The sequence below is a fragment of the Acipenser ruthenus genome, chromosome 3 (assembly GCF_902713425.1).
Source record: "Acipenser ruthenus chromosome 3, fAciRut3.2 maternal haplotype, whole genome shotgun sequence".
In the NCBI taxonomy this organism is placed as follows: Eukaryota; Metazoa; Chordata; class Actinopteri; order Acipenseriformes; family Acipenseridae; genus Acipenser; species Acipenser ruthenus.
The window spans coordinates 57,640,005-57,700,952 of NC_081191.1; the positions used below are offsets into that span (position 1 = coordinate 57,640,005).

At 41.6% G+C, this 60,948-nt stretch overlaps 1 protein-coding gene and 1 long non-coding RNA gene across 2 annotated transcripts; one reads left to right on the forward strand and one right to left on the reverse strand.

The window, feature by feature from the left end:
- The first annotated feature begins 5,795 nt into the window (after positions 1-5,795).
- On the forward strand, positions 5,796-42,344 carry LOC131721076 (uncharacterized). The gene is made up of 3 exons (XR_009319847.1): positions 5,796-6,453; positions 28,783-28,827; positions 41,820-42,344. It is a non-coding gene; the product is annotated as an uncharacterized LOC131721076 (long non-coding RNA).
- On the reverse strand, positions 34,711-46,565 carry LOC117435757 (leukocyte elastase inhibitor-like). The gene is made up of 7 exons (XM_034059171.3): positions 46,492-46,565; positions 43,861-44,038; positions 43,142-43,279; positions 42,539-42,656; positions 42,309-42,451; positions 41,548-41,715; positions 34,711-35,831 (listed from the first exon to the last, which is right to left on the reverse strand). The coding sequence occupies exons 2-7, from the start codon at positions 44,026-44,028 to the stop codon at positions 35,418-35,420; spliced, it is 1,149 nt and encodes a 382-aa protein (XP_033915062.2). The 5' UTR covers positions 44,029-44,038; positions 46,492-46,565; the 3' UTR covers positions 34,711-35,417.
- Between the last annotated feature and the right edge of the window lie 14,383 nt (positions 46,566-60,948).

Sequence of the window (60,948 nt, forward strand, 5' to 3'; positions counted from 1 at the left end):
ACGCTAAAATAATTTCACAGAGCTACAATGGAGCTAGTGTAATGCATAGCGAGACTGGTGGGGTCCAGAAATTTGTAAGGGAAAAATATCTAAATGCACATTATGTCCATTACTATGCCCATCAACTAAATCTAATAATGGGTCAAGCAGCACGTCAAGTTTCAGAGGGGCAAATTTTTTCCAAACCCTTTCTGGTTTTTCAACTTTTTTCTCTCACTCTCCAAAGAAAACTGCTGTTTTGGATGAAGTTGTAAAGAAAAGATGACCAACTGCTCCTCAAGCGAGGTGGAATTTTGGTAGTGGAGCAGTGAGGACAGTGTTTGAACAGCGCGATCACCTGTTACAGTGTTTTCAAACAATGAGTGATTCTGGAGACTTTCACAGTGTGGCAGAGTGTCCCGCCCCTATATATTTATTTATTATTATTTGTATTTTTGTTTGCGGCGCAGTTCAAAGTGCTGCATGTTTGTTGTTGTTTTTATATTTTAAAAACCTTGTGAGGATGTGTGGCTGATCAGCTACTAATTATTTAACTAGCTGACAGTCACGCATCCTTACTAAACTCGAGCAGACTGTGGCCGAGGGGTAATAAGATAATTAACAGCTAGTTAACCCCTGGGCCAGAGTATAGGAACCTGCAGCTGTCCGTGCTGTGAGGAGAGAGTGTACAGAGGAGAGTTCGGGGAGCGGAGAGAACGAGGAAAATAAAATAAACAACTGCTAAGTATCGTGCTGGGTTAAAACCAGCACGCTTATTTGTTTCTATTTGTTTGGCCAACGTGCCTTTTTGTTTTGTGTTTGTTGTTTGTTTAAATTTTTTGTTTTGTTTTATGATTTAATAAATACGCTGAGCGCAGTAGCATTTAGCTTCACCCGCCCATCCACTGTTTTGGTTCTGTTACTTCCTGGTCCGTGACGTCACCACACCTCACCACTGCAAGCCATCCTGCCCCATATGGACGCATCCTCACAAGGTTTTTAAAATATAAAACCAACAACAAATACGCAGCGCTTTGAACTGCGCCGAAAACAAAAATACAAATAATAATAAATAAATATATAGGGGCGGGACACTCCACCACACACAGCTAGAGAAGCTAATGGTTTTTGCCGTAGCCTCGTGGACAGAGAGTTTCTGTACTTCTTGTACTTGTTCCAAAAGATAATAATGAAGGTGGATATTTTGTATGGGAAACTCCAGGCAAGAAATATTACATCTGTTGATGGAAATGAAGCGGTAACTCAATTTGTTCAAAACATTCAGTGCATCCGAGCATCTGTTAGAACACTGGAATCCAGCCTCCCTGAGAACCTGCCACCAATGCCAAAAAGAGGAAGGGGACCAAATACTACAGAAGATTCTGACAGAGCTGCCTTGCAAATTTGTGACATCATCATCTCTAATGCAAAGGAACGGTTTGCCTTCAGGAAGCACCTTGTCTCTGCAAAATTGCTGCAGAGTAACCGTTTTGATGAATATCAGGTAGCTTTCCTGGACAGTGTACTAGAGGAAACAGTTACATAAGAACATAAGAAAGTTTACAAACGAGAGGAGGCCATTCAGCCCATCTTGCTCGTTTGGTTGTTAGTAGCTTATTGATCCCAGAATCTCATCAATCAGCTTCTTGAAGGATCCCAGGGTGTCAGCTTCAACAACATTACTGGGGAGTTGGTTCCAGACCCTCACAATTCTCTGTGTAAAAAAGTGCCTCCTATTCTCTGTTCTGAATGCCCCTTTATCTAATCTCCATTTCTGACCCCTGGTCCTTGTTTCTTTTTCAGGTCAAAAAAGTCCCCTGGGTCGACATTGTCTATACCTTTTAGGATTTTGAATGCTTGAATCAGATCACCGCGTAGTCTTCTTTGTTCAAGACTGAATAGATTCAATTCTTTTAGCAATTCTTTCTGCATACGACATGCCTTTTAAACCCGGGATAATTCTGGTTGCTCTTCTTTGCACTCTTTCTAGAGCAGCAATATCCTTCTTGTAACAAGGTGACCAGAACTGAACACAATATTCTAGGTGAGGTCTTACTAATGCATTGTAAAGTTTTAACATTACTTCCCTTGATTCAAATTCAACACTTCTCACAATACATCCGAGCATCTTGTTGGCATTTTTTATAGCTTCCCCACATTGTCTAGATGAAGACATTTCTGAGTCAACATAAACTCCTAGGTCTTATTCATAGATTCCTTCTTCAATTTCAGTATCTCCCATATGATATTTATAATGCACATTTGTACTGCCTGCGTGCAGTACTTTACACTTTTCTCTATTAAATGTCCTTTGCCATGTGTCTGCCCAGTTCTGAATGCTGTCTAGATCATTTTGAATGACCTTTGCTGCTGCAACAGTGTTTGCCACTCCTCCTATTTTTGTGTCGTCTGCAAATTTAACAAGTTTGCTTACTATACCAAAATCTAAATCATTAATGTAGATTAGGAATAGCAGAGGACCTAATACTGATCCCTGTGATACACCACTGGTTACCTCACTCCATTTTGAGGTTTCCCCTCTAATCAGTACTTTCTGTTTTCTACATGTTAACCACTCCCTAATCCATGTGCATGCATTTCCTTGAATTCCTACTACGTTCAGTTTGGGAATTAATCTTTTATGCTTTCTGGAAATCTAAATAAACCATGTCGTATGCTTTGCAATTATCCATTGTCGATGTTGCATCCTCAGAAAAATCAAGCAGGTTAGTTAGACACGATCTCCCTTTCCTAAAACCATGCTTACTGTCTCCCAGGATATTGTTACCATATGGGTAATTTTCCATTTTGGATCTAATTATAGTTTCCATAAGTTTACATATAATGGAAGTCAGGCTTATTGGTCTGTAGTTACCTGGTTCGGTTTTGTCTCCCTTTTTGTGGATCGGTATTACGTTTGCTATTTTCCAGTCTGTCGGTACAACCCCTGTGTCAGGAGACTGTTGCATGATCTTGGTTAGCGGTTTGTAAATAACTTCTTTCATTTCTTTGAGTACTATTGGGAGGATCTTATCCGGCCCAGGGGATTTGTTTATTTTAAGAGCTCCTAGTCCCTTTAACACTCCTGCCTCTGTTATGCTAAAGTTATTTAAAACTGGATCGGAACAGGTCGACATGTGGGGCATGTTGTCAGTGTCCTCCTTTGTAAAAACCTGTGAAAAGTAATCATTTAATATATGTGCTATTTTTTTTTTCTTCATCTATGATTTTGCCATTTGTGTCTCTTAGACATTTAACCTCCTCTTTGAATGTTGGAAAAATATTTTGGAATTGGTTTTAGCCCCCTTAGCAATGTTAATTTCTCTCTCTCTCTTGGCCTTTCTAACTTCTTTTTTGACTTGCGTTTGCAGTTCCAAGTACTCTTTCTGTGTACTTTGTTAAAGTGCCTTTTTTCGCTGAATTTTTTTTTTAATTGATCTATTAAACCATTTTAGCCATTTTGTTTTAGATTTAGATGTGTCTACTTTTGGGATGTAATTGTTTTGCACCTCTAGTACTACATTTTTTAAAAACAGCCATCCTTTTTCTGTGGATGTTTTCACTATTTTACTCCAATCTACTTCTGTTAGTTTCTGTTTCATACCTTCATAGTTTGCTTTTCTAAAATTGTAAACCTTAGCTTTAGTCATTACATTTGGGGTTTTAAAAAACACTTCAAATGAGACCATGTTGTGGTTGTTTGAGTTTGCCAATGGCTCTCTGACCTCTGTTTTAGTTATTCTGTCTTTGTTATTTGAAAAGACTAAATTAAGACATGCCTCCCCTCTAGTCGGTGTCTTGACAAATTGCGTTAAGAAGCAGTCATTTGTCATTTCCACCATTTCAATTTCGTCTGTCGTGCACCCCACCGGGTTTTCCCATTTTATATGGGGGAAGTTGAAATCCCCCATTAGTATGGCTTCTCCTTTTCTACACGGATTTCTAATTTAATTGTATAACAGATTACTTTGCTTGGCGTCTGAATTTGGCAGTCTATAGCATGCTCCTATTATTATGCCCTTTGGATTTTTGTCCATTATTCTCACCCATATTGATTCGGCGTTGTTTTCTTTGTCCATATTTAACACCTGGGCTTCAAGACTATGTCTTATGTATAGCGCTACCCCTCTGCCTCTTCTGTTCTGCCTGTCTTTCCTATACAGTGTGTACCCACTAATATTATATTCGTCTCCATCACTCTCAGACAACCACGTTTCTGTAATACCTATCACATTATAGTTACTTGTTAGTGCAGTAGCTTCAAGTTCTAACATTTTGTTTCTGAGACTTCTAGCATTAAGATAAATACATTTAATAGTTGTCTTACCTGAGTTGTTGCCCTTGTTTTGATGTGGTCTCCCTTCTGTTTTTTTTTTTTGTTTTCTCCCCCCTTCCTTTCTAGTTTAAATGCTTCTGGACCTCCTCAAGGATTCTTTCTCCGAGTAGATTGGTTCCCTTTTTGTTTAAGTGCAGTACGTCCCACCTGTATAGATAGTCCTTCTTGTAGAATGTGCTCCAATGTTCAAGAAAGGTGAAGCCTTCCTGTGTGCACCACGATTTTAGCCATGCATTTTGATTTTGTATTTCCAGCTGTTCATATGGTCCTTTGCAAGTATCCCAGAAAATACCACAGTTTTGGTCTTGTCTTTTAATTTCCTTCCTAGCTCTCTAAATTTGTTTTGCAGGGATCTTGGCCTGTCTCTTCCAATATTGTTTGTACTGATGTGGACGACTACTACCGGGTCGTCTCCTGTTCGTTCTAGGAGCCTGTCCACCTTCTCAGTGATGTGTGTGACAAAGGCTCCTGGAAGGCAGCAAACTGTTGTAGTGAGAGGGTCCAAACTGTGAACTGAACTTGCTGTGTTTCTCAATATGGAGTCCCCAACAATCATGACCTCCCTTCTTTTTACTGCCTGGCCAGCACTGTTTATAGGGTCCTGGATGTTGTTCCTTTCGTTCTCTTGATGTTGGTTTTGGTCATCGAAATTTTGAAGTGGCTCAAATTTGTTGGATGTTTGGATTTCTGTTGGCTGTGTTTGACGAAGTTTCTTTTTTCCCTGCTTCTGCTTATCTGAAACCAGCTGTTTCGACCCTCTTCCATCTCCCTGGTGGCTTTCAGTCTGCTGGGGTGCAGACTTTCATTATTATTATTATTATTTATTTCTTAGCAGACGCCCTTATCCAGGGCGACTTACAATTGTTACAAGATATCACATTATACATTATTTCACATTATACAGATATCACATTATTTTACATACAATTACCCATTTATACAGTTGGGTTTTTACTGGAGCAATCTAGGTAAAGTACCTTGCTCAAGGGTACAACAGCAGTGTCCCCCACTGAGGATTGAGCCCACAACCCTCCGGTCAAGAGTCCAGAGCCCTAACCACTACTCCACACTGCTGCCTCCATGAATTGTGTGTGTGTCAGCTCCTCAAGCTCCTGTTGCTGTCTCATTTCCTCCAGCTCCATTTCTAGCATACTTACTAGTTTAAGCAAGTCCTGGATTTTGCAGCACTTTACACACACTTGGTTGAGCTCTGTTGGGTTTTACCCTTCTTATTTAGATTATGCATGAATGCATTTTTTATTTTGCTTTATTTTTACTTTGCTTTATTTTTGTAACTTTAAACAAAAGTATGCACTAAGTGAGTTAGGCTCATGTGTATATTTAAAGCTGGTACTGTGCAAACTAAAATGTGATTCAAAGTCAAAACTGTAAAATTTTGTCACTGATGATTATTAACAGTATGTTTGTTGATTATCATATACAATTTACAAATAACGAGCTACATGCTGCTGATAATTAATTGTATTGAAACAATGAAAAGTTTGAATATTGTGTGTAAATGCGGCCAGAAGGAATAACAACATAAAACTGTGTTTCCTCTATTTATTTCAATTCAGGTACAGGACCCAGTCAGATGCAGATCTGGAACCTGTAACACTTACAAACAGTGTATGAAACAGAAGATTTTAAAAATGCTGAAAATGCATTAAGTATGCTTGAACTGATGATATATAACAACTTGGACAGAACATTTCCGGAGATTACAAAACACTGAAGATAGTTATTACCACTCTGATGACTACAGCAGAGGCAGAGAGGTGTTTCTCAAAAACCTTTTTGAGAAACAGTATGAAAACCGAACGATTAAATGCTTTAGCCATGTGTGACAGAAATATAATGAATCTTGGTTCATTGGTAGAGTTCTTTGGACGGGCTGGCCTGACAGTTCTTTCTCAGGGCCGGGAAGTCGTTCAGTCTGGAAGAAGGCGAGACTGTTGCAGGAACGTATTGACCCGGAGGGGAAACGACGTAGCAGCTGCAGATTGTAGAGACAGCTACACTCGTTTACCAAGGTGTCATGTGTGAAAGCATAAAAGGGGAAGGAGAATCGCAGTCTATTCCTTCGCTTGGTTTTGAGACAGAAACTGGAGGGACCGGGAGAGACCCAGCGAATCATAGTAAGTATTCATGAGTGTTTTTTGTTTGTTTGTCATTGTTAGTAAATGTCTTTGTTTGTGAATCACTAGATGGCTAACATATATCAGGAAATGTCGCCTTGGGCCAGCACTACCTGTAACAACACCACAGTCACTTAATAAATTGTTATCACCCACCACGAGCACTACTGCACGCACCTGGACTGGTGATTGTGTACAGTATTATTGTGGGGTAGATAACGTGTGCTTATTATTTCGGCTACAACCCATTATTATTGTTACCTCTGTGATTTACACATTGGTGTGTATTGCCGGAGGTTTATTGTTTGGTCGCCAGACCAGGATTAAAAATAAAAGACCCCTTTTCCAAAACGGATTATAGTTTCCTGGTTGTGATTATTTCTGCACTGCATCACCTCTGCACCTGTTCTCACTCAGCAGCCACTTTACCACACGTTATCAATTGACAAAATATATGATGGCTGACATTCCTGACTTTAATAATAAAGTAATCGAACAATTTGCCAATGTAACAGGAGAGATCTGTGCTGACTGTCTGGTGCATTCATGGTTCTGCAGGAAGAGGGCAGCAGCCTCGTAAGATCCGCCTGTCAGTCATGGCGATGACACGGAGAGGTGGGGAAGAGGGTGTGTTAGCTTTCCCTCTCTCTGAGTGGCTGAGAAGCGGGGCTTGGGGGATTGCTTGGTCCATAAGTGCTGCGCTTGGTTGTGCATTCGGGTTGCCGTGATTGGGAATGCCCAGAGACGCTGAAACCTTTGTAATACTGGTCCTACTGCAGAAGATACTGGTTCTGTGGCTGTTTTGTATTTCTTAAAATTAATTATTGTATTCTGTATTCTTTATAAAGGGTTGTTGTTTAATACTCTGCACTATTCTTCTGAATTACTGCAGTAACAAAGCAGCTCAAAGACATGAACACAATTAAGCAGAAAATCAGTTTTACAATATATGCTTTACTCCACAAGAAAATGTACTATTTTTCAGTTATTTAATTCTATTGAACACCTAAATACAGACTGTTACTCTGACAACCATTTTTCGCTATTATTACCTGAAGACACAAGGCAAAATATAAAAACAGAACTCCCTTTTTATTAAATGTAACATATATACATTTGCCTGCTGCCTCTGCACAACCTTTGTACAGTTGTTTCCTTTTTGTTGTATTAAACTTTAAACTTCCGTCTGGTCAGATAATTCCTTTTTTACTGCCGCTATAAAAAAAATAAATGCAACCAATTAATGAAGCCATGTGTAACAGGCTGTTGGCTTGTGGGTGCGTGCATTCACTGCTGAGTGACAGGCAGGAGATCGAGATGGAGGTTGAAGATGACACACCCCTGCAGGCGAGCAGGTTTATTTACACACACACAGTGAGAACAGCTCACTTGACTCTACCAACAATGGTAGTGCACTGAGGACATATGGCCAGCATACAAAATGCCCAAATCAACACAGTGCAAAGAACTTTCAAAATAAAGGTGCTGTGAAAACGGCATGTGCTACTCCCTAAGGCATGGAGGTCCCACTTTATTATTATTTATTTCTTAGCAGACGCCCTTATCCAGGGCGACTTAAATTTGTTACAAGATATCACATTATTTTTACATACAATTACTCATTTATACAGTTGGGTTTTTACTGGAGCAATCTAGGTAAAGTACCTTGGGGTATAAGGGTATAGCAGCAGTGTCCCCCACCTGGGATTGAACCCATGACCCTCGGGTCAAGTCCAGAGCCCTAACCACTACTCCACAGGCTCTCCCAGGAGCGTCAGGTACTTCATTAATTATTTACAAGAAACAAACAGTATTTACAAATATACATCCACACAAAAAACACTCTTCATGTGCTCCTGCCCTGCTACACCATGTCATACTGAAAATGAAATGCCAATTGAAAATGCATATTATTGAACATTGCATAATTTCAACATTTTAGATTAAAGGTTAAAAAAGCAAATTTTTTAGGACCTTTGAAGGTTTAATGGAATGTATGCATATGACAAAAATAAATCTTATCGACTGAAAAGGGAAATGTTAATGAAATGCAAAGAAAATAAATAAAAACTGCTGATGTAACTGTTTATAAACACTTGTAATGTTAGTCATATTACTTACTTAAATTCTGTTATCTCATTATTCAACATTAAATACTGAAATTGTTATATTGCAACTTATAAATGATTGCAAGCAATTCATTCTTTGGAATACTTGTTTTAATATTTGCCTCCATGCCACACTGTGATGACCGCCCTCCAGTTCCACTGAGCCTCGACATATACTCTGTGGTGTACAGGCCATGCATCACGTCATTTACAAACTTCTGGGCAGAATGGCTGGCACACTTTTACAGAAGTTCAATGATGAACTGTAAAAAAATAATTAGAAAATACTTTATTAGGCTCATCACCAAACTTTTAAAAGATTTGTTTGATAAAGGCATCAACATTCCCGTCGGCAGTGAAACACCTGGCTCTCTTCAATTTATTCTGCAAAGTTATATCCGCAGAGCCCATCTTTCCTCACCTGCAAGCAACTTGAAGCAGACGACCCTTACCCGCTGACACTCCGCACCTGACCTCACAGAGCCTTCTCAAATCCCTGTTCCATCCCATTCGTTCCCCACCTTCATCAGAGCATCTGTAACGATTTAAAAGACCTCATCCAGCCCATATTATTATTATTATTATATATTTCTTAGCAGACGCCGTTATCCAGGGCGACTTACAATTGTTACAAGATATCACATTATACATTATTTCACATTATACAGATATCACATTATTTTACATACAATTACCCATTTATACAGTTGGGTTTTTACTGGTGCAATCTAGGTAAAGTACCTTGCTCAAGGGTACAACAGCAGTGTCCCCCACTGGGGATTGAACCCACAACCCTCCGGTCCAGAGTCCAGAGCCCTAACCACTACTCCACACTGCTTCCCCATAACAAACTCTATCAACGCCCGGTTTGACAACTTGGAAAACCAATGTATGTATGTATGTAATGAATACTGATGAAATACAGACAAATAATTTTTACCGTAAATAAATAAAACAAATAAATATAATGTTTTATGTTGTCATAGGGAAAGGTTTTGACAAACAAAATAAAAAATAACAGGTAAACAACGGAGTGGAACAACCACAACAACACGTCCTAACAAAAAAAAAGGCTGTACTAGAGGGAGAGAGTGAGAGAGAGAGAGAGACATGAATAAATCATATCCGGGTAAACAGGTTGTGGGGGCCGAGGGAGTGAGATTGTCTAATGCTTCAGTGTATGATTCTCCTTGAAGCATGGAGCAACGCACAGAGCTTGGCACCGCCTGTTCGTTGTCGCTTGATGTTGATGGTAAATCTTCTTCACTTACCTCTTCACTGACACACTCGCTGACATCCGATTCAGTGGAAGAATTGTATGTATTTGAATTTAAATCGGAATCTCAATTCAGTATTATTTCTAATACTTCTTTCTCAATGAGCAATTTTCGCCATTTTTGTGATAGTTTATTGTATGTAATTCAGTTAATATCTGGCAGAGGGTACAAGAGACCAATAAAAGGTGTTACAGAAACCTAGTGTTACAATATCTTGTTATCAGAAGTTTTGTAGGCTCAGTAATTCAAATTTAAAGTTGCAGAATGTACCGGTACGTTCTTACTCCCTGGGGACCACAGAGCAGTGAACGTTCGTACTACTCAAAGGGTTAAGCGTCATTCCCTTTCAGCATATATTCGGAAACAAATAATCAAAGGTAAAAATATCAGTTTGGTCTCCATAATCATTGCCAACTCATTGCCGTGTTTTTGGACCACCGCATAATTGATTGCGGGGACCTTTCAGTTACCCTCAAATCCCGTGACCCACGCCTGCTGAAGAATTTAACCCTGGGGGAGTTCGTCCTCGCTTTTTCCATTTACCGTGATGTTCTTTGCTCAGTTTACCAACACCGCCACCACGAGCTGGATCAATATCTATTCTACATCGTGGAACTCTCTCTAAGATATGGGGGTACCATGTTCTAAGAGCACAACAAAACTTTCTCAGCTAAAGCTGCTTCTCTTCTATCATCAGATAACCATATTATCGACTGGTCTTCCCCCGACTTAGATCTCTTTAACCGCATCTTCAGCAAATTACAAGCTAATGCTTGTGGCGTCTGTGCTTTCACATCACATCCTACCTCCCTCTGTCCAAAAGCAGCTGCAAGCTCATCAAACCTGGTCAACGCTCCTCCCCTCCACGCTTTAATACAAGATTATCCGCTCCAAACCCCATCCATTCATTACCTCCACCGAACAGATCCACAATTCAGGACAGATACGGTCGCAATATCAACTTCTCCGGCGCCAAACAGATTTGTAATAATTTCAACACTGCTGTTTGTTACCACAAAACCTGCAGATATTAAAAATGCATTGTTTGCTATTAAATCCAGATGCTTTTAAAGTCATGCCCATCCATCCCTCCCTTCACCACCTGTTTGGTATCTACTAGGAGGGTGAATGCTACTTGGCTACTCAGCTTACATTCGGCTGCCGCAGCAGCCCAAAAATATTTGACATGCTCTCCGAAGCACTTTGCTGGATTCTCCTCAACTCCTACCATGTTCCATTTCTCCTCCACTTAATGGATAATTTCCTTCTTATATCCCCTCCATCAGACCCTCCAGCTCAAGCAATCAACCATTTAAAAAATCTTTTTCCTGCTGTTGGCATTCTGAGCTGAGTGTGGAAATGACTTTGAACAGCACAGCTATACAACTAGCTTACGTAATTCCCTTGACCAAATCTGGTCTTATTTCCCTAGCATGATGCATGGTGGGAGACAACGCACATTGAAAGTTAACATTTGCATTTCTTCTTCACTTTACCAGTGTCAGCAGAAATCAGTTATATTTAAGAACAATGCTTTGAGTTTTGCTCAATTCTCACAGGCAGCATAGTGCTATACCCACGCATCACAAGGTCGAAAGTCAAGGCTGGTCATTGCAAACTGCTGATGTACACCGGTATGTACAGCTTAATTTTAAGAGTTCATTAACCCTGCATTGATGCAGAGCTTACATTGAACACAGGAAAATCACATGTTTACAGACAGTTTCAATGATTTCTCACTTCCTTCATCATTTACATGGGAAGCATAAGTAACAGGTTGTATAATGAAAAGGAACAAAGGCTGATGAAACAGTAAGAGCTTGTGCCATTTAACTTGTACAGTGTGTACACTGCCCTACACAAGGTCTGTGTTTATCAGAAAAAGCCTACGTGTTCCAATAGTGTGTTATTATGCGTTCTGTGACACTTACCTAAAGTCATATAGCATGTCACTTTTAACAAAAGTAAGTTAGAACCAGTTTTTATTGGTTTGATTATAGTTTGTACATAGGCTCAAAACAGCTTATTAAGCAGAAACACAGGTTTTATCATCCTTCCGAGTTCTGAAAAGCCAATTACTCCCTACATGGGTGTATTTCGGGCCACATGCCAACAGAGCTTCAAAGTCAGGGTAATACTTAGACAAAAATCCTTAAACCTTTATCGTCTATGCAAGGGATTCTCTCCATCTGGCTCCCGCTACCAGTACTTTTAATGACTCTCCTATCCATTCCAACATTTCATCTGACACTCAGAGGGATCCTCAAGAGCTCCCCCCCTAGCCCACCTTCTCTAATTTCTACCCTCCAGAAAGGCTGCTTCTGTCCATTTGATGACCTGGTTATGGAAGTCATGTGTTCAACAGCATTTTTCGGATTTCTCAGATGCTCAGAGTTTACTGTCACATCAGCTTCCAGCATACGTTCCTGCAACCTTTTTCAGTTCTGGCTCCGCACCTCGAAAACCGACCAATTTCATCATAGACATTTTATTCAAGTATCAGGGCAGCAGTGTGGAGTAGTGGTTAGGGCTCTGGACTTGACCGGAGGGTCGTGGGTTCAATCCCAGGTGGGGGGCACTGCTGCTGTACCCTTGAGCAAGGTACTTTACTTAGATTTCTCCAGTAAAAACCTAACTGTATAAATGGGTAATTGTATGTAAAAATCATGTGATATCTTGTAACAATTGTAAGTCGCCCTGGATAAGGGCATCTGCTATGAAATAAATAATAATAATAATAATAATCAAAAATCAATTCTCCAATATGCCCTTACACTCCCATGACAAAGTACATTTCCTTCAATTTTCTTCCATCAGAGCCACCATCGACTCCTCCCGCTCAGTCATACCTCAACATTGGTTTTCATCACATTTAACCACTCTCGTCTCCATAACAGGCCTTTTGCCACAATTCTATATCCCCCATTCGTTTAGAATTGGTGCAGCCACTTCAGCAGCCAGTGCTAACAGATGTAACAGATTCAATGGCTAACATCTATCTCCACCTAAAAAAAAATATGGTGTAGTAGACACATATATTCGCTTATCTCCTACTGACATTGCCACACCTCATCAAAAAATAGCTAGCATGCCCGGAGTACGGGCTACCTAACACATAAACCATCACACACTAACTCTTTCTAACCCCTCTCTGTTTGTCTTGTATGTCATTTCTTCCTTGAATTTATGTTATGCATTGGCACGTGTTCTGCTGTTTGTGAGGTTCTGCGGGGAGCCAGGGGTCCATTCTTTGTAGGGTGACCAGATAGCAGGAGTGAAAAATCAGGACACTTTCAGTTGGTGTGGGGAGGAAAGAAACCTCATGAACTACTGCACAACGCAAGTGACGCAAACAAGGTATCTTTCTTCTGTAGATAGTCTTTTTTTATTCCTTCGCCTTCCTGTGTGCATTGCACTTAGGTAAAAACAAAACCTTAGAGAAATATAATTTTAAAAAAAAATACTCCAAAGCGGTTAACCTGCTGTACTGTGCGTAGCAGGTGGGACACAGGCAGAGCTGCATTGTTTTTATTTAGGTTGCTAAAATCTTGTTTTGAGCATTGGAAGTAAAATACCAAAAATGGGCGACAAAGCAAAACAAGGTGTACATGCAGATGGAGGGAATTGTTTTGCACATCTTGTAATGTGACTTAAAGAAAATACGATTGATCACTAGAACTTCAGAATCACACATTAAACAAAAAGCTACTACATAGGCTGCTGAACAGAACGTAAAACAAACAACAGCTTTCAGAAAACAAACTGGAAAGTCAGCACAGACAAAAAAAGTATTCCTGCGTTGGTTGTACCCAAGTTAAATCAACACTGTATTTACAATCAAGCACAGCTACCTTGGTTCAAACAACCTGCTGTTTACTTTTTAAACACAGTTAGAATTTTAGACCCGACTAGGCACGTTTTCTTTGTTTTGACTCAGTACTGATCAAATAAATTCCTGGATGGGACAAATAACATGACAACGAACGTGCTGCATATATAGACTTTATTAAAGAATGCCAGATACTTTTGGGTAACCGAGTTCTGGGACTGTTTCTAATCGATTTCCACATCTGTATAACTTGGTAAAGCTTTGCCTTACACTTCCAACCAATTCAGTGGATGCAGACGTGCAGTCTCAATGTATGGGCAAGTCCACACCAGACAGAGAATGTCAGCAGCAACTGTTGGGAGATGTTGCATGCTTGCCTTTTAACAAATGATAGCACTCTGTTTTAGTAAGGATGCAACTACCACTATTTTTAGGCTTTTATAGTGCTCTGAAATATTAGGTGTATTTAATGTATAAACAGGTCAGCGAAATGTCTGTGAAATCATAATTATAACCCTAATCCTAATTGGATGACTTGACCATGGGCATATGATTGAATCCATTTTTTGCCCCACTGCATTAGGTACTTGCAGGTCTTTTTTGCTTTTTAGTGACAGGCTCGTCAACAACACCAGCCATCATGACACTTCGCCAGTAAAACCAGACGCACAGGCGCACGCACCAAGTAAAACACATGACTCATACTGCATCATATGACTGCAGGTTAACGTGATTGGATAGCCGCATAGATGCAATGCAAACAACTCACTCAAGCAACACGCCCTATACCAGTAGAGTATGCTGTTGCACCGCGAGACAGTACAGCAGCCACATAAAATGTGAAAGGGAGGGATGCTGGGAAATGATGTCTTTCTTTTTCCCGTTAATGCGTAAGCGCAGCTGTGAAAGGGAGGTATACTGGGAAATGAAGTAAAACCATTTAAATGATCAAATACTTTACATTTCTGTCAAATACATTTGCTAACTAAAATTGTCACATAAGAACATAAGAACATAAGAAAGTTTACAAACGAGAGGAGGCCATTCGGCGATCTTGCTCGTTTGGTTGTTAGTAGCTTATTGATCCCAGAATCTCATCAAGCAGCTTCTTGAAGGATCCCAGGGTGTCAGCTTCAACAACATTACTGGGAAGCTGGTTCCAGACCCTCACAATTCTCTGTGTAAAAAAGTGCCTCCTATTTTCTGTTCTGAATGCCCCTTTATCTAATCTCCATTTGTGACCCCTGGTCCTTGTTTCTTTTTTCAGGTCAAAAAAGTCCCCCGGGTCGACATTGTCTATACCTTTTAGGATTTTGAGTGCTTGAATCAGATCACCGCATAGTCTTCTTTGTTCAAGACTGAATAGATTCAATTATTTTAGCCTGTCTGCACACAACATGTCTTTTAAACCCGGGATAATTCTGGTTGCTCTTCTTTGCACTCACACTAGAAAAAAAAAGAAACAACAAGCACTTAACTAGACTATATATGTGCATTTTGTGGTCATTTTTTGGACTACTGTGATGAGTCTTTTTTGCTCTGTGATTGTTGTGGTCATTCAAATGGTTTTTATGCTGACGTAGACCTATAGAACTAGTGCTTGTTTATATGTACAGTATGTAAGATGCCCCAAACAATTTCACAAAAGTGAGGGGAGCATCTTTAAAGCAGAATCAAACTTTAAATTAACAGAAGCCTTTTGTTTATTGCTTGTTCCATTACTTCAGAGAAATGTAGTAATTCATCTTACCTATACAGTGCCTTGCATAAGTATTCACCCCCCTTGGACTTTTCCACATTTTGTAGTGTTACAACCTGGAATTAAAATGAATTTAATTAGGATTTTTTTGTCACTGATCTACACAAAATAGTCCATAATGTCGAAGTGCAGAAAAAATCTACATATTTTTCAAAATTATTTAGAAATAAAAAACTGAAAAGTCTTGATTGCATAAGTATTCACCCCCTTTGCTGTGACACCCCTAAATAAGCTCTGGTGCAACCAATTGCTTTCAGAAGTCACATAATTAGTTGAATGGAGTCCACCTGTGTGCAATTAAAGTGTCACATGATCTCAGATTAAATACACCTGTTTCTGGAAGGCCCCAGAGTTTGTTAGAGAGCATATCTAAACAAACAGCATCATAAAGACCAAGGAGCTATCAAAACAAGTCCGGGATAAAGTTCTGGACAAGCACCAATCAGGGTTGGGTTATAAAAAAATATCCCAAACTTTGAACATCCCCCGGAGCACCGTTAAATCCATTATTAAAAAATGGAAACAATATGGCACAACCGCGACTCTGCCTAGAGAAGGCCGTCCACCAAAACTCAGTGACCAGGTAAGGAGGGCATTAGTCAGAGAAGCAACCAAAAGGCCAATGGTAACTCTGAAGGAGCTGGAGAGATCCACAGCTGAGATAGGAGAAACCGTCCATGGGACAACTATAACCTGGACACTCCACAAAGCTGGGCTTTATGGAAGAGTGGCGAGAAGAAAGCCATTGCTGAAAAAAACCCACGTCAAATCCTGTTTGGATTTTGCCAAAAGGCATGTGGAAAAAGATGAGACCAAAATTGAACTTTTTGGCCTTAGTGCAAAATTCTATGTGTGGCGCAAAGCCAACACTGCTCATCACCCTGAGAACACTATCCCCACGGTGAAGCATGGTGGTGGCAGTATCATGTTATGGGGATGCTTTTCATCGGCAGAGACTGGGAAACTGGTCAGGATTGAGGGCAAGATGGATGGAGCCAAATACAGGGAAATTCTAGTGAAAACCTGTTTCAGTCTGCAAGAGACCTGGGACTGGGGCAGAGGTTCACCTTCCAGCAGGACAATGACCCTAAACACACAGCCAAAGCTACACTGGAGTGGTTTAAAAACAAGAACCTGAATGTCTTAGAATGGCCCAGTCAAAGCCCAGACCTCAATCCGATTGAGAATCTGTGGCAAGACTTAAAAATTGCTGTTCACCAACGGTCCCCATCCAACTTGACAGAGCTTGAACAATTTTGCCAAGAAGAATGGGCAAAAATTGCAGGATCCAGATGTGCAAAGCTGGAGAGACTTACCCAAAAAGACTCACAGCTGTAATTGCTGCCAAAGGTGCTTCTACCAAGTATTGACTCAGGGGGGTGAATACTTATGCAACCAACAAATTCTTATCTTTTTTGTTTAATTAACTTTTGTGTCACAATAAAAAATATTTTGCACCTTCAAAATGTTAAGTATGTTGTGTAAATCAAATGGTAAAAATCCCAATTAAATCCATTTTAATTCCAGGTTGTAACACTACAAAATGTGGAAAAGTCCAAGGGGGGTGAATACTTATGCAAGGCACTGTAATAGCTAGCTCTAAGCATTAATCCTGGCTGTCTAACCTCTATGCTGGATATTTGCCACTAAGCATATCTGTACATGTATTCAGAATTGCTAGTCAAGGTTTACAATATTTTAAATCTTTATTATCCTCCATTGGCGATACAGACTTGCAGTAGGTACCATCTTCAACACAAATTGTTCAGTATCATAATATCGGGATATGTGGAGTCTGTCTGTCTGATTTTCTGTCTGTACGTCCAACTTATTTTAACATACTGTATACCTGGAGAGCCACTGTCCCAATTGTGATGAATCTTACAAAGGACACTCTTTAGCACAAATTATTCAGTACATCAGAATATGGAGTTATATGGAGGGTGGGTGCCTGTCTGTCCTACTGTCTGCATATCACGCATATATATGAACCAATTTGTATGAAACTTGGAAAGGACACTCTTTAGTTATTAAGATCATAATCTGGTGGAATGTGGAGACATCCTGTTTGTCTATCTGTCATGAAACTTACATTCTTAAATGAATGTACTGCATAGTGAAAATAGGTCAAAGTGACCAACTTTTTGCTAAATTATATTTGTCATTGATTAAAAACTGTATACTCATCTAAAGGAAAAGTGACAAATGTCACTTGTGATCTTGATTTTTTGGTCCTTTGGGTTTTAGGTTATTTAGCATGGTCCCAGGTCCCAAGTATAGAGAAGTGGTGTTTCTATAATGGTGGTCTTTATTACAGATTTGACATCGTATTAGTTGGACAGCAAGCAATATTTAGTTACTAGCTATTTCATCCACAACTATACAAAAATGGTATTATTATTATTATTATTATTATTATTATTATTATTATTATTATTATTATTAGTTTATTTGGCAGGCGCCTTTATCCAAAGCGACATACAGATGTTACAGAGGAATGCAAGGTTACAGTGCAAAAACAATATTTAAATGCAGTATAGTTTACTGTGAGTGCAAATACTACCAGAATACAATATGAGATAAGAAGTAACAAGGATTAAGACCATTTGTAGCTACAATGACATAATAGTAGTGCAATAGTGCAAGGATAGTGGATTAGCTAAGCATCCAGTAACATGGTGCTTAGGTCAGACAAGTCCAATGCATACATAGGAAGAGAGGTAAATCTGTTTTTCATCACAGTTGAAAATAATTAGTCATTCATACCAGCTTTCCCATATAGAATGATGTTTAAAGAAAATCTTTACTCCTGTCTTATAAGTGAGCCAAATAAATATCTTGTAGACAAGGCTCAGAAGACCCATGTAGTCTAGCAGCAAGGCCAGAGGCATTATCATTTCCTTTGCTTTACCCAACCAAAAGGCTTCCTCTTTCAGAAGAGGGGAATGTGGATCAGAACCCGTTTCTCTGCTCTGTATTTTCTGCCATCGTTCTCTTATAGGCTTTGATGTATTCCTCTTGTCCATCGATCAGTCTCAAGATGGAGCAGTGTGCACAGAGCTGCTTGTATCAGTCAGGTCCTGTGTGTTGAACGCAAACATACAGCTTCCTACATTAAGGATGCCCATTACGCTTATTACAGATTTCAAGAGACTGGTATTCATCTTGTCTTCATCTACCGAAGTTCACAATATATCCAAGACATGTTGTGTTTGGGTATTACAGCTGCCATGATGTGTGTGTTCAAGATTGTCTGATGTCAAGATTATACTGGGTGTGTTAAGTAACTGAGCGTCTCAGAGTGAGAATCTTTCTGCTCACTCAGATCACCGATGAAATCTGCTCCACAGTGCTCTAAGTTGCTCAGAGGGAGTGGAACTGAGCAGTGGGCTCTTCCACTGAGCTGCTCTAAGGAGCTCACTTACTTTACGTGCCCACTGTATATTGTAAAGTAGGTAGTTGGGTGCTGAGGGTGCAATGTGATGACATGTGGTAACATCATAAACTACAGAACATGTCAGTGGTTTTTAATTTCATCACTAACAATATAATGCCTTGGCCATTTAAATCAAATGAAAATTCTCTGAATTATAGACAGTATAGAATTAATATTCATATACTTAGCCTAGCTTTTAATGAGTTATACTTGTGCTGTTGGGAAAATCCTTTTTACAGATCAACACATGTTGCAGCATTATAACTCTCTTGTGTTCAGGGTTTTTATGGTTTTTTGCTAATTTTCTTATACCTTAAATATTAGAGTGAAAGTGAGCAAAGCACAGGAAGTTGTTACCAGGAAGTTGTTACCAGGAAGTAGAAGAAGCAACTTTTACTTCTATGGCGTTGTCTTTGAAATATCTGCATTATTATTACAAAGTGATGTACAAAATACAAGCAAGACCTTCAACAGAAGAAAAAGGGGATATGTAATATTATTGGTAGTGCAAAGAAAATAAATACATTTTAAATTGGTTAGCACTAATTACATTTCTGGGGCGGGGGGTGTATGTGAGAAATACCTTTTTTTTTTTGTTTACAGATTGTCACCTGAAATTTGGCCCATTCAGGCAACTGAAAATATTGATTTATACTACAGCCAGAGAGACGTGCAGCAATAGCATTAAAGGATTAAACATCTTTTACTTTTGACCTCAGATTGTAGCGATTTCACTTTTTGCTTTTCTATTTCTGCAATTTCAGTAATATTTTTTTAAAAGTATGGGGGATGTGTGTTTTATTTATTTTGTTTTGATTTTTGAACATTGGAATTAGGTGTGGTGTTTTATGCACGGAATGACATCTGTACACAGAATACCATAACATTACATTTGAATGCAGCAAGGCAGTCTGTTAACTTTACACCAACTTTACACCGTCAGACACATATTTGTATTTGTAGAATATTGAAGCAAGCAAACTTCTTGATCTGCCCTACAATATTAATCTCGATACTTAATGGCAAAATTTGAGACATTTAAAAACACTGAAGGGCCTTGTGTATAAGGCAGTTCAACCGGAAAACAATGTGTAGGAGCTTGTACTGACCTCTAGTGGTTCATCATTCACAATAATTTACTATTTTTAAAAAAAAGTGTTTTGTTTATGCTGGAAATTAACATGCAAGAAAAAAATGTGCCTTTTAAAAACTAGACATTTCAAATGTTTTTTTAAAAAATACATAAAAGTTTGGAGAAATGCAAATTACGTATTTCTATTAAGTATTATATTGACTATTTCTATTAAGTATTATAATGGCATCAACAAAGGTGTCTATAGTATGTTATTAACGGTGTAATTCCTAGATGAAGAACATATTGCCCCAAGGTATATATTATCCAGTATCCAATAATAAAAACAAGCCAGCCCCAGCTCTATAGTAGTACTCCATTAAGGCTGACTTTTCACTAAAAATAATAAAAATAATAATAATTTTAATATATTTTAATTAATCAAAATGATCATGGACAAGACAAACCTGCCCCAGCATGACACCAGAGGTGAAATTGTTGGGTTATTATCATAACCCTGGTTCCCTGAAATAGGAATATTAATCATTACAAAATGGGTGTTTCCCTTTAAGACGCCCAAACTGAAAAACTCTATACCAGAGATTCCCGCCAGAGTAGGGAGGCGTTGCTGAGGCTCTGCCCCACTACCATAAGCAGCAGCCAGCCCTACAATCATCGTCATTTTCTTCAAATTGCGACCATGAACGCTGTGACCCCGAAATTATTGGTTAATATTCCTATTTCAGGGAACCAGGGTTATAATAATAACCTAACGTTCCTTTTCAAGTAGGGAATATTAACCATTACAAAATGGGTGAGTATACCCAAGCTGTCTCAAGGACATGGTATACAACCCCATGCAAGCTAGTAACCGGTTGTGTAACAAAATGCTCCAAGAACATTAAGACTCACCTCTAATGTTATATTGTGAGGGACGCCACCCTCACTACTCTTGTGCCAAATCCAGGATTCTGCGGGTCCACGACATTCAGCTGATAGAATCTGGCAAACATATGGGAGGATGCCCACACTGCTGCACTGCATATTTCCTGGATAGATGCTCCGTGGAACAATGCCCATGAAGTCAACTGACCCCTGGTGGAATGGCCAGTGAGCTTCTCAGGCAGGGGCAGATTGACCAGTTCATATGTAGTCTGTACTGTGCCTGCTAACCATTTGGACAGACACTGTTTAGACAGAGCCTGTCCCTGGGACTTAGCACCATAACAAACAAACAGTTGTTCTGACTGCCTCCAGCTTTTAGTTCTCTCCACATAGTATGCTAACGCCTGCACTGGGCAAAGTGTATGGAGTTGGCGCTCCTTGTCAGATTGGAAAAGATGGGGATGGAAGCCTCCAATTCCATCGACTGATTCATGTGGAAAGCCGAGATGGTCTTGGGCAGAAAAGTTGGGTTAGTACGAAGTGTGACCTTCGTTCTGCCCTCTGAAAAATTTAGACAAGCTTTCGAAATAGATAATGCTTGCATTTCACTCACCCTCTTAGCGGAGGTGATGGCAAGCAAGAAAGCTGTCTTGAAGGACACAAATTTTTGCTCAGCAGAATGCATGGGCTCAAATGGAGGTTTTGTCAGTGCATTAAGCACCACATTTAACCTCCAGCGAGGAAGCAAATCCTTCAGGAAGTAGATTTTCACATGGCACACCGAAATGGCTGCCAGATAGACCTTTATAGTACAGAGGGATTTCCCCTCATCAAATAGGTCTTGTAAAAATTGCAGTATAACTGGAGTATGGCATTTCATAGGTTCCACGAGCCAAACACCTGGAATACGCCCCACATGTACCCATATTGAGAATGAGTAGACACCATCCTAGCATTTTGCAGGGTGTCAAACACCCTGTTTGATAGTCCAAGTCGGCTCAAGTGCAGCCGTTCAGGGGCCAAGCCCAGAGCTGCAGGCTCGATGGGTTGAGGTGCCACAAAGTGCCCTGCACCTGACTGAGCAGGTCGCAATGCATCGGCAGTTCCCACGGCTGGCCGCTCAGGAGCTGCTTCAGGGAGAAGAACCAGACTCTCCTGGGCCAGTAAGGGGCTATTGGGAGCACCCTGGCCCTGCCCTGTCTGATCTTCTCCAGACACAGAGGGAGCAGGGCAAGCGGTGGAAAAGCATAGAGTAGACGTGCTGGCCACAGGTGTGCCAGAGCATCTACTGCCAGAGGTCCCCTGTCTCCCTTTATGGAGAACCACAGGGGAAAGTATGTCGACTCCTGAGAGGCAAAGAGATCCACCTCTACCCTCTTGAACCTCTCCCAAATGAGGCTCATAACCTCGGGATGGAGTCTCCACTCTGCACCCCCCTCAAAAGTAGGTCCGCAGCCCAGTTGATCACCCCCGGCAGGTGGACTGCCCGGAGTGGGAGGAGGTTCACTTGTGCCCACAGCAGAAGCTTGTTGTCCATCCGGATGAGCCTGGAGTTAGACGCGTCTGTGGTGATGACCTCTCTCCTGATGACGCTGCCCAGCGCTACACATAGGCGTAGATGAGCCGGCTGTTTCCACCAGGAGAGCGCCTGTAGACATTGATTTCACAAGCTTACTGCGGTTCAACACCGTTTGGCGAACTGTGTAGTTGAACCAAAGCTGCAGATGGCGCATATGTAGAAGACTCAGTGGGAGGGTATTTGACGCTGCTGCCATCAAACCCAGAAGCCTCTGGAAAACCACTACTGAGTTGAAACAACTCTAGGCCGGCGGTTACTCTCACCGCTCTGTCCTCCGACAGGGTGGCCAACATGAGCTCAGAGTCCAAGCGCACCCCTAGATAGGTGACTATCTTGGCGGGCACTAGTTGACGCTATGCTTTGTTCCCTTTCAGACCTAATCAATGTAGGTGGCTGGTGACGAGTTCTGTGTGCTCCCGTGCTTGTACTGGAGACCCTGCACAGATGAGCCAGTCGCCCAGATAGTTGAGGACTTTGAATCTCAATGGAGCCAGAACAGCTTCCATGCACTTTGTAAACACGCGTGGAGCTAGAGAAAGGCCGAAAGGGAGAACACAGAACTGGCATTTGTTTTATGGGAATGTGGAAATAGGTATCTTTTAGGTTCTCCAAGGTGAACCAATCGCCTGGCCTGATGGACTGCAACAGCCGTCGAACCGTCTCTGACTCAGGTACAGGTTCACCTGTCTGAGATCGAGAAAATATCTGGAGTAGAACCCCCAGATCTTGTTGGGGGGGGGGGGTCTACTATGTAAATGGTCCACTTTTGCAGCAAAACTGCTACCTCCTGAGCCACCTGGGTGGCGGCTTGTGGGTCCATGACAGTTGTTATTGGAAAGGAGGGGGGCCGCATTGAAATTGGAAAGAATAAGCAATTTGCTACTGGTTCCAGTAGTCCAGGTGTCTCCTGGAGAAAGAGCTCTGGGCTTGTGGCAGCAATGACCTAGGGCTGTTTCTTTGCCTGTGGCAAAGCCTGTGTTTGTTGTCTAGGCACAGAACACTTAAAAGCACGCCTGCCACTGCAGAAAGCGGTAGCAGGCTGCCTCCGGGCGGGCCCGCACGAAGAAGCAGCAGCCTGCAGAACTAGTCTGTTCTGTGGTCTAGGGTGCCACTGTGGTGCAGGCTTGCGATTTGGAAGAAGGCGCACCAACTCCCGGGTGGACTTCCTTGCATGCTACGACAGCTGTAGCATTTCATCTACCACAGGACCAAATCTGTGGCTTGGAGTGATGGGAGCATCCAGTAAAGTGGTCTTATCTCCATCCAGCACTTGTGCCTGCGAGAGCCAAAGCTATCTGCGTGCAGCCACCAATGCTGCCAGGTTCCTGCCTATAGCTTGTCCACTAAGCGTGGACAGCCTGAGCAGGTTCCTTGAGATCAAGCGCAACTCGTCTAACTGGAGAGACGAGGGCTTGCGGTGTCAGCAATGGACCTGATAAGGTGAGCCTGGTAAGCTACAAGGATGCTGTTGTAGCTTCACAGCCTAGCAGAGAAAGCACTAGCTGTATATGCTTTCTTGAGAATGACCTCAGTCACTCTGCATTGCTTGTTTGGACAGGCTGCGTCCTTGGAAAGCAAGGACAAGTTAGAAGGCTGAACATGTGAAGCAATGGGGACCGCTACTGGTGGAAAGTGGGTAAGACCCAGCTTGTCAGCACCAGAAACCCTGTATAGTTCATCTATTGAACAGGAAACCGTCACAGCCGTGGCAGGATATTCCAAGGTGGACTGTAACTCGTACAGAGAGTCCGGGTGGACCGGAGGGGCAGCAGGGGTAACTGTCGGCTGTTCATCATAAATAGAGCACCTTTCAGTCTGCGCTGCAGGCCAGGGCACCTGTAACACTGCAGTCGCTCGCTGCATTAAAGGCATAAGCTCGGCTGAAAGCAAGAGCTGTGCCACCGGCATGTCAGACTCTGCATCATCTGATGGGAGGACCAGCTGACCATCCACCTCCTCCGAGGCAGCAATAGAGAGCATGTCATCTATCTCATCAGTCACTGTCTGCAAGGGTGCAGGCGGAGCAGTCGGTGACACTGCTGGCAGTGACGATGGAGCTGAGCAGCAGTTCCGCAGGGATTGCTTGCTGGCTTGAAACCGCTTCCCAGATCTTGTCGATCTGCCCCCTGCTGAATGTGATCATGGGCTTTTGCTCTTTTTTTTTTGGTACTGTATATCACCTGCACACTGCACTAGACACTTGGTACCGACACTCTGTGCCTACACATGTACTCGGTACCGACGCTCGGTACCTACACGTGTACTCGGTGCCGACACAGTACTCTCAGCACCAACACTCAAATGCACTTGGTACAGACACTCAGTACTGAAGCAGTAACCTCAAACTCGCAAGCGAGATCGGGGCCGATAAATCGCAGTTACTACAAGTGGCACGTTAGCAGGGATGCCTATCTGCAAGTCAGCCACTGGCTAAACTGTGTAGTCAGTGCAAACACCAAACCAGCAGAAGCCTGCACCGAAACACTAACCTCGGTCCTTAAGGATAGGGAGCGACGAGTCGCAGTTACTGTATGTGGTGAATCAACAGGGATGCCCACCTGCGAGTCAGCCACTGGCTAATTCTAAATTTGCACATGAAAATAGAAACAGCCTGCTTCAAAAAGCCTTTGCAATAGCACTGCAGAAGCAGGACTAAAACAGCATCGAGCTGCTAGTAGGAATGCCTACAGTAGCTGCTCGGAATTTTACAATACTTACCTCTGTAAGAATGAAAAACAGAAAAACATATATACACACCGGTGGAAACGAAAGCGAAACCACACTGTCCACAAAATATTCTTATATTTATTTATGTAATAAATACACAATAAAAGGGTGAGCGGTGGGAAGGCACTGGTGTGCCAATGCATCTATTCCCAGTGGGTCCCTGCCTCCTAATATGGAGAACCAGAGGAGACAGTGGGTTGATTCCTGGGAGGCAAAGAGGTCTATCTCTGCTCTGCCGAATCTCTTATAGATGAGGCTCACCACCTTGAGAGGAGGTCCGTCGCCCAGTTCATCACCCCGGGCAGCTGTGAGAGGAGGTTCTCGTGCACCCACAGCAAAAGGTCGCGGGCACAGATGGAGACTGGGTGACAAGAGGCCACCCTAGTGGTTGATGTATGCCACCACTGTTATGTTGTCTGTACGGACAAGCACATGTCTGCCTTGAATCTCCTGCAAAAAATTCTGCAAGGCGAGGTAAACTGCCTGCATCTCTAAAATATTGATGTGGAGACCCTGCCATGGGGGGTTCCACACACCCCGGCCATTCCACACAGCGCCCCAGCCCAGGCTGGACGCGTCTGTGATGACGATCTCCCTTCTGGTGACACTGCCCAGCGCTATGCCTAGACGTGTATGCGACGGCTATTTCCATCAAGAGAGTAAGCTTTATACAGTGGTGGGACACTGTTAATCAGGCCCAAGAGTTTCTATTATGTTACTACAGTGAGCTCTCTGTTGAGCTCCTGTGGCAATGTGCCCCGCCCCTGTGTGCATTTGTGTGTTATATGTTGTATGTTGCGTGCGTGTGTTAATGTTGGTGTATAGATTGGTACACGGGATATAAACGGGTCTGTGTTTCACGTGTATTAAAAAGTGTAGATTTGTATTTAGGCACGAGGAGAGCACAAATCACTTCACGTGCTGGTTAAATGTAATATGTGAGCACGGGGTTGCACAGAATTAATTCACGTGCTGGGATTCAAGTGAATAATTAATTAGTAATTGAATCCCAGCACAACAGTATATATAGAGACACGTAGCACTCGGGGTTGGGTGTTCGAGAGTGGAGAACGGGAGAGAGAGAAGGAGAAACTAAATAGCAAAATAAGATCGTAAATATAAGTGTTTATACTCACCGTGTTTGTTTGTCTCTCCGTGCACCGTTTGTTAAGTGTTTAGTACGTTTTGTTTGTCTCTTTATTTTGGCGTGAAGTGCCGTGTCCTGTGTTTTTGTTGTTGCAAACCTTTTATTTTCTGTTCCGTTATTAAATGCAATTAAATGCAATCACGCCAAAACCCCATCTCTCTGTTTATTTATTTCCTGCTGCTGGTCTGACGCCACCCACTCCGGCCGTCTTTGTGACACGTGGTGTCATCGTGGGATACTAGCGCCTCCAAGCGTCAGACCAGGAGAGGGGGTTTTGTGAAAAAAAAAAAAAAATAGTAAAGCGAGGATGGGAAGAAAGAGCTGCAGGAAGCAGCAGAAGCAGCAGCAGCAACAACAGCTGCAGCCCTCATCCTGCATGCCGGGCTGGGAGGGGCACATTGCCACAGCTCCAAATAGGTGGCTATTGTCTGCACTCTGCCATCCAACAGAGTGGCCAGCATGGACCCAGAGTCCAAGCACACTCTGAGAAAGGAGGCTGTCTGGGAAGGCGTGAGCTGGCTTTTCGCATGATTCCCCGTAAGACCCACCGTTGAAGGTGGGACTTGACAATTTCCGTGTGGGCCTGTGCCTGTGCTGGAGTGTGACAGGTTAGCATCACGGCCAAACTGAGAGACTAAGAGACAAGAAAGATGCAGTTTAATTGTCGTTGAACATGTTTATTTACAACACTAAACAGTACAGACAAAACACATTAACAAAATAAAAGGCACAAGGTGTCGAAAAGTAGAATGGACTGATGACCGAGGGAGATGTTAGGAAGACACGGGTGTTCAGGACGTTTCATTGATCAATGATGTTTTATTTTTTTTCAAGGCAGCCAAATTCAGAAATAATTAACAAAATAAAAAATTGCAAAATAAAAATAATTAAACAAAAAAAATATATCAAAAGGTTGCCAACTGCTGTATAGTATTAAACCACTTATTTAACTGTGGGAAGTTCAGTATACTTTAAAGTCTTAAACTGAAACTTTATAAACGCTAAAACAGCAAAGTATAAAATAAAGACTAATTTACTCACACTTCTGAGGAACACTCTATACCTTTAGTACTTTAGCAAGGACACCTGCAATACGCAACCTTCAGGCTTAAACTCTCCCTCCCTGACTGAACTTGGGGAGGCCTTTTAAAGCCTTGCCCACACTGAACTCCACCTTTCAGGAGATGCCATCAGTAACATTAACAGGTAGGTACAAGTCATGACATCTATAAAAATACAATACATGTCAAAACAACATTTCTTTTCCTTCTATGGAAACACAGTGCTTCCAGACTGTCATTCCTTTACATTATATTACATTACATTATTATTATTATTATTATTATTTATTTCTTAGCAGGCGCCCTTATCCAGGGCGACTTACAATCGCAAGCAAATACAAATACATTCAAGTGTTACAATACAATTCATACAATAAGAGCAAGAAATACAATAATTTTTTCAAGTGTGACAAACCACAATTCAATAATACAGCAGATAATAGTGAAAGTTACATCAGGATATGATTAAATAGTGATAGTTACATCAGGATATGATTAAGTACAACACACTACAGGTTAAACACTTGGCAGATTACAATATTCTGAAGTACAGGATTAAATGCAGTAAAATAGGGGGCAGATAAGAGCAAAATAAAGCATATTTAAATGAAGGGTGATAGTGTCCCAGGATACAAACAGAGGAGTTCTACAGGTGCTCTTTGAAGAGGTGAGTCTTAAGGAGGCGCCGGAATGTGGTCAGGGACTGGGCAGTCCTGACATCTGTAGGAAGGTCGTTCCACCACTGCGGAGCAAGGGTGGAGAAGGAGCGGGCTCTGGAGGCAGGGGAGCGTAGCGGAGGTAGAGCCAGTCTTCTAGTGCAGGCGGAGCGGAGAGGTCGAGTGGGGGTGTAGGGAGAGATGAGGGTCTGGAGGTAGCTGGGTGCAGTCTGGTCAAGGCATCTGTAGGCTAGTACAAGAGTCTTGAACTGGATGCGAGCGGTGATCGGGAGCCAGTGGAGTAGTGGAGTAGCGTGTACGAAGCGAGGTAGAGATAGCACCAGGCGAGCAGCAGAGTTCTGGATGAGCTGGAGCGGACGGGTGGCGGATGCAGGGAGGCCAGCCAGGAGGGAGTTGCAGTAGTCTAGGCGGGAGAGTACCAGGGCCTGGACCAGGAGCTGGGTAGCATAGTTGGTGAGGAAGGGTCGGATTCTTCGGATGTTGCTCAGGAAGAATCGGCAAGTGCGTGCCACTTGCGTGCGTGCGTGCATTACATATCAATGCAGTGCTTTCTCATTTAGAAAAAGTTCTAATCTTATAGACTAACATTAGGCATACAGTATATAGTGAATATTAACACAGAACTAGAAAAAAAACACTATTTCTGTATAAACAGCAGATATAACTCTCTTGCTGAAAATAGATGTGTGCACTCATCTCCTGTCAACAAAGCAAGCAGAGCGTCACCTACTATTAATACTTTAACACATTTTTTTTCTTTTTTCTTTTACAGAGCGACCCGACAGAACAACTCAGCGGAACCGCAGACATAATGCAGGTAAGTTTAAAAATAAATTCCTTTCCATTTTTAGCACCTGGTTAGACTTCCTGGTTAAGTCCGTCAGAACAGCTGCTTGATTAGAAAAGTCCGGAATGAACCGTCGATACCACCCCACTAAGCCCAGGAATGAACGTACCTGATTCTTAGTGTTAGGTTGAGTACATGCTCGTATGGCTTTGACCTTGTTCACTTGAGGTTTTATTAATCCTCCTCCTAATACATAGCCCAAGTACTGGACGATAGCCTTAGCCAGGGTACACTTGCTGGTGTTGACCACCAGACCTGCATGACCGATCCTCTCGAAGACGTCCTTTAAGTGCTGCAAGTGTTCCTCCCACGATGCACTGTAGATGACGATGTCATCAATGTAGGCAGCTGCATAGCTTTCTGCCCCTCATAGCACCTGGTCCATGAGCCGTTGGAAAGTAGCGGCTGCTCCATGCAGCCCAAACGGCATCACAGTGAACTGGTAAAGACCACTTGGCACTTTGAGAGACAAATGACTCATCTCAGGGAAAGTTGAAGGTCCCTGAACAATGGGAAAGTATTGCTCCTTTATCTCCTCTACAATAGAACAGGCCCAAAACTGGTTAGCAACTGTCTCTTTCCTAGGCACCCACTCTTTTAACAGGTTGATGTGGTATACCTGGGTTTTCTTTCTTTGAAAGTAATCCTGAACTTTACAGGTAGCCAGTTCAGTGTTTTTCATATCTGGTAAGGATCCTAGCAGCAGCAATTTGTACCAGCTGCAGTCGGTTTATGGTGCGTGACAGAAGACCACCATAGAGAGAGTTGCAGTAGTCGAGTCGAGAGGAGATGAATGCATGAAGAGTATCTCTGCATCCGGGAGGGAAAGGTAGGGACAGACCTTTGAAATGTTTCGGAGTTGGTAGAAGGAGGATTTGACTACAGAGGAGATTTGGGCATCAAAGGAGAGGTTACTATCCTGAAGTACACCAAGGCTTTGTACAGTGGGGGAAGGTAGCAGCAGACAGTTTCCGAGGTTCAAGACAGCAATATTGAGATTCTTGAGTTGAGTTTTCGATCCTACTAGAAGAAGTTCAGATTTGTTGGTGTTCAGCTGAAGAAAATTGGCAGATATCCAGCCCTCAATGTCTTGGATGCAAGCTGAGAGCCAGACCATGACAGAGGGACATCCAGATCCAGGATAGCTGGTGTATGACGTCAGACCCGGAAGACAATACTCACACACAAGGCAGGACTGGGGTAATGAATGCGCTGCTTGCTTATAAATAAAAGATTGAAACAAAACACAGAACAAACAAAACAGCATATTGGCCAAAAGAGACAAACAAAACAAACAGACATGAAACAAACAAGTATCATGCTGGTGGTAAAACAGCACGTGTAGCAATTGTTATTGGTTTTTAGTTTCTCTTTACGCTTTACTTTGCTTTACCTCCCAGCCCTCGTTCCGCCTCTGAACACACTTCCCGTTCAGCCAAAGCTGCAGGTCTTTTATAGTGGTGACCGAGGGATTAACTAGCTATCAATTATTTTATTAACCCCTCGGTCACATTTTGCATAGGTTTAATAAATCTGCGTGACTGTCACCTTATTAAATAATTACAAGCCAACAGTCACGCAATCTCACGAGTAATTAAAAAATACAAATAATAGCTGTAATAATACAAAATAATACAAAACATGCACAGGGGTGAGGAGTACCCCGTCACACTGCCACATGGAGACTGGACATAAATTAGCCAGTCGTCCAGATAACTGAGCACTCTGATGCCTTTGAGCCTCAATGGGGCCAAGATAGCTTCCATGCATTTCGAGAAGACACATGGAGCTAGGGAGAGGCCAAATTGCAAGACACGGAACTCGTACACTGTCCCTTTAAAGGTGAACTGCAGGTACTTCCTGTGTGCTGGCTTTATGGGGATGTGGAAATAGGCATCTTAAAGGTCCACTGTGGTGAACAGTCGTCTGACCTGATGACTGAAACATGCTGTTACATTATGAACATTTTAAACCTCTGGCTCAGATACAGGTTGAGGTTGAGGATTGGTCTGAGGCCACCATCCCGCTTTAGCACTAGGAAGTACCTGGAGTAGAACCCTTCCTCAAACTGGAGGGGGTCTATCATGAGAATAGCCTGTTTTTGCAGCAGAGCTGCTACCTCCTGAGACACCACAGTGGCATTCTGTGGGCCTGTGACTGATGTTGTCATCATGCCCTGAAAGGGAGGGGGACCATGCTTGAATTGCTGCAAATAGCCAGTCTGAATGGTAGTAAGCAGCCAGATGTCTGTGTTGCACTGACGCTAATATTCCAGATGGCTCCCTGAGAAGGGGCCCTGGACCTGTGGCAAAACTTCTAGGGTTGCTGCTTGGCCTGTGGCTTGGCCTGCGGCTTCTGTCTCTGTGCAGGAGCGGCAGAACCTAACATCGCCTCTAGTCTTTGATGCTGCTGGGGCCAAGTTTGCCACTGGTTTACGTACAGGAGGAGGTCGCTTGGGAAGCAGGCGAACCAGCTCCTTAGTGGATTCTCGTGCGTGGTGAGAGCACTGCAGCATCTCATCCTCCGCAGGACCAAACGTATGCCCTGGCGTGATTGGGGCGTCCAACAGCGGTGTTTTATCCCTGTCAGGCACCCGTGCCTGGGAAAGCCAAATCTGCCTGCAGGTGGCTACCAGTGCAGACAGGTTTCTGCCTACAGCCTGTCTGTTGAGTTTGGACACACGGGGCAGGTTTTTGTTTACCAGGCGCATCTCATCCAGTTGTTGTGATGAGGGCCTGAGGTTCTCAGAGACGGACCGCAGCAAATGTGACTGGTAGGCTACCAGGATGCCACTGTAGTTCCCTAACTGTGCAGCGAACACCCCGGCTTAATAGGCTCTTTTGAGGATCACCCCAGAAACCCGGCACTGCTTATTAGGGCAAGCAGTGTCCGTGGATAGGAGCGCCACATTAGGCGCCTGGACCAAGACAGCAATGAAAGCCTCAACCGGCGGCAACTTTTCCACATCATGCACCCTATATAGGGTGTCCATCGAACGTGAAACATCAGGAGCTGTTGCCGGATGGTCCCAGGAAGACTGGATTCCATATAGAAAATCCAGGTGAACTGGGGGGGATATGGGAGAGGCGGTAGGCTCGTCATCAAAAAATTATTGCCTTGTTTCCCCTAGGCCAGGGCACTTGCAGTCCTCAGATGGGAATGTCAGCTCCTGTTCGTCCACCTTCTCAGATACGGCGATGGACAGCATGTCCTCCTGTGGCCAATCTTCGTTCGGAATCCTTTGGGCCCCACACAGCAGGTGGCGAGGAACATTCACACAGTAACTCAACGAGAACAGTTCCTTGGTGGGAAACAGCTGCCCAGATCTTTTCCATCTGCTCCGAGTCTGCCGATCGCCTGGAATGGCGACTCTTCTTCCTCTTACACGGGGGAGAGGAAGGAGAGGCAGAGCTCGAGGAGGATGAGGAAGACCATGTTTCCTGCATGGGCTACTTTTCCAGGTGCGTCGTCCGCTCTCCCTTGTTGCAGAGCCATGGGGTGAGGACACAGCCACCTCTCTAAGAGAGGGTGATGGGGAAGAGCGCTGAGCAGGAGTAAGGGACTGCAGACCGCTCCTTAGAGCTGCAGGATAAACTCTTCTCAAACACTGCTTCGAGAAAGGGGCACAAAATTTGCTGTGCTTGTCTTCCATAGGCAGACTGGCCTTGCATGTCTCACAGGGATAGAACCCGGACATGATGCAAGGAGCAGGCAATGCAATATACAGTATAGGGTTGTACAACTGTTACCTCAATCTGCTTATATATATCAACTGGGCGGGTCAATACCCCATCTGTACCGGGTCGGTTCGGTACCGGTTTGGTGTATTTAACACTGGGTCGGTAATTATTCAGAACCGCTTGAGTACAGGTTCAGAACCTGGTCGGAACCAGGCCGGTTCAGTACCGGTTTGGTGGCTTTGGCACCATTTGGAACCAGGTTGATACCAGTTCGGTACCGATTTGGTGACTGTAGCACCGGGTCAGCACCAGGTCGGTTAGGTGACTTTAGCACCGGGTCAGCACCGGGTCGGTTAGGTGACTTTAGCACAGGATCGGTACCGTTCGTTACGGTTCCACCGGTTTGCAGTCACAGCGGGTGGCAATGTACAGGGATGCCCACCTGTAAAACCCACTGGCAAATCCACTCAGTCAGTAACAGCACGAAACTGAGTGAAGCCTGATAGTTATAATGGACTAACAACCTTTGCAATGGCGAAGCTAAAAAGCTGTCACCAAAACGGCATCAAGATACTGGGGCTGAGACTGCAAGCAACAACAACCGAAGCTGGAATCTCGGTCGTGCGTAGTGCTGCTGAGCCCAGCAGCAGCTCTTGCTGCACATGTGCTGAGCACCACGTTGCATACAGGCCTGTGCATAGTATCTGTAAAAACAGAAAAAAACACAATGAGAAAAGACTTTAACAAAAAACAGTAATTAAACAATTCATGAATAATATAAATGATCTTGTATAGTGCTAAAAAGCAAAAATGAGAAATAAAATAAGCTCCAGCTGGAGCTCTGCAGCCTAAGGAGAGCACAAAGCCAGTCTACTGATGTTGCTAGATCCCTGGGAAGGAGCCACTCAAGCCGCTGGTTTCATGCGGGGCAGAATGCTGCAGCGGGACGTAACTAGCAACAGGCTGTAGTGCACACAATATGCGGAATAGAAAATGATTACAGAGATTAGTTTAAATATCACATATAATTTGTGTAAAACACAAAAAATGCAAAATATATACAGACAGAAGCAACAAAGTACTTATCAGAACAAGGCTCTCCGATCAGGTCAGTCTTGAAAGGAAAAATTGCACTGAGCTCTGCGAGTGCAGTCCTTCTGATACCTCGGGGGCGGAGTCATGACTATGTCACAGGCTTGGTGAGCAACTTTGGTATACAATTTTCAGGATTCAGGTGTTTAGGAGGTAAATACCCATTCGGTAATGGTTACATTTCGTGCTTGAAAGGGAACACTAGTATATTTTGAGAGGCAAGCCACAGATGAGCAACTGACAGTGATGACCTTGCCTCCCCAGGGTCCAGACAAATAGTACCTGGACTCAAGTCTTACTTTTAGCCTCTACCCTGTCTGCATTGAATTTAATCCATCAGAAATATCACACGGAAGGCATTCCTACATCTAGTGGAGGCAGCAGGTCTCAGGGGGACAGGTTAATAGTTCCAGTCTGGTGTACTAGCTAAACTTTGAGAGAATACATGTTTGCACACCCTTTTGAGGACACAGGGGTTCTTTAAACTATTTGAAAAAAGGATTGGTGACTTAAACAGAAAATTATATACATATTGTAACTCTAAACTGTAAGAATGCCACATTTGTTAAGATAACTGAGTTTTCCAAACCATACCAAGTTTCCCTTTAAGGGAAATCTGCCAGCAGCAGCCCCTGTGATTCAACATAAATAACTGCACTCAGGGGAATATTGCTGGAAATGAAATATTGCATACAAATAAGTGGTGTGGTTTCTAGAGGGCCAAGAAATGGTTTGCAACACCAAATAGTCCCATGCAAACAAACCATAATGCTGACTTTGTTACCCATTTTTGAAAGCTTCCTCGAGATTTTTAATGCCATTTAGTTGTAAAATGCAGTTTTATTTATGAAGGAGCAACTGTTTTATCTAGTAGGAAAGTCCATGTTAAAGTTAATTATTTTAGGTTATTATATTACTTACCGGTACTGTAATGTTAAATTTGGACCTGTTTAGAATTGTTGTTATCTTTGACAACCATCTGTAGAAGTTTTTTGTTTTTTTTTAAATCTAATTTTAATGAAAACAGCACAGTGTTATTTATATCAATTGAATAGATCCCAGTATAACTCAAGTGATAAAACTGTCTTGAATAAAGGGTGAACTTATCCAGTTTGTATTTACAATTCAGGCTGATCATGTTTGCAGAAGCTTTACTGTATATAGACCATTAATCATGCAGTACCGAATGGCATTTGACAGTTTTCACTTTTATTTTCACAAAAATGTAATATAATAATGTAACTAAATACAGGTTTAAAAAACATCTACAGTTATATTCAACTACAGTTCTGAGAAAATAGAACAGCGGTAAACAGGAAACAGACACACATACTGTACCACATCTAAAGAAATTATGAACTGCTTTTAAATAAGTTTTTTTGTCCTGGATTCAGAAATTAAAGAGTATATAACTTCAAATTACATTTTATTTACTACCCCTATACCATTGTATAATGTTTGCAAGCATTCTGATGCAAATATTTTGTATATAAAAAGCTGCTTTAGCTATGAGTGCACACAGAAGGTAAGCACAGTAAAAATGTAATTTAAAAGCTACAGTATGCCCTTTAACATCTGTCCACTTCCCACAAAATTGCATTTCATTCCTTCAGTTCTGTGCCCACTATTTAAGCCAAGTACATTTAAGCCAAGTACAAACCAACATCAGTTGATGTATCATACAAATCTCAGTGCTAGCAATTTTAAATCTTAATACTGGAAGCTGAATGTTTGCAAATAATAAAGTGAAAAGTACAACATTTTATAAAATAGTAAATATCGCACACTTTAAGGGGAGCAGAATTTGCCCTGGAAGAGAATATTGCCTGTTTTGTTTTGCCAAATGAAGAAAAGAAATGGATGGTCTGCCATAAACTGTTCTGTAAAACTTGCTCTGCCGCTGCGGCCCCATATTGCAGAGGCAGAAGTGGCACCAGCTGCCTCTGTGCCCTCCTCATTCACCTCCATAAAGGACTTGTGCACCACCTTCGACAGCACCAGCTCATTATTGGATGACATGCCAGAGAAATTAGACTTGCTCACGTCAAAGGCATCTACCATGCCCAAGCTATTCAGAACCGACTTGAGGTCATAGGTCTCCTCCAGCTTGAACTTTGGCAGGGTCACCTCCACTAAAGTTTTGCCCATCGTTTCAGGGTTGGTCCAGTCTTTGAGTTTCTCGTATGTCAGCTCTCTTTCAAGCTGTCAAAACAAGCCCAAAAGCCAGATATTAGTATTAGTCTCACAATCAAATCCAAATCCCAATCCAAATAACTCAACATGGAAAACTTTACTTTGTTTGTCTCCTTGAATGTTGCAGTTCATGCATCTAGATTTTTTTTCTTACTTTAATATTTGTGCATATTCCACTTCAAATTGTTTTGTAGTCTCAATATTCTATATGTTTGGTTATTGTCCCTTATAAAAGTTTCACATAGTATTAGCATATCAAAGTAATAAAGCATAGTGAAAGCATGGTAAAACATAGGTAAGCACTGTAAAGAGCAGAGAGGTGATACAGTAGGTAGAGGTCAGGTGTACTGAGTTCCTGACAAATTAATACCGGGATTACAGCCACAGCTGTTCGAGTAGCGAGTGGCTGTGGCGGATTAATGGGGAGGGGACGTATATATAAGGGAACTGTGTAGGTGAGTCAGTGGGTCCAGTCGGGGGACAGTTGGGTGTGGGTGCGGCTGTGGGTGCGGGCAAGACGGGATAAAAAACAAAACAAAACATGCAGATTGCCGAGTCTAACTGCCTTTCTCAGGAGGACTAAAGAGCTGCCACGGAAACCCAAATAGAAGGAGTTTCGAGATACAGACGTGGAGCCCCAGTCTACAATCAGGCAAAGGGGAATCAGAAGGCGGGCTGCGGGGCAGTTAGTGTGAATGCCTGTCTGCACTACTCTCATCTCACCATTATCACTATAATGTAAATACATGCACAAAAAATACACAGATAAAGCTCTGGAATCCCCAGAATCTTTCAATTAAATATGTGATGCTACACATTTCAATCATTTTAACACAATGGCAGGTTGCTGACACAGTCACGTTCATGTTACACTAAAATATGAGTTCTAGGTGAATGTTTACCACATTCTTCCAGATACTCTACTTCATTAAAATCCAGACCTGGCTTGAGTTTTTCTTCATGTATTTCTTTTTTAGTACAGTATACTAATAGCTAATATTTTAAACATGAGCTTGTGAGGTAACAAATTACAAAACCAAATGGGGCACTACACTCAAGTGCTTCTTTTAAGGACCTATTTTGTAACATTATTAATGTTTCTTTTCATAAACAGAGCTAGGTAGAAAAGCTATTGTTTTTAACCTTCTAAATCTAGAACTAATTATAACAAAATGTATAGTATATCTAGGGCTTCTGATTTTCGGTTTTAACCAATAAAACACCCCTGATACAAAATAAATGAAATCGGTGGATAGCCAATAAACACCGGAAAACACAGGAAAAACTGTGGAAATGGTTAATCAATTCATGTTGACTTTACCCTTTTCCCATTAAAAAATAAAACCTACTACAAAAACTTGCATCTATCATTGATTCGTTCTTAATACTTTAAACCCGCCCCAACTTCTCAGTGAAAGCACATTACTACATTTCTATTGGAGACTCCGCTTGTGAGATTTAAAACGAGATTACAATCAGGATGGAGGCTTGTTAGCAGGATTTCAAGCTGTATTACAGTTACGATACTGAGGATTTAAAACAGAATTGTGGCAAAATGGTCAAAAATGCCTACACACAAAAACCCCAGAAGAATGTGCCCATGACCATAGGGATTTCGTTGTGGAAGACAGCAAAGGAAAGAAGTTACTACTAACTATACATATTTTGACAGAAAAGAAAAACGCTCAAGCATTTTGGAAAGTAATCGAAAACACTAATTTCAGACAGTATAGCAAAAACAAAAGCCCCGAAAAAAAGATTTACATAAAACTAAAAAATAACTAAAAATAAGCACCGAAAAATACAATTAATAAAACCCGAAAAACAGAAGCCCTAAATATATTGTTCTTTTTTAAATTCTAATCACACTTTTGATATTTAAGAGTAGCTTCAAATGTCATTTTCATTGATTATTTTAAAATGTATTTATAGCAGGGCGGTAGAAAGTCCTGCTGTTTAAATGTATTATTTGTTTATTTTTAGAACCGGGTTTCCCCCTCCGCCCCTGTGTTATTTTGTGTTTTTGTTTTATGATTTATGTTTATTATTGTTTTGACGGCGTAGCTGTGCGTTTGTTATTTTTATTTAAATGTGTTCTGGCAGAGGCGAGAGTGAGTTCGTCCTCTGCCAGGAATAATTAAAAACCTCATGCAGAAGGTGGCCATCTCCCGAATTAATTAAGTGATTAATTTGTTGTTAAATCAGGAGATGGTCACCTGCATATAAGCCTGCAGCTCTCTACCCTCAGGGTGGGTGTTCAAGAGGAGGAATGAGAGCGAGCAAGGAGCTAATTTAAAAACGAAACTAAAACCTATACGTTCCGTGAAGGCTGCTGCCCAGCCGGAACTCAGTATTGGGTTTTGTTATTTTTGTGTTTGTGATTGTTTTGTTTAAATATTTATTTTGCTCTGTGAGCACTGAGTTTTGTGTTTAAATATTTTATTTATTTTTGTATTTAAATAAACTGCGCACCACGCGTCTTTTCACTGCAGTACTTGTTTGTGTTTTTGGTTCCTGCACTGCTGGCCTAACGTCACCACTCACCATTCCCGTCACAGTATTATTTACATTTCCTTTTGTAATAATTCTGAGTGGGTATTTTTGCTCCAGTATTGAGATATACCGGTAATTATCTTACCATGCTCTGAGCTTCCTCATTACATTCATGTCAGGTGACAATGGGACCTTTCAACTGCTGGACCCACCTATTCTTTCCTTTAATATATATATATATATATATATATATATAAAAATGATTGACCCGAGGGAAGGCTATTGTTACTGACAGGGGGAATATACTGTATATATTATACACACTGTGCATTTTTCTACTCTGATGCATTATGAGCATCAACAATTTACTCAAAGCCTCCACTAGTGTTTTTTCTTTTTTTTTTTTTTTTTTTTTTTAAAACACCCACACATAACACAAACACGATTATAAGTCCACAGTGAGCGCTATAGTGCTCGTGGTGCAAATACAGTTAATCGTGAACAATGGTGCAATGTTGTCCGGAAGGAACAGATCACTTCGCTACGTCCCCTTTGTACCGTCAATCATGACCCCTTGGTTAACAAGTGCAACTGCTCCTCCAATCCGCGGCTACCGCATCGTTTCCCTTCCGGGTCAATGATTTAGTGTACTGTAGCTCCGCCCCCTTTCTAGATGTCCGACTTCCGTCTAACCCTGGGAATGAATTGTCTGGCCATCCAATCCAGGGCACTCTGTTCCCTTTACACAGCGCCTTCACAGGTCAGGAGAGGAAATTTATCACCAAGAATCATTCTGTCTCTGTCACACCTTCGTACTGTTGATTTGATAGACAACGACACCTGTGCCTTCTGCCAGTTCTGTTGTCAATTCAATGCTTCTTCTTTATATTCCTTATGGATATTATCTTCAAGTATTGCCCATCCTTGTTAGATAGCTTTTTGGGTCTTCCAGTCCTGGGTTTGTCAATTACAGATGATGTTTCTCTGTACTTGTTGATTATGCTTCAGATACCACACCTTGAAAAATCGAGTGATGCAAGCCATTTCACTCAATGTTTGTCCTTCTTTATGCAAGTCAAGGTTTTTCTAATAGTAGAAAATACTAGTGTAGGCTTTGAGTAAATTGTTGATGCTCAGAGTAAAAAATGCAACTATATACAGACGTGCTCAAATTTGTTGGTACCCTTACAGCTCATTGAAATAATGCTTCATTCCTCCTGAAAAGTGATGAAATTAAAAGCTATTTTATCATGTATACTTGCATGCCTTTGGTATATCATAGAATAAAGCAAAGAAGCTGTGAAAAGAGATGAATTATTGCTTATTCTACAAAGATATTCTAAAATGGCCTGGACACATTTGTTGGTACCCCTTAGAAAAGATAATAAATAATTGGATTATAGTGATATTTCAAACTAATTAGTTTCTTTAATTAGTATCACACATGTCTCCAATCTTGTAATCAGTCATTCAGCCTATTTAAATGGAGAAAAGTAGTCACTGTGCTGTTTGGTATCATTGTGTGCACCACACTGAACATGGACCAGAGAAAGCAAAGGAGAGAGTTGTCTGAGGAGATCAGAAAGAAAATAATAGACAAGCATGGTAAAGGTAAAGGCTACAAGACCATCTCCAAGCAGCTTGATGTTCCTGTGACAACAGTTGCAAATATTATTAAGAAGTTTAAGGTCCATGGAACTGTAGCCAACCTCCCTGGGCGCGGCCGCAAGAGGAAAATCGACCCCAGATTGAACAGAAGGATAGTGCGAATGGTAGAAAAAGAACCAAGGATAATTGCCAAAGAGATACAAGCTGAACTCCAAGGTGAAGGTACGTCAGTTTCTGATCGCACCATCCGTCGCTTTTTGAGCGAAAGTGGGCTCCATGGAAGAAGACCCAGGAGGACTCCACTTTTGAAAGAAAAACATAAAAAAGCCAGACTGGAATTTGCTAAAATGCATATTGACAAGCCACAATCCTTCTGGGAGAATGTCCTTTGGACAGATGAGTCAAAACTGGAGCTTTTTGGCAAGTCACATCAGCTCTATGTTCACAGACGAAAAAATGAAGCTTTCAAAGAAAAGAACACCATACCTACAGTGAAACATGGAGGAGGCTCGGTTATGTTTTGGGGCTGCTTTGCTGCGCCTGGCACAGGGTGCCTTGAATCTGTGCAGGGCACAATGAAATCTCAAGACTATCAAGGCATTCTGGAGCGAAACGTACGGCCCAGTGTCAGAAAGCTCTGTCTCAGTCGCAGGTCATGGGTCCTCCAACAGGATAATGACCCAAAACACACAGCTAAAAGCACCCAAGAATGGATAAGAACAAAACATTGGACTATTCTGAAGTGGCCTTCTATGAGTCCTGATCTGAATCCTATCGAACATCTATGGAAAGAGCTGAAACTTGCAGTCTGGAGAAGGCACCCATCAAACCTGAGACAGCTGGAGCAGTTTGCTCAGGAAGAGTGGGCCAAACTACCTGTTAACAGGTGCAGAAGTCTCATTGAGAGCTACAGAAAACGTTTGATTGCAGTGATTGCCTCTAAAGGTTGTGCAACAAAATATTAGGTTAGCGGTCCCATCATTTTTGTCCATGCCATTTTCATTTGTTTTATTATTTACAATATTATGTTGAATAAAAAATCAAAAGCAATGTCTGATTTCTATTAAATATGGAATAAACAATGGTGGATGCCAATTACTTTTGTCAGTTTCAAGTTATTTCAGAGAAAATTGTGCATTCTTCGTTTTTTGTGGAGGGGTACCAACAAATTTGAGCACGTCTGTATATGTGTGTGTGTGTGTGTGCGACCAACCTCTACGTGCGTCATCGAGCAAAATATACATGCTTTATATACATGCTTTATATGGCATTGTAGTTTTTTTGTTTGTTTTTTTTTAAACTCTGCAGATACATTAATATATAAAGTGCATTATGGTCAGCAGTTCTTTTTGGAAAAAGCTTTGCTGTGCATGACAGGGGGCTATAATGCCCAAAGCCACAGTACATATTTAATATATGAATCAGTCAAGAAGATAAATGAGACAAGGTTGGATAGTAAATATCATTCAGTATAGGAGCTACAGAACTGAGAACCACTTAGAATGATTGCATCCATGATAGAAAGCAATAGAAATGTAAAGTAACAGTTAAAATGTAATTTGAAGCTACATACTCTATCAAATTGATGTACTGAAGCATGTTGTTTATTTCTCAGTGGGCTTACCTGCTCCAGTCCGGTGGTGTCATCTTCAATGTTCTCAGGGAGGAGGATGATCATACTCAGGTCTTTGCCAGCGTAGGGCAGCTCAATGATGAGTGTTTGTACCTCCCTGATATAGGTGAATTTAAACTTGTTCTTCTGGAACATCATCTGCACGGGCTTCCTCTCTATCTGTTAACATTTAAAAAGACACAACACAGTAATTTTATTTACCATTAGTTTCCTGTTTAACCTCCAACTGCAGGATTTGGCTTTGTCTTTACCACTTCACACAGGACCTAAAAATCAAAGACTGAAGACCCTGTCAGCTTACCGTGAGGCCTAGCAAAACACACCTTGTGAGGTGTAGCACATATATGATGTGAATGGGCACACACAACAGTTCCTGTCAAACGCAGTCTGGAAAAATATGGTATTCTGATTTGTTTCCAGTATGTTTTGTGGACCTCTAATTAGAGAATATGACTGGACGTTAATTCACCAGATGTGCTTCGATGGTAGACATGATTCTGAGAACTTTTCAGGCTACAGTAAGTTTTAAAAAGTCACCAGGATGTGACTGAAACAGAAATTGATACAAAGTGGATGTAAACAACAACAATACATTAGTTACAAATACATACCTCTGGTGTTTCAAGTTGCTCTTCAAAACTGAAATTAAATTTGGAAGTGTGGCACAATTTAACATAGCACTGGTGGCTACAAGATGTCCCTCACATTATAAAGTAAATGAAATGACAAAACCTGATCAAAATCTCCTTTACCTTGCTCAGTCTAAAATCTTTCTTTATCGTAAGTTCTTCATCAAACTTCTTTTCCCAGTTTCCTTTGAAATAGACAGCATTCACCAGGACCAATGTTGTTTCTTTGTCAACAAATAGTTCAGACAGCAAGTTCCGGATTTTTCCTGTAGGCACATTATCAATGTGATTAATGCAGTAAAAAAAAAAAAAAGGTATTTATAAATATTGCCTTCCGTGTTAAAAGAGCTCACCCTGTGTCTGGTCCTGAACCCATGAATTGATGTTCTGTCTGGATTCTTCTGTAGCAGTTTTGAAGTCAACAGTTTCCAGTTCTGCATCGTAGAACTTCTTGGTGCCATCAGTAAATTCCTATAGGAATCACCTGTAGCATCAGTATTTTAACATCTGTATGCCATGAGTTAATTTTCCCAAGCGTACACAAGGTAAAAACAATAGCTTTTCTATCTAGCTCTTTTAAGGAAGGGCAATGTTAGATACCATTCAAGCATCATCACCTTTGCTGAACAACATTCCTTAATCAGCATTTCATATGCTTGAGAGAAATATAGGTCTAATATAACCCTGACGTTAATACCGAAAGGCGTATCTTGTCATTTTCTACATTATAATTACAAATTATATTCCCTGTGTGAGGACATTAAAGTTAATATAAACAAGCAGTCCTCATTCATCATATTTTTGGAACCCTTAGTCAAATGTTTACATCTTTAGCCCCTGAACCCTACTTTTGTTTCTGTACAGTTTTATATTAAAGAGAGCACACATTTTCAATTATACTTTACTTCAAAAAAATATTTTAGATTTTCAAGATGCATACATGTTTAAAAGCTTACCTTGATGAAGTTGCAGGTCTTTTCTCCGTAAAGACGATTAGCTAGTCTCAGATGATAGGGGGCTCCTGGCTTGTTGATATCAGCAAGCAGTAAGCTGAATCCTGAATGGATATCTCCAGAAGGGTCACTATGGAGGGCCTATTCACAAAAACAACAGCACATTTTAACTTGAAAGTAGGTGTTTTTATACTAGTAAGCTTAATTGAAGTAGAAGGAAATAAGTATTGTTGAATAATTCATATTTTTACTTTCAAAACAACTTTAATGACATAATCCAAAAACCCAATAAGTGATCTTTGTTGCAAGTGTGTCAAGATCCTCAAGGGTTATCATGTCTATAATGAAGGCTGGATAGTGTAAATATAACACATTTGTTTTATTAACATAAGGCTAGATTCTCTAGCATGATTTTATTTAAAGCAAAGTTGCCAAACCAGAAATAAATAATAATAATAAAAAAAACCTCTTGTGGGTCTTTGTGGCTACACAGACCCATTTATATCCCGTGCACCAGTACCTATACACCAACATTAACTCACAACACAAAATCCACACATGGGTGGGGCACACTGCCATAGACTTGTAAATAGTTTTAAGTTGTTTCATAATTGTTTTAGAATTGAAGTGTGTCTTTGTTCACTGTGCTAAAAACAATTTGCAGTAAGTGCTCTGAGAATCTGGCCCATAACCTGAACTTTAGATAATCTGTCAGCACCCACCTGTGCCATCTCAGCGGCTGTGTTCCCCCGAGCCCCCAGATATACCATGGCCAGAGCGGAGGAGATGCTCAGGGGGGAGTAGAAGATGTTCTCTGCTTTTCTGTCATTACTGAGCTTCTTAAAGAGGTCCAGGGCGAAGCGGGTGTTTGCACTGGCCAGGGTCTCCATGATCAGCAGTCTAGGTGAAAACAATAACAACACAATACAGTTTGGAAACAAATGTCATAAACATTCCACACACAAAATAGAAACAGATGTTTGTCTGTGTGCCCAATGACTGGAAGTCAAACTGTGTTTTTTTTTGTTCGTTTTTTTAAAAACAGGAACTTAAAACCAGTAAACCCTAAAACATGTACAGTGCCGTGAAAAAGTATTTGCCCCGTCTGATTTTCTGCATTTTTGCATATTTTTGACACTGAATGTTATCAGATCTTCAACCAAAACCTAATATTAGATAAAAGGGACCCTGAGTGAACAAATAACACAAAAATGTGATACATATTTCATTTATTTATTAAAGAAAGTTATTCAACACCCAATGCCCCTGTGTGAAAAAGTAATTGCCCCCTTAGACTCAATAACTGGTTACGCCACCTTTAGCAGCAATAACCGCAACCAAATGCTTCCTGTAGTTATTGATTAGTCTCTCACAGTGCCGTGGAGGAATTTTGGCCCACTTCTCCATGCAGAACTGCTTCAACTCAGTGACATTTGTGGGTTTTCGAGCATGAACTGCTCGTTTCAGGTCCTGCTACAACATCTCAATGGGGTTTAGGTCTGGACTTTGACTAGGCCATTCCAAAACTTTAAATTTCTTGTTCTTCAACCATTCTGATGTAGACTTGCTTGTGTGTTTTGGATCATTGTCTTGCTGCATGATCCAGCTGCGTTTCAGCTTCTGCTCACGGACGGATGGCCTGACATTCTCCTGTAGAGTTCTCTGATACAGAGCAGAATTCATGGTTCCTTCAATGATGGCAAGGCGTCCAGGTCCTGATGCAGCAAAGCATCCCCAAACCATGACACTACCACCACCATGCTTGACCCACTCCTGGGAAGATTCACTACTGTCCCAAACTTTCTCCACTTGGACAATATGGCTCTGACTGTGGTTCGGTGGAGCCCCAGAGCCTTAGAAATGGCTTTGTAACCCTTTTCAGACTGATAGGCATCAACAACTTTTTTCTGGAGGTCTTCAGGAATTTCTTTTGTTCGTGGCATGATGTGCCTCTAGAACCTGTGTGCTGACAACTTCACTCTGATGGTAAGGGCCAGAGTTAGTCAGATTTATATTGGGCAGGGCTGGCCCAAATCAGGCCTGGTTGTTAACCAAAGTACTCAAACAACTGACCCTAATTATCCCTTTAATTGGGTTGAGTTAACTAGGGGGGGGGCAATAACTTTTTCACGCCTGAAGATTGCATGTTTGATTACCTTGCACACCAAACAAATGAAAGAAGCACCAAACTTTGGTGTCATTTTTTCTCTCAGACTCCCTCTATATACTACTACAACCCACAAAAAAATCTGACCAAATACAATGTGAAAAATGTGCAAAAATGCAGAAAATCAGACAGGATGCAAATACTTTTTCACGGCACTGTATATGTAATAATATGATAGCTATAACTAGAAGATGAATCCAGTGTACCATTTTATCCACTATGAAGTTATCTCCTCAATCACTTGATGTGCCCTGTAATTATGGCTTTACCATATGCAGTAGAATCTTTTGGCCATTTATTGTAATTGTAATTAAAATTAAGTTTATTCTGTAAAAGGACACAGTACAGTTTAGATTTTTTTTTTTAAACTCACAAGGGTTTCCATTCACAGTGCAACACAGCCTGCCACTGAATGACTGATTCCGTTGAGGTCAGATTCAGAGCTGAACAGCACAAAGTGAATTCCAGGCCTTAAAGTCAGAAGTCATCACATAATAGCTATAAGTAGAGAACACATTGCTGGAAATCTGTTTGGAGACAGCCTTCTACTTTGCTAATATACAAACCTCAACCTCCTTCTGTAACAAAACTGTTAGCTATTTGACCACTTGATGCACTCTCTACTTATCACTTAAATGTAATTTTCTAAAGATGCCTACAGCAACAGAATATTTGATATTGTTAGTGATGTGGTAAAATAATTTATTTAGTTTATTGTTCAACCAGAAATAACTTCATAAGACTTACCTCTGTCTCCCCAAAAATACACATAACTCAATGCAGGTATTTATTATCTATTTTAAAATGTACTGATGTTAGGAATTACAATTAAATACAGTAAATAAGGTTTTTCAATTCTGAACACACTTTGTATAAAAACAGAAACAAAACAGTACAGTACTATCCTCATACATGTACTGTATGTAAGCAACTCTAGTGCAGTCAAAAGCAAGCTAACTATAGGATATTACTGTAACAGTATACTGTCTGAAGATGATAGAACGATTATTAAGTGGCTATAAAAATGCATTCCCACTTTGTTATTACACTTAAGTATCAAGTAATACAGAACTCTAGAAAATAAATGATTTATGTGCTTGCTAAAATCACTTCAGTACAAACAAATAAATAAACAGTTCATCAATCCACAATTCGTGATAATAATAAAACGTTTATAGAAACATACCGTGCCTTGTTTTAATTTGGGGAAATGTTCAGTACAGATGTCTGCAAAGGAACCCTTCCCCCAGTCAGCTTCACAAACTATTTTAATGACACTGTGGGACACTGGCCAAAACAGCAGAACAAATTATTTGAAGGGAGGGCAGTTTTCTTAAAGGCACAAGAAAACAAACGTACATTTTTGAATGTTTATTCATTTTTTGTTGTTTGTCAACTTTTTTACTTCATGTAACAGGATGACCCACTTTATTTCACTTTATTTAGGCATGTTTGATTTTGTTATTGTAGTATATTCACATTTGATTTGTCACATTTGATTTAATGTTAGCTAGTTTGTTTTATTTTAACACGTTTATAAAGCATGTTGTAGATTTGCACAGATCTCACTGGCACGTTGATGCTCTCCTGTTCTCGGCCCCCATAGGTGCTAATAGAATAAGAAGCTGAGCACCTGGTATAAAAGTTCCTGATTTCATCCATTCGAGAGATTGGATTTTGTCATTGTGATGTGAACCAAGGTTTGTCTAGCGTGGTGGTTGGACGCACAGCCAGCAGGTGCAAAGAAGGAATTCCACTTGTTTGTGTTCGGCGGTGGGTTGGGGAGAAAATGAAACAGCCGCCGACATTTAGAGCGAGGCTCCTGCTGTGCTTTCTGTCTCCCTCCGTTTGTGTGTGTTTTTAACTGTTTCGTATTTTAAAGGCATTGGGGTTTTAAAGGAGTGCTGGAGACGGGGACTTTTTAAAGTATTGGTTTTATTGTTTTTAGTAAGCCCTGTCTCTGCGATTGTATCGATCAGCACTGCACTTTGTTCATTAATTATAATTAACCATGTATTGTTTTTATTGAACAGTGCAAACCCCATGCCGTGACTGTGTATTCTAGACTTGTCCTATTTGTTAAATATAGTTAACCATCTGTATTTAATAAAACAATGTTCATTGCCCTGCATATTTACAAAGGAGGATACAGACAACATGCCCTACATATCGACCTGTTCCTATCCAGTTTTAAATAACTTTAGCATAACAGAGGCAGAAGTGTTAAAGGGACTAGGAGCTCTTAAAATAAACAAATCCCCTAGGCCAGATGAGATCCTCCCAATAGTACTCAAAGAAATGAAAGAAGTTATTTACAAACCGCTAACCAAGATCATGCAACAGTCTCTTGACACAGGGGTTGTATCGACAGACTGGAAAATTGCAAACATAATACCGATCCACAAAAAGGGAGACAAAACCGAACCAGGTAACTACAGACCAATAACCCTATTATATGTAAACTTATGGAAACTATAATAAGATCCAAAATGGAAAATTACCTATATGGTAACAGTATCCTGGGAGACAGTCAACCTGGTTTTAAGAAAGGGAGATCTTGTCTAACTAACCTGCTTGATTTTTGGATTGGATTTGAGGATGCAACATCGACAATGGATAATTGCAAAACATATGACATGGTTTATTTAGATTTCCAGAAAGCTTTTGACAAAGTCCTGCATAAAAGATTAATTCTCAAACTGAACACAGTAGGGATTCAAGGAAATGTATGCACATGGATTAGGGAGTGGTTAACATGTAGAAAACAGAAAGTGCTGATTAGAGGAGAAACCTTAAAATGGAGCGAAGTAACCAGTGGTGTACGACAGGGATCAGTATTAGGTCCTCTGCTATTCTTAATCTACATTAATGATTTAGATTTTGGTATAGTAAGCAAACTTGTTAAATTTGCAGATGACAGGAGTGGCAAACACTGTTGCAGCAGCAAAGGACATTCAAAATGATCTAGACAGCATTCAGAACTGGGCAGACACATGGCAAATGACATTTAATAGAGAAAAGTATAAAGTACTGCACGCAGGCAATAAAAATGTGCATTATAAATATCATATGGGAGATACTGAAATTGAAGATGGAATCTATGAAAAAGACCTAAGAGTTTATGTGGACTCAGAAATGTCTTCATCTAGACAATGTTGGGAAGCTATAAAAAAGGCCAACAAGATGCTCGGATATATTGTGAAAAGTGTTGAATTTAAATCAAGGGAAGTAATGTTAAAACTTTACAATGCATTAGTAAGACCTCATCTAGAATATTGTGTTCAGTTTTGGTCACCTAATTACAAAAAGAATATTGCTGCTCTAGAAAGAGTGCAAAGAAGAGCCACCAGAATTATCCCGGGTTTAAAAGGCATGTCATATGCAGACAGGCTAAAAGAATTGAATCTATTCAGTCTTGAACAAAGAAGACTACGCGGTGATCTGATTCAAATGGAGAATAGATAAAGGGGCATTCAGAACAGAAAATAGGAGGCACTTTTTTACACAGAGAATTGTTGAAGCCGACACCCTGGGATCCTTCAAGAAGCTGCTTGATGAGATTCTGGGATCAATAAGCTACTAACAACCAAACGAGCAAGTTTGTAAACTTTCTTATGTTCTTATATTTTTATGTTCTTATATTGTTGTGGTCTTAGTTTATTTCCTTCTGGTATTCTGCCTGTGACTGATCCCACCCTGATCGAAATGAACGAGTGCCCCTCCTGGGTGCTACATTCATTTAACTTCAACTTTTTTTTATTAGCATGCAATAAGTCATACACTTGTTAATGGATTTAAAAGCCAATTTGCACGTGTCAATGACACTGCAGTATGAACAGCTTACCTTGCCTGCTTTCTATCTGGGTTTAATGTAGTTACAGAAAATACTAATGTAGCTTGTCAGTGGAACAATTTGCAGGTAGCAAGTCCGTGGAGCTAGTTCTTCTGCTGGCTGGCTAGTATAGGAATATGACATTCAAAAGGTAAGCACAAGAGCACTTTCAACTTTGGGGAAGGACCCAAGCTAATCCTACCTTTTTGTTCTCTTTTGTGGTGCTAATTTGAGCTTGAATGAAAGAGGTTCAGGGTTAAAATTATGAACGAGCCCCCAATGATGACTGGAAGTGAAATTAAGCAACAAGTGACTGTGTGACAGAGAAAGAATGAATCTTAGTTATAAATCTCCCTCCCGACCTGTGAGGACACTGTGTAAAGGGAACAGTGTGCCCCGGACTGGATGGTCTGACAATTCATTCCAGGGAAAGGTGGAAATTGGCCATCTAGAAAGGGGGCAAAGCCACGGTACACCAAGTCATCACCCCTGACAGGAAGCGATGTGGCAACCACGGATTGGAGGAAAAACAGATGCACTCGCTAACCAAGGGGGCGTGACTGATGGTACAAAAGGGGATGTGGCTAAGCGATCTCTTCCTTTGTTATGGTTATTATTATTATTATTTATTTCTTAGCAGAAATAAATAATAATAAAATTTTAAAAAAAATTAGGTTGAACGAGAACTACTAAAAGGAAAATAAAAAGTAACCATGAGTGTTTAGTGTTTGTTTATTTTGTTGTTTCTAATTGCACTCGTTTGTTCTTATTAGATGACTAACATGTACCGGGAGCACTGCAAACCAGTGCAAACACGTGGTGTCAGAACACGGGATGGATCACGCTACACTGTCAGCGCTGCTGGAGGTGCTGGATAGTAGACGGGAGGCCAAAGAGAGAAGGAGAGAGGAGAGGTACACGGCTCTAATTGAGAAGGTTGGGATTGCAATGATGCCATGCACATTGACAGGACCCTTGATGACGGCCCCCGAAGGCGAGGGCACAAAAAATGACAGCGGAGGATGATCCAGAGGCATATTTGGTCACATTTGAGTGGTTGGCTACCACCACATCATGGCCATGGGAGTTCTGAGCTAGCCAGTTAGGGCCCTGCCTGATCAGGGAGGCCCAGGCAGCATACCAAGCCATGAATAATGCCAAAGCCACCCAATACGACCTGGTGAAGCAAGCCATTCTCCATTGCCTGAACATCATGGGGGAAACACACAGGGTATGATTCAGGGAGTACCAAAGATCGGCGGATACATGCCCCAGGGTGGTCGCACAACAATTGTGTGACCACATGGTGCACTGGCTAAGCCCCGCCCAGAAGTTGGGAATACAAATGGGCAAGGCTATTGTCACCGAGCAGTTCTGCCATGTGGTTGGTACCGAAACCCAGGCCTGGATACGGCACCACAATCCCGACACCCTGGAAGCTGCCGTGAAACTGGCAGAGGATTTTGAGGACTCCCTGATATCCTACAAGACCGGACTACTCACTGCTCCCTTACCACGGAGCAGCCAAGGACCGACTTCTCTCCCTGTTCCACCTCCTCCCAAGACCGGACTAAGACATCCTAGACCACCAACCACAATGGGCAACCTTATCTCCCCATCATGGAGGCCAAGGTTGGCCACCAGCTGAGATAGATCTGCTGCCCCTGCCCTGCCCTGTTGCCCTATTTGTTTCAGGTGCCAACAACCAGGACACATTGCTAGGTTATGATCATCGGCAATGAGGTGTGACATGGCAACATGTTATTTGGCATCAGAAGCGGGTAAGCGATGGGGAAACGGTAGGGAGGGGCCTTGTATTGTTGATGTAGTTATAGGGAAAGTGAAAACCCACGCATTAGTGGATGCAGGGTGTGAGCAGACCTTAATTCGAACAGCTCTCTTGGGCGGTGTGTTGTGACAGCCACAAGGTCAGGTGGCTATCTCCTGTATCCATGGAGACATGGCGACATACCCCGTACTAAAAGTATATTTATCAATCAAATGTCACCTGGTAGTAGGGGTGGCAGAAAGGCTACCACACCCAGTAATTCTGGGCCGGGACTGGCCAAACTATGCAGAATTGGTTACATTAATGGCAGCGCCGGTCACACATGTAAACGTGACAGAAAAAGGGAAAGGGGAACTGATTGGCGAGGTTTTCCCCTTTATAACTGATTTGTTTTCCCCAACTTTTCATCCTAGAAAAACAAAAAGAGAGAGACAGATCGAAAAATGGGAGGGAGCATCAATGAGACGAGACTGGGGTCTGGCGGGAGAAAGCTCGGCTGGTAGCAAATGCCAAACAAAGGGGGTTGGTACGCAGTGTGACCGAGCGGGCGAGGTTACTGGGCCATCCAGGGCAGAGGCTACTCCAGCCCATCTCAATATACCGGACATGTGGGACTGAAGCACGGACCTAGTGTAAGACCAGAAAATATGGCCAATTTGGTCACATGGTGTGGCAGCCATCTTGGATTTAATGAAAATTTTGCACAATATTCAAAAGTCTTCTTCTCATGAATGGTAAATAGTACAGCTGTAAAAAAAATTGTACATAGTGCGCTCATGTCCACGATTGATTCTACTTAAAGAAAAATGGATCGGTCACATGGTGTGGCAGCTATGTTGGATTTTGTGTAAAACACTTAAACGACAACTCCTCATGAACCCTTTGGCCGATTGACGTGAATCTTGGGTATTATCGTTGTACTGTCCTCTAAAAAAGTTAGTCAGGAAAAGTTCCTACATGAACAGACATGACCGCCATGATCCAATCAATATGGGTGACATGCCAGTTTTGCCAATTTTTCACCCTGAAATGACACATTCCTACCACTGGGGATAGCTGTTACCATGGAAAACTGAGCAAGGTCTAGAAAAAATATTTCTTGAAGCAGCCATTTTTCGTTGGTGTTTAGCAAGAACAGTTTCACTAACTCATGTAACGTAAAACGACAATCACAAATCCTGAATGCAACGAAGCCGCGCGTGTAACCCATTTAAAAGACGCATGGCAGGGGTTGCAGCTTTGGGAGCGTATCTTTCATTGAATTAATTATTTTAGGTAATAAAAAGTATAGACAGAACTCTTCAGAATCGCTTGCTCTATGAAATACAATTGTAACTGTGAAGATCGCATGGTTATTCACAGAGAATCCCCCCAAAAAGCTGACATTTTAGTATAATTGGAGCTGACCAGCTTTTCTGCCATAATGTTCTTTGTTTACTTAAAATAACCTTGTGGACATGCAGGCATATACAGAACTGTAGGCTACACATACGGACACACACACTGTAAGTAGGGTTGCCACCTTTTCCACAGACCAAACCCAGACATGCTTTAGAAACAAATTCTGGAAGTGATCACGCAATACCTACGGAGTTTAGTAAGACTCTCAAATCTCGATTTCTCTCTCCATCCTTTGTTTTATATGTATGGTGACTGACTGAATACTTTTTAGCTACATCTAACTGTAGTAATTTCTTAAAAACCCACAACTAATTTGGTATTATATACTGTCACTGCTAAACATTACATAAAAGCAGTTTAATAATACTACTTTTATATTGGAATATTAACTTCAGCTCTTTCTTAAACCTGCTTTAACCCTGTATTAAATACTGTCCCTGGTAACCTTCAGCTCAGTGTGTTGTTCATGTATGATTTTTACACATAGTAGTTTTGAAATACTCACTATTTATATAAAGTGTTTATGTTTTATTATTTAATGTAGGATGTGTGTTGATATAAATTGGTTTGGATTTGTTGTGGATTGAATAGAATTGTAAGGTTTGTATGTTTGTAATTTATTAGATGTGACTTTTGTTGTTTTACAAAAACTGGTGTATTTATATGAGCACTATAGGTAATGCAAGTAGTGGAATGTGTAATGCATAAATATGTTTATATAGTATGGTTAAGTTCTGCTAAAGGTCAAATTTAAAGCTGGCTATAAAACTTCGCATGATTTCTTATTGACTGCAGATGGTTGTTATGTAACATGCAGAGTTCTGAAACTTGCTATACATGTTAAGGGATAGTCCAAGATTGGGGCACGTGCATCAGAAGCTGATCGGTTGCGTGGTTTCAGCACTGATCGGTTTCAGCATTGATCATTTTGCACATATTGCAGTATATGTCAGTGGTACAATGCAGTAGACTTATGAAACTTTGTATAATAGTAGAGAACTATGAGAAGTAATGTTAGTAATTTAATGAAGCTGATTGGTCACATGGTTGGCGGCCATATTGACGTTTCGCCCACATTTAGCGTATTGCATAACAAGAACACTGTTGCATTGAAACTCTTCAAACTTTACACAGTTCTAGAGACCTATGGGAAGTAATCTCCACCACTAAATGGAGTTGATTGGTCACATGGATGATGGACATACTGATGTTTTGGCCACATTTTACGCATTTCATAACACTAGCACCATTGCACATAAACACTTCAAATTTCACAGGGTTATACGGGAATAAAACATCTCACTATGGTCATCTGTTACGCTTGTTCAAGGGAAGTTGCTACTGTGAAAAACAGGGCTACCATGCCGGATGATATCATCAGAATACGCAACTGGTTATAAAACTGTTTAACTTCTTATTGATTGCAGATAGTCATGATTGTTATGTTAAACATAGGAACCCATATATGCTCTATAAAAAATGTTGTTGCCTGTGACCTCTGACTTCTCCTAAAGGTCAAATGTAAAACTGGACAATAACTGCTTAGAGAATGTAGATAAAGTCATGGTTGGTATGGAAGACATATAGGAACACATCTATGCTCCATCAAAAAGTTTCAATGACCATGACCTTTGACCTCTACTAAAGTTCAATTTTAAAACATGCTTATTACTCCATAAAGATTGCAGATATATGCAAATATAAAAACACATATATGCTTGTGACAGGGTGGATGAGTGGTCTGACGTCACGGCAGAAGCAGGAACAAAAACTGACACCAGGGACGTACTGCAGGTAAAGGCGCTCGCGCCATTTTTATTTACAAAAACAAAAATAAATAAAATATTTAAACAAAAACACACTTGCTCGTAGAGCAAAATAAAACAGGTAAACGAAACAAATCACGAACACAAAATAAAACACAGGTCAGGCTGAGCTATAGCCTTCACTGATCCTGTTACCTTTTTAAACTCCTTTTTAAACTCCCCGTTCTCTCCACTCTCGCTCTCTCTGCTCCTAACACCCACCCAGAACATGGAGAGCTGCAGGCTTTTTATATTCAGGTGACCATCTCCCGATTAGCAACAAAATTAATCACTTAACTAATTCGGGAGATGGCCACCTTCTGCACAAGTTTATCAATTACTGTGGATGGAGGCAGCAGCGGGAGCTCCACTTCCCTGTACCCTGTGCAGAGCAAAAGGCAGCTCCAGGCGATGCAGAGCAACAGGCAGCCCCAGGCGATGTGGAGCAACAGGCAGCCCCAGGCGATGCGGAGCAACAGGCAGCCCCAGGCAATCCAGGCGTGGCATCCCTGAGTGGAGCAGGCGTGGCATCCCTGGGCGGTGCGAGGCTGGCATCCTTGGGCGGTGTGAGGCTGGCATCCTTGGGTGGTGCGAGGCTGGCATCCTTGGGTGGTGCGAGGCTGGCATCCTTGGGCGGTGCAAGGCTGGCATCCCCGAGCGATGGTGAACTGGCATCCCCGGGCGATGGCGAACTGGCATCCCTGGGCAATGGCGAACTGGCATCCCCGGGTGATGCACGACAGGGCGGCAGCAGTCCCTCAGGAGGCGACGGCGGCAGCGGACCCTCGGGAGGCGACTGCAGGAGGGGAGCCAGGACCAGCGGCGGTGCTAGGGTTGGCCCTCTTCTCAACCGCTGCGACCCAGCGGTTTTCCCCCTTGCTCTTTTTAGCAGCCTGTGCAAAGGCAGCTGCGGACCACCAGCCTTCTGTTCCGGTCTGTCCTGTCGTGAAGGGAGAGGTAGCTCCTGCTCCTCTCCCTCAGGTGGTGGTGGTGGAGGCAGAGGCAGCTCCTGCTCCTCTCCCTCAGGTGGTGGAGGCAGAGGCAGTTCCTGCTGCTCTGCTCCTGGCGAAGGCGGCAGGGGCTCCTCCCCTTCTAGCTGCGAAGGCGGCAGGGGCTCCTCCCCTTCTGGCTGCGAAGGTGGCAGGGGCTCCTCCCCTTCTGGCTGCAGCGGTGAAACCAGCAGGCATGGTCCCTCTGCTGGTGGCGGCGATGGAGACGGAACCAGCAGGCATGCTCCCTCTGCTGGTGGTGGAGGGAGCGACAAGTCCTCCCATGGAGGTGGAGGCGGAACCAGCAGGAACTCTCCCTCTGCTGGTGGAGGCGGGAGCGACACACAGTCCTCCCACGGAGGTGGAGGTGGAACCAGCAGGAACTCTCCCTCTGTTGGCGGAGGTGGGAGCGACACGCAGTCCTCCCACGGAGGCGGAGGTGGCACCAGCAGGTATTCTCCCTCTGCTGGCAGAGGTGGGAGCGACTCACAGTCCTCCCACGGAAATGGAGGCGGAACCAGCAGGAACTCTCCCTCTGCTGGTGGAGACATGGGCTGTAAACATTCGGCCTCCCCCCTTTTGGGCTGCGGACGCACCGGCTCCTCCCTCTTGGGCTGTGGACGTTTGGCCTCCCCCCTCTTTGGCTGTGGACGCACCGGCTCCTACCTCTTAGGCTGTGGACGCTCGGCCTCCTCCCTTTTGGGCTGTGGATGCACCGACTCCTCCCTCTTGGGCTGTGGACGCTCAGTCTCCTCCCTCTTGGGCTGTGGACACACCGACTCCTTCCCCTTGTCTCCTCTCCTGCAGCTGTAATTCCATTCTTCGGGGAGGGGGCAATTAACTGGGAAATGCCCCTGCTCCCCACAGATGCAGCAACAGTACACCTGGCTTATACTGTGGAGGAGGGCTTCCCAGCTGATCTCCTCTTGTGCCTGCTGTTGCTGTTGTTGCAGCTGCTGCTGTCTCCTCCTCTTTCCTCTCATCCTTCCTCTTCCTCCTCCCATCTTCTGTCCTCCACACACAATAATCGAAAAAAATGAAAAACAAAAAACTGCAGTACCCACTTCTGCCTGCGTCTAGGAGGCGCTGGTGATCCCACCGCTGCCACCATGTGTGACAGGGTGACTGGTGGTCTGACATCACGGCAGAAGCAGGAACAAAAACTGACACCAGGGACGTACTGCAGGTAAAGGCGCTTGCGCCATTTTTATTTACAAAAACAAAAATAAATAAAATATTTAAACAAAAACACACTTGCTCGTAGAGCAAAATAAAACAGGTAAACGAAACAAATCACGAACACAAAATAAAACACAGGTCAGGCTGAGCTATAGCCTTCACTGATCCTGTTACCTTTTTAAACTCCTTTTTAAACTCCCCGTTCTCTCCACTCTCGCTCTCTCCGCTCCTAACACCCACCCAGAACATGGAGAGCTGCAGGCTTTTTATATTCAGGTGACCATCTCCTGATTAGCAACAAAATGAATCACTTAACTAATTCGGGAGATGGCCACCTTCTGCACGAGTTTATCAATTACTGTGGATGGGGTTTCCCATCCACGCTACTAACCAAAATAAACAAACATTCGGCTACGGCGTCATTTAAACAAAACAATAACAAAACATACGGCGCTCGCCGTCATATAAATACAATAAAATAAACAATACAAAATAACACAGGGGCGGAGGGGGACCCCATTCTAAAATAAAACAAACAAATCAATACGTACAGGGCTCTCTACCGCCCTGCTACAATGCTCTATCAAAAAATTGATCACTAGGTGGTGCTCATTGGTCACATAATGTTTGCACTGTCTGTAACACAAACACCGCTGCATATAAATTCTTCAAACTTCTGAGTTGTGCAGGCCTCAGGGAATGAAGCTGATTGCTTAAATGCATTTCACTGTAAAAGCTAGTTAGAATATTGTTTGCGTCCAAATAACATTTTAATTTACTAATAACCAGTGATTCCAATATTTTTGCAAAAATGGACAGTCAGCTGTGTCCAAAATGATTTATGAGGATAACGTTCCATCTATAACAACCAATACGCTTAAATTTCACGATAACTGCTTGGAAGCCGCAAAGTTGCTTGCAACTGTAGTACTTGTATTATTGATTGTACTATACATTTTGTGGTCAATTATATATACTGTATATATATATATATATATAGTTTACTGACATATCTAAGTATCCTTAAATATACTAAATATACACAAAAAAACTGTAAAGACATTCTTCTTCTATTTAAAACTTAAAACTTAAATGTAAACTGTAAAGATTAATTACAGATGATATTATTTTTCACCATTACCAGTTTTGTGTGTACTCCATTTATCTATTACAACGTAATACAACCAGACTATGTTCGTTTGAGGATGTTGGGTCAAAATGGTTTTCATAATAATATGGGATTGTAGATAAGAGGGGGCAGAGGGATGCTGCCTTAATGTTTAGAATTACTTTTGTGGGAAAGAACACAGATTTAGTACATATCGATAAGAGGATATGGTGAATGTTTTGTACTTTATAGAGAGGGTGTTTTGCCACAATTTTATTTATTTAGGCACAAGAGGTTTACTCAGGTTGGTTAAGGCAGCACATATTATTCGAATTTTGTCAGCGGTGACTAGATCATTATCACTTCACCTACGAATCACTGAAACTGGAAGGACATTGCGGAGGATGCGGTAGTTTTTCAATCTTCCAATTGCACGCTCCACATGAATCCTTGCACGGGACATCTGACCTGAGACAGACACCTCTACCCCATAACTACTTTTTGCCTTTTGTGGATGCTGGAACGACAAGCTTAACACCCTTTGTAGCAAAATACTCAGGAAAATTAAATCCACGATCTGCTAAAACTGAATCTCCTTCAATTAATCAATTAAATCAATTAATCCTGAATTTTTTGTTATTGCTTTGTCACTAGCACGCCCTCCCCACATTCGTGACAAAAATGTAACAGCTCCTGTAGGACTCACACCTAAAAAAAATTTGATGGTATTGTGAGATTTATAATTTGAGTAGGTTAAAGCCCTGGCATGAAGACTGGTTGGTCTTTCAATAAATACTTCACTACAGTCAATGATGCATCTTACACTATCCAAATTCTTATTTTTAAATAAAGGACGCAAATTTCTTTTAATTTCCTTTCTAGATGGCCAACGAAGGAGACACTGTAGCTCCTTTGACATGATATCTAACCAACAATGAAAAATGTTAGAAACAGTACAGCAGTTTAATTTAAATCTAAAAGCCAAGTCCTGATGGGTGAGTCCCAAATACAACTTCATCAAAACCATCAGAAACTGCTCAGCTGGAGATAGCAGTGCAGTGGTGCTGGGTACCCATACTGTCAGTAGGAATGTCAACAAGTCAAAAAAAACTTGGGTGGAAGGCAAGCCAGTATAATTTCACTTGTTGACTATCATTTTTAAAATCAAATACCGAGGACTTCGCTGATTTCAATAATTTTTTTTTTCCCCAAATATGTTACCTTGGATTCTAAATCCTTAACATGTTGTTTCAAATTATCGTTATCCTGTCTGAGACAGTCAATGTCCTCCATAGAGAGATCAGCGCCCATTGAGACACTGACACTGACATTACTGATGTCTTCTAGGTGGCTTTGGCACAGCTGTGTTTCCCAAGTTGCTTCTTCGGTTAATGTTCTTCTTTTGTGAAGCCTGCTGTATCTACCTATTTTCTGTGCAGAATCAGTGAGGTTCCTGTGTTTGAATACAGATGGAATGTAATCTGGATGTGCAGGGTTGCCTGAAAAATAATAATAATTTTTATACACTTGTTTTACAAAATTAAAAAAAACATGAATACAGTACTGTGCAAAAGTTTTAGGCAGGTGTGAAAAAATGCTGTAAAGTAAGAATGCCTTCAAAAATAGACATGTTAATAGATTATATTTATCAATTAACTAAATGCAAAGTGAGTGAACAGAAGAAAAATCTAAATCAAATCCATATTTGATGTGACCACCCTTTGCCTTCAAAACAGCATCAATTCTTCTGGGTCCACTTGCACAAAGTCAGGGATTTTGTAGGCATATAGTTAGGTGTATGATTAAACAATTATACCAAACAGGTGCTAATGATCATCAATTCAATATGTAGGTTGAAACACAATCATTAACTGAAACAGAAACAGCTGTGTAGGAGGAATAAAACTGGGTGAGAAACAGCCAAACTAAGCTAACAAGGTGAGGTTGCTGAAGACAGTTTACTGTCAAAAGTCATACACCATGGCAAGACTGAGCACAGCAACAAGACACAAGGTAGTTATACTGCATCAGCAAGGTCTCTCCCAGGCAGAAATTTCAAGGCAGACAGGGGTTTCCAGATGTGCTGTCCAAGCTCTTTTGAAGAAGCACAAAGAAACGGGCAACGTTGAGGACCGTAGACACAGTGGTCAGCCAAGGAAACTTACTGCAGCAGATGAAAGACACATCATGCTTACTTCCCTTCGCAATCGGAAGATGTCCAGCAGTGCCATCAGCTCAGAATTGGCAGAAAACAGTGGGACCCTGGTACACCCATCTACTGTCCGGAGAAGTCTGGTCAGAAGTGGCCTTGATGGAAGACTTGCGGCCAAAAAGCCATACCTCTGACGTGGAAACAAGGCCAAGCGACTCAACTATGCACGAAAACACAGGAACTGGGGTGCAGAAAAATGGCAGCAGGTGCTCTGGACTGATGAGTCAAAATTTGAAATATTTGGCTGTAGCAGAAGGCAGTTTGTTCGCCGAAGGGCTGGAGAGCGGTACACGAATGAGTGTCTGCAAGCAACAGTGAAGCATGGTGGAGGTTCCTTGCAAGTTTGGGGCTGCATTTCTGCAAATGGAGTTGGGGATTTGGTCAGAATTAATGGTCTCCTCAATGCTGAGAAGTACAGGCAGATACTTATCCATCATGCAATACCATCAGGGAGGCATCTGATTGGCCCCAAATTTATTCTGCAGCATGACAACGACCCCAAACATACAGCGAAAGTCATTAAGAACTATCTTCAGCGTAAAGAAGAACAAGGAGTCCTGGAAGTGATGGTATGGCCCCCACAGAGCCCTGATCTCAACATCATCGAGTCTGTCTGGGATTACATGAAGAGAGATAAGCAACTGCGGCTGCCTAAATCCACAGAAGAACTGTGGTTAGTTCTCCAAGATGTTTGGGCCAACCTACCTGCCAAGTACCTTCAAAAACTGTGTGCAAGTGTACCTAGAAGAATTGATGCTGTTTTGAAGGCAAAGGGTGGTCACACCAAATATTGATTTGATGTAGATCTTTCTTCTGTTCACCCACTTTGCATCTTGTTAATTGATCAATATAAACTATTAACATGTCTATTTTTGAAAGCATTCTTACTTTACAGCATTTTTTCACACCTGCCTAAAACTTTTGCACAGTACTGTATATTTATATATTTATTTATATGGTACACATTAATACAATAATTAACACTGATATACACACAACTTTAGTTTCACTAATAGTAAAACCAAAAAGTATATTACAGATTTTTAAGCTATAGGTTTAATGATTTAATTACCTAGCAATGTTGTTGTATAGTAACATCTGTGACAGGTTACATTGACAGAAAGTTAACGTCTACAATATACATATTACAGTATTTGCTTAAAAGCAAAATAGAATGTCACAAATTGGAACTTGTAATAATAAAATAATCTATTTTATATATATTTTCAATGAGAATTATACAAAAAAAATCAGTTAAATATTTAAACTTACGTCTGTCAACGTGAATTTTAATATTTACCTCGCCCTTAATCGCAAATTATAAACAA

What these genes read in the sequence shown, in the direction of transcription:
- LOC117435757 (XM_034059171.3), bottom strand. Translation starts at nt 44,028, where the DNA reads ATGGAGACCCTGGCCAGTGCAAACACCCGCTTCGCCCTGGACCTCTTT. An exon ending in CAGCCGCTGAGATGGCACAG is followed by an intron (nt 43,280 to 43,860) that starts GTGGGTGCTGAC and finishes TTTTGTGAATAG; the next exon opens with GCCCTCCATAGTGACCCTTC. An exon ending in AAGATTTTAGACTGAGCAAG is followed by an intron (nt 41,716 to 42,308) that starts GTAAAGGAGATT and finishes AAATGTTAACAG; the next exon opens with ATAGAGAGGAAGCCCGTGCA.